The sequence below is a fragment of the Triticum urartu genome, chromosome 7A, assembly GCF_056163025.1.
Source record: "Triticum urartu cultivar PI428250 chromosome 7A, HENAU_Tu73, whole genome shotgun sequence".
Lineage (NCBI taxonomy): Eukaryota > Viridiplantae > Streptophyta > Magnoliopsida > Poales > Poaceae > Triticum > Triticum urartu.
Window position 1 is genome coordinate 688,110,283 of NC_141879.1, and position 72,089 is coordinate 688,182,371.

The 72,089-nt window shown below is 45.1% G+C and overlaps 2 protein-coding genes and 2 pseudogenes across 2 annotated transcripts; all 4 read right to left on the reverse strand.

The window, feature by feature from the left end:
• Positions 1 to 13,598: 13,598 nt before the first annotated feature.
• On the reverse strand, positions 13,599 to 15,641 carry LOC147961545 (uncharacterized; annotated as a pseudogene).
• An 8,175-nt stretch (positions 15,642 to 23,816) lies between these two features.
• On the reverse strand, positions 23,817 to 26,513 carry LOC147961546 (uncharacterized). Its single transcript, XM_087536228.1, has 2 exons — positions 26,337 to 26,513; positions 23,817 to 24,870 (listed from the first exon to the last, which is right to left on the reverse strand). The coding sequence occupies exons 1-2, from the start codon at positions 26,439 to 26,441 to the stop codon at positions 24,016 to 24,018; spliced, it is 960 nt and encodes a 319-aa protein (XP_087392354.1). The 5' UTR covers positions 26,442 to 26,513; the 3' UTR covers positions 23,817 to 24,015.
• Positions 26,514 to 31,837: 5,324 nt separating this feature from the next.
• On the reverse strand, positions 31,838 to 32,706 carry LOC147961547 (uncharacterized). Its single transcript, XM_087533857.1, has 2 exons — positions 32,362 to 32,706; positions 31,838 to 32,286 (listed from the first exon to the last, which is right to left on the reverse strand). Exon 2 carries the CDS (start codon positions 32,087 to 32,089, stop codon positions 31,838 to 31,840), a length of 252 nt encoding a protein of 83 aa, XP_087389983.1. The 5' UTR covers positions 32,090 to 32,286; positions 32,362 to 32,706.
• LOC147961548 (uncharacterized) lies at positions 32,389 to 36,283 on the reverse strand (annotated as a pseudogene).
• Positions 36,284 to 72,089: the final 35,806 nt, after the last annotated feature.

The window sequence follows — 72,089 nt, forward strand, 5'->3', positions numbered from 1 at the left end:
TAGTGCCAAGTTTGAGCATGAACATTGTATCAGGATCTCGTTTAATACGAGATGGCTACTCATTTAAATCCGAGAATAATGGTTGTTCTATTTATATGAGAGATATGTTTTATGGTCATGCTCCTATGGAGAATGGTTTATTCATAATGAATCTCGAGTGTAATGCTACACATATTCATAGTGTGAATACCAAAAGATGTAAGGTTGATAATGATAGTCCCACATACTTGTGGCACTACTGCCTTGGTCACATAGGTGTCAAATGCATGAAGAAGCTCCATGCAGATGGACTTTTAGAGTCTCTTGATTACGAATCATTTGACACGTGCGAACCATGCCTCATGGGTAAGATGACCAAGACTCCGTTCTCAGGAACTATGGAGCGAGCAACCAACCTATTGGAAATCATACATACTGATGTGTGCGGTCCAATGAGTGTTGAGGCTCATGGTGGCTATCGTTATGTTCTCACCCTCACTGATGACTTGAGTAGATATGGGTATATCTACTTAATGAAACACAAGTCTGAAACCTTTGAAAAGTTCAAGGAATTTCAGAGTGAGGTTGAGAATCAACGTGACAGAAAAATCAAGTTTTTGCGATCAGATCGTGGAGGAGAATACTTGAGTCACGAATTTGGTACACACTTAAGAAAATGTGGAATAGTTTCACAACTCACGCCACCTGGAACACCTCAGCATAATGGTGTGTCCGAACGTCATAACCGCACTCTATTGGATATGGTGCGATCTATGATGTCTCTTACCGATTTACCGCTGTCATTTTGGGGCTATGCTTTAGAGACTACCGCATTCACTTTAAATAGGGCTCCGTCGAAATCCGTTGAGACGACACCGTATGAATTATGGTTTGGGAAGAAGCCTAAGCTGTCGTTTCTAAAAGTTTGGGGATGCGATGCTTATGCCAAGAAACTTCAACCTGAAAAGCTCGAACCCAAGTCGGAAAAATGCGTCTTCTTAGGATACCCTAAAGAAACTATTGGGTATACCTTCTACCTCAGATCCGAAGGCAAGATCTTTGTTTCCAAGAATGGATCCTTTCTAAAGAAGGAGTTTCTCTCGAAAGAAGTAAGTGAGAGGAAAGTAGAACTTGATGAAGTATTACCTCTTGAACCGGAAAGTGGAGCAACTCAGGAAAATGTTCCTGTGGTGCCTGCACCAATTAGAGAGGAAGTTAATGATGATGATCAAGATACTTCTGATCAAGCTCCTACAAAACTTCGAAGGTCCACAAGGACACATTCCGCATCAGAGTGGTACGGCAACCCTGTCTTGGAAATCATGTTGTTAGACAACGGTGAACCTTCGAACTATGAAGAAGCGATGGCGGGCCCGGATTCCGACAAATGGCTGGAAGCCATGAAATCCGAGATAGGATCCATGTATGAAAACGAAGTATGGACTTTGACTGACTTGCCCAATGATCGGCGAGCCATAGAAAATAAATGGATCTTTAAAAGGAAGACAGACACGGATGGTAATGTGACCATCCATAAAGCTAGGCTTGTCGCTAAGGGTTATCGACAAGTTCAAGGGGTTGACTACGATGAGACATTCTCTCCCATAGCAAAGCTGAAGTCCGTCCGAATCATGTTAGCAATTGCCGCATACTATGATTATGAGATATGGCAAATGGACGTCAAAAGGGCATTCCTTAACGGTTATCTTAAGGAAGAACTGTATGTGATGCAGCCGGAAGGTTTTGTCGATCCTAAGAATGCTGACAAGGTGTGCAAGCTCCAACGCTCGATTTATGGGCTGGTGCAAGCATCTCGGAGCTGGAACATTCGCTTTGATGACATGATCAAAGCGTTTGGGTTTATGCAGACTTATGGAGAAGCCTGCGTTTACAAGAAAATGAGTGGGAGCTCTGTAGCATTTCTCATATTATATATAGATGACATACTTTTGATGGGAAATGATATAGAGCTTTTGGACAGCATTAAGGCCTACTTGAATAAGAGTTTTTCAATGAAGAACCTTGGAGAAGCTGCTTATATATTAGGCATCAAGATCTATAGAGATAGATCAAGACGCCTCATAGGTCTTTCACAAAGCACATACCTTGATAAGATATTGAAGAAGTTCAATATGGATCAGTCTAAGAAGGGGTTCTTGCCTGTGTTGCAAGGTGTGAAATTGAGCTCAGCTCAGTGCCCCACCACGGCAGAAGATATAGAAGAGATGAGTGTCATCCCCTATGCCTCAGCCATAGGTTCTATTATGTATGCCATGCTGTGAACCAGACCTGATGTAAACCTTGCCGTAAGTTTGGTAGGTAGGTACCAAAGTAATCCCGGCAAGGAACACTGGACAGCGGTCAAGAATATCCTGAAGTACCTGAAAGGACTAAGGAAATGTTTCTCGTTTATGGAGGTGACGAAGAGCTCGTCGTAAAGGGTTACGTCGATGCTAGCTTCGACACAGATCTGGATGACTCTAAGTCACAAACCGGATACGTGTATATTTTGAATGGTGGGGCAGTAAGCTGGTGCAGTTGCAAGCAAAGCGTTGTGGCGGGATCTACATGTGAAGCGGAGTACATGGCAACCTCAGAGGCAGCACACGAAGCAGTCTGGGTGAAGGAGTTCATTACCGACCTAGGAGTTATACCCAATGTGTCGGGCCCGATGACTCTCTTCTGTGACAACACTGGAGCTATTGCCCTTGCCAAGGAGCCCAGGCTTCACAGGAAGACCAGGCATATCAAGCGTCGCTTCAACTCCATTCGTGAAAGTGTTCAAAATGGAGACATAGAGATTTGTAAAGTACATACGGACTTGAATGTAGCAGATCCGTTGACTAAACCTCTCCCTAGAGCAAAACATGATCAACACCAGAATTCCATGGGTGTTTGATTCATCACAATGTAACTAGATGATTGACTCTAGTGCAAGTGGGAGACTGTTGGAAATATGCCCTAGAGGCAATAATAAAATGATTATTATATTTCCTTGTTCATGATAATTGTCTATTGTTCATGCTTTAATTGTATTATCCGAAAATCGTAATACATGTGTGAATACATAGACCACAATGTGTCCCTAGTGAGCCTCTAGTTGACTAGCTCGTTGATCAACAGATAGTCATGGTTTCCTGGCTATGGACATGGGGATGTCATTGATAACGGGATCACATCATTAGGAGAATGATGTGATGGACAAGAACCAATCCTAAACATAGCACAAGATCGTATAGTTCGTTTGCTAGAGTTTTTCCAATGTCAAGTATCTTTTCCTTAGACCATGAGATCGTGTAACTCCCGGATACCGTAGGAGTGCTCTGGGTATACCAAACGTCACAACGTAACTGGGTGACTATAAAGGTATACTACGGGTATCTCCGAAAGTGTCTGTTGGGTTGACACGGATCAAGAGTGGGATTTGTCACTCCGTATGACGGAGAGGTATCTCTGGGCCCACTCGGTAATGCATCATCATAATGAGCTCAAAATGACCAAGTGTCTGGTCACGGGATCATGCATTACGGTACGAGTAAAGTGACTTGCCGGTAACGACATTGAACGAGGTATTGGGATACCGACGATCGAATCTCGGGCAAGTAACATACCGATTGACAAAGGGAATTGTATACGGGGTTGCTTGAATCCTCGACATCGTGGTTCATCCGATGAGATCATCGAGGAGCATGTGGGAGCCAACATGGGTATCCAGATCCCGCTGTTGGTTATTGACCGGAGAGCCGTCTCGGTCATGTCTACATGTCTCCCGAACCCGTAGGGTCTACACACTTAAGGTTCGGTGACGCTAGGGTTGTAGAGATATGAATGTGCAGTAACCCGAAAGTTGTTCGGAGTCCCGAATGAGATCCTGGACGTCACGAGGAGTTCAGGAATGGTCCGGAGGTGAGGAATTATATATAGGAAGTGCAGTTTCGGCCATCGGGAGAGTTTCGGGGGTCACCGGTATTGTACCGGGACCACCGGAAGGGTCCCGGGGGTCCACCGGGTGGGGCCACCCATCCCGGAGGGCCCCATGGTCCAAAGTGGGGAGGGGAACCAGCCCATAGTGGGCTGGTGCGCCCCCCTTGGCCCACCCCATGCGCCTAGGGTTGGGAACCCTAGGGTGGGGGGGCGCCCCACCTGGCTTGGGGGGCACTCCACCCCTTGGCCGCCGCCCCCCTAGGAGATCCCATCTCCCAGGGCCGGCGCAACCCCCTAGGGGGCCTATATAAAGGGGGGAGCGAGGGGGCAGCCGCACCCTTGAGTCTTGGCGCCTCCCTCTCCCCTGCTACACCTCTCCCTCTCGCAGTATAACGACGAAGCCCTGCTGCGGTGACGCCCTGCATCCACCACCACGTTGTCGTGCTGCTGGATCTTCATCAACCTCTCCTTCCCCCTTTCTGGATCGAGAAGGAGGAGACGTCACGCTGACTGTACGTGTGTTGAACATGGAGGTGCCGTCCGTTCGGCGCTAGGATCTCCGGTGATTTGGATCACGTCGAGTACGACTTCCTCATCCCCGTTCTTTGAACGCTTCCGCGCGTGATCTACAAAGGTATGTAGATGCAATCCGATCACTCGTTGCTAGATGAACGCATAGATGGATCTTGGTGAAACCGTAGGAATTTTTTTGTTTTCTGCAACGTTCCCCAACAGGTACACGATCAGACTTCGCGAGCTGACAAACCTGACACTGCTGTAAAACCAGTTTGATCATTTTGTTCATGTTTTTCCACTAAAAAAGCTGTGAAATCCTGCGGTAAGTTAATGGGAAACCAAAGTGTCCACCGGCTGAACTAGCATGCAGACTGTTGATGATCTTATGTTGCCATTTTTCATCTGAACCAATCCAAATGCGTTTCTTGAAACGGAGCAGACCCCCATGTAAGGTGAACTTAGGATCTGCCTCTGGATCAACAGCTAGCTTCTGCAGGATAGCTGTAGCACTAGGATCAGAGTAGTAGGTGTTCATGATTTCTTGCAGCCATGCTGGTTGAACTTCAGAAATTGTATAACAGTCACCAGGCTCATGTGGTCGTCTGGACAAGGCCTCTTCAACTCTGTTATCTGCCCCCTTCCTGTATACAATCTTATAATCTAGGCCTAATAACTTGGTGAGGGCTTTTTGCTGCCAGGCTGTGTGCAAACGACGTTCTGTTAAAATGACCAAGACTTTTTGATCAGTGATAATGTTGAATTCCTTCAGTTGCAGATAAGAGCGCCACTGTTCCACTGCCAAAATTGGCAAAAATTCCTTTTCATATACTAAAAGAGTCTGGTTTTTCGGTCCCAAAGCCCTGCTGACAAAAGCCAGGGGGTGCCCATCCTGTGTTAGCACAGCCCCAATAGCACAATCACTAGCATCGGTTTCAATAGTGAAAGTTTTCTGAAAATTTGGAAGAGCCAAGAGAGGAGCAGTAACCAGAGCCTGTTTCAGAGTTTGGAAGGTTGTGTCCTCAATGCTAGTCCAAACAAACACACTGCCCTTGCATAGGAGATTAGTCATGGGTTTAGCAATAACCCCAAAATGACGAATGAATTTCCTGTAGTAGCCAGCCAGCCCAAGGAAACTTCTCACTTCTTTCACTGACACTGGTGTGGGCCATTGTTCAATGGTACTAATCTTCTCAGGGTTGGTGGAGACACCATCCTTGCTGATAATGTGGCCCAGATACGGTAACTTTTGAGAGGCAAACTCACATTTGGAAAATTTCACATACCACTTGTCCTTTCTAAGTACTTCCAACACCCTCCTGACATGTTCTAAGTGTTGTTTCAGTGTTTTACTAAAAATCATAATATCATCAAAGAAGGCCAGTACAAAGGTTCTTAGCATTTCAGGTTCTTATGATAGGGAAACATTCATGGCGCCTTGGAAAGTGTTGGGTGCCCCTGTGAACCCAAACCCAATAACCAGGAATTCAAAATGCCCATGGTGGGTTTGAAATGCTGTCTTGTATTCTTCTCCAGGAGATAATCTAATTTGATGATATCCAGCACTGAGATCCAGTTTTGTAAACCATTGAGCACCATGTAATTCATCCAGGAGTTCATCTATCACAGGCATAGGACAGTTTCCCTTGACTGTAAGTGCATTTAGGTGTCTATAGTCCACCACCAGTCTCCATGTATGATCCTTCTTTTTGACCAAGAGAATAGGTGAAGAAAAGGGACTATTACTCCTTCTAATAACACCAGAATCCAACATATCCCGAATTTGTTTCTCTACCTCATCCTTCGGCTCTAGGCCAGTGATACGTCTCCAACGTATCTATAATTTTTGATTGCACCATGCTATATTATCTACTGTTTTGGGCAATATTGGGCTTTATTTTCCACTTTTATATTATTTTTGGGACTAACCTATTAACCGGAGGCCCAACCCAGATTTGCTGTTTTATGCCTATTTTAGTGTTTTGAAGAAAAGGAATATCAAACGGAGTCGAAACGGAACGAAATCAACTGGAGAAGTTATTTTTTGAAGGACACCTACCGGATAGACTTGGACCCTACGTCAGAAGATGAAGGAGGAGCTCACGAGGGTAGGGGCGCGCCCACCCCCCTGGGGCGTGCCCCCTGCCTCGTGGCCACCCCTTCAGTCCATCGATGTACTCCTTTCACCCATATATACCCACGTATCCTAAAACTTCCAGAACAGAGATTAGATCTCGAGTTCCGCCGCCGCAAGCCTCTGTAGCCACCAAAAGTAAATCGGGACCCTATTCCGGCACCCTGCCAGAGGGGGGGGACCCTCACCGGTGGCCATTTTCATCATCCCGGTGCTCTCCACGACGAGAAGGGAGTAGTTCACCCTCGGGGCTGAGGGTATGTACCAGTAGCTATGTGTTTGATCTCTCTCTCTCTCTCGTGTTCTTGAGATGATACGATCTTGATGTATCGCGAGCTTTGCTTTTATATTTGGATCCTATGATGTTTCTTCCCCCCTATACTCTCTTGTAATGAATTGAGTTTTCCCCGTGAAGTAATCTTATCGGATTGAGTCTTTAAAGATTTGAGAACACTTGATGTATGTCTTGCCGTGGACATCTGTGGTGACAATGGGATATCACGTGATTCACTTGATGTATGTTTCGGTGATCTACTTGCGGGTTCCGCCCATGAACCTATGCATAGGGGTTGGCACGCGTTTTCGTCGTGATTCTCTGGTAGAAACTTTGGGGCACTCTTTGAGGTCCTTTGTGTTGGTTGAATAGATGAATCTGAGATTGTGTGATGCATATCGTAGAATCATACCCACGGATACTTGAGGTGACATTGGAGTATCTAGGTGACATTAGGGTTTTGGTTGATTTGTGTCTTAAGATGTTTTATCTAGGTGACATTGGAAAGAATAACTTTGAGGTGGTTTCGTACACAAGAGACTCTTTGTTATTTGGTTGCAGGGTTGCTTGAGAGAGATCATCTTCATCCTATGCCTCCTACGGATTGATAAACCTTAGGTCATCCACTTGAGGGAAATTTGCTACTGTCCTACAAACCTCTGCACTTGGAGGCCCAACAACGTCTACAAGAAGGTTGTGTAGTAGACATCAAGCTCTTTTCTGGCGCCGTTGCCGGGGAGGTGAGTGCTTGAAGGTATATCTCTAGATCTTGCAATCGAGTCTTTTAGTTTCTTGTTTTATCACTAGTTTAGTCTATAAAAGAAAACTATAAAAAAATGGAATTGAGTTTGTCTCATACACTTCATCTTTTTAATATCTTTCGTGAGTATGATGGAAAGGATAATTGTGCTCAAGTGCTAGAAGAAGAAATCTATAAAATATTTGGCACTAAATATTTGAATGATGAGCATGATTGCAATGTTGTTAGTATGAATTCCTTGAGTATCCATGATGCTAATGATATGCAAAGCCACAAGCTTGGGGAAGCTATGTTTGATGAAGATGATATTTTTTGTCCCCCAAGTTTTGATGAGCAAATTTATTATGATGAAAGCATGCCTCCTATCTATGATGATTATTGTGATGACACGTATGCTTTAAAGAACAATAATAACCATGAAACTTGTCATCTTGATCTTAATTTTCAATCACATGATAGTTATTTTGTTGAGTTTGCTCCCACTATTATTCATGAGAAGAATTTTGCTTATGTGGAGAGTAGTAAATTTTCTATGCTTGTCGATCATGAAAAGAATGCTTTAGGCGCTGGTTATATTGTTGAATTCGTTCATGATGCTACTGAAAATTATTATGAGGGAGGAATATATGCTTGTAGGAATTGCAATAATATCAAGTTTCCTCTCTATGTGCTTAAAATCTTGAAGTTATGCTTGTTTTACCTTCCTATGCAAGTTGATTCTTATTCCCATAAGTTGTTTGCTCACAAAATCCCTATGCATAGGAAGTGGGTTAGACTTAAAAGTGCTAGTCATATTCTTTATGATGCTCTCTTTATGATTCAATTCTTATCTTTTATGTGAGCATCATTGAAATCATCATGCCTAGCTAGGGGCGTTAAACGATAGCGCTTGTTGGGACGCAACCCAATTTTATTTTAGCTCCTTGCTTTTTGTTCCTATTTAAAAATAAATAATCCATCTAGCCTCTGTTTAGATGTGGTTTCATGTGTTTAATTAGTGTTTGTGCCAAGTAGAACCTTTGGGAAGACTTGGGGGAGGTCTTGTTGATCATGCTGTCAAAAACAGAAACTGTAACGCTCACGAGAATTGCTGCCATTTTTATTTGGTGAGCGCTATTTAGTTAATAATTTTTGCAGATGATTAATAGATAAATTCCTCAGGTCCGGCAATTTATTTGAGAATTGTATGAGATAGATAAATTCCTCAGGTACAGCAATTTATTTGAGAATTGTATGAGTTCCAGAAGTATATGTTTGATCCAGATTACTACAGACTGTTCTGTTTTTGACAGATTCTGTTTTTCATGTGTTGTTTACTTATTTTGATGAATCCATGGCTAGTAAAAGAGTTTATAAACCATAGAGAAGTTGGAATACAGTAGGTTTAACACCAATATAAATAAAGAATGAGTTCATTACAGTACCTTGAAGTGGTGATTTATTTTCTTATACTAACGGAGCTCACGAGTTTTCTACTTTAAGTTTTGTGTTGTGAAGTTTTCAAGTTTTGGGTAAAGATTCGATGGACTATGGAATAAGGAGTGTCAGGAGCATAATATTGGGGATGCCCAAGGCACCCAAGGTAATATTCAAGTACAACCAAGAGCCTAAGCTTGGGGATGCCCCGGAAGGCATCCCCTCTTTCGTCTTCGTTCATCGGTAACTTTACTTGGAGCTATATTTTTATTTACCACATGATATGTGTTTTGCTTGGAGTGTCAATTTATTTTGTTAGGATTTGCTTGATGTTATTTATAACAATGTTTTTCATCTTTTATTCCAATAGAAGTGGCATTGATAGCCTTTACTATGCCTATGTTACAAGTATACATGTAGCTGTTTCAAAACAGAAAGTTTACCGCTGTTGCAATAATTCCCTAGAAAATTCAGAATGTGATAAAATGTTTAAACCTTTTTCATATTAAGCTCTGATAAATTTACTACAGTGGGAAGTTTATTTCATAATTTTTGGAGCTAGGGAAGTATGGATGTTGCTGCATTCTTTACAGACTGTCCTGTTTAGGCAGGTTGCTGTTATGTTTGCTTCTTTAATGGTTCTATTTGAGGATAGGACTATTAAATATGCAGAGGCATTTAGTATGCAATGTTGAATAATAATTTTAGTGATTTGCTACAGTAGAGTATGATAAGGTTTTGGCAATGGTTTATACTAACTTATCTCACGAGTCCTTATTTAGTTTTGTGTGGATGAAGCTTTTGAGATTTAGGGAGACCTTGATATGAGAGGAATTAAGGAGACACAAATGCTCAATCTTGGGGATGCCCAAGGCATCCCAAGATAATATTTCAAGAAGTCTCAAGCATCTAAGCTTGGGGATGCCCCGGTTGGCATCCCACCTTTCTTCTTCAACAACTATCGGTTAGTTTTGGTTGATCCTAAGTTTTTGCTTCTTCACATGATGTTTGCCATTCTTAGAATGTCATCTTCTTTTTCTTTACTTGCTGTTTGAGTAAATTATCAAGATCTGGAATTATTAATTGTTAGAGAGTCTTCACATAGTTGCATAATTATTCGACTACTCATTGATCTTCACTTATATCTTTCGGAGTAGTTTGTCATTTGCTCTAGTGCTTCACTTATATCTTTTAGAGCATGGTGGATTTGTTTTATAGAAACTATTGATCTCTCATGATTCACTTAGATTATTTTGAGAGTCTTAATAGCATGGTAATTTTCTTAAAATCCTAATAGCTAGGTATACAAGATTAATAATAAATTCTCTTATGAGTGTTTTGTATACTAAGAGAAGTTTGATGCTTGATGATTGTTTTGAGATATGGAGGTAATAATATCAAAGTCGTGCTAGTTGAGTAGTTGTGAAATTGAGAAATGCTTGTGTTGAAGTTTGCAACTCCCGTAGCATGCACATATGGTAAACGTTATGTAACAAATTTGAAACATGATGTGTTATTTGATTGTCCTCCTTATGAGTGGCGGTCGGGGACGAGCGATGGTCTTTTCCTCCCAATCTATCCCCCTAGGAGCATGCGCATAGTGTCGAGGTTTTTGATGACTTGTAGATTTTTCAAATAAGTATCTGAGTTCTTTATGACTAATGTTGAGTCCATGGATTATACGCACTCTCACCCTTCCATCCTTGCTAGCCTCTTCAGTACCGTGCATTGCCCTTTCTCACATTGAGAGTTGGTGCAAACTTCGCCGGTGCATCCAAACCCCGTGATATGATACGCGCTATCACACATAAACCTCCTTATATCTTCCTCAAAACATCCACCATACCTACCTATTATGGCATTTCCATAGCCATTCCGAGATATATTGCCATGCAACTTTCCATCATTCCGTTCATCATGACACATTCATCATTGTCATATTGCTTAGCATGATCATGTAGTTGACATAGTATTTGTGGCAAAGCCACCGTTCATAATTTTTTCATACTTGTCACTCTTGATTCATTGCATATCCCGGTACACCGCCGGAGGCATCCATATAGAGTCATACTTCGTTCTAGTATCGAGTTGTAATCATTGAGTTGTAAATAAATAGAAGTGTGATGATCATCATTCAATAGAGAATTGTCCCAAAAAAAAGAAAAAAAAGAGAAAGGCCAAAAAAAAGAAGCCCCCCCCCAAAAAAGGGGCAATGTTACTATCCTTTTACCACACTTGTGCTTCAAAGTAGCACCATGATCTTCATAGTAGAGAGTCTCTCATGTTATCACTTTCATATACTAGTTGGAATTTTTCATTATAGAAAACTTGGCTTGTATATTCCAACAATGGGCCTCCTCAAGTGCCCTAGGTCTTCGTGAGCAAGCAAGTTGGATGCACACACACTTAGTTTCTTTTGTTGAGCTTTCATACATTTATAGCTCTAGTGCATCCGTTGCATGGCAATCCCTACTCCTTGCATTAACATCAATCGGTGGGCATCTCCATAGCCCATTGATTAGCCTCGTTGATGTGAGACTTTCTCCTTTTTGTCTTCTCCACATAACCCCCCTCATTACATTCTATTCCACCCATAGTGCTATATCCATGGCTCGCGCTCATATATTGCGTGAAAGTTTATAGGTTTGAGATTAGTAAAGTATGAAACAATTGCTTGGCTTGTCATTGGGGTTGTGTATGATGAGAGTATTCTTGTGTGACGAAAATGAAACATGACTAAACTATATGATTTTGTAGGGATAGCTTTCTTTGGCCATGTTATTTTGAGAAGACATGATTGCTTAGTTAGTATGCTTGAAGTATTATTATTTTTATGTCAATATGAACTTTTGTCTTGAATCTTTCAGATCTGAATATTCATATCACAATTAAGAAGAATTACATTGAAATTATGCCAAGTAGCACTCCGCATCAAAAATTCTGTTTTTAGCATTTACCTACTCGAGGACGAGCAGGAATTAAGCTTGGGGATCCTTGATACATCTCCAACGTATCTATAATTTTTGATTGCTCCATGCTATATTATCTACTGTTTTGGGCAATATTGGGCTTTATTTTTCATTTTTATATTATTTTTGGGACTAACCTATTAACCGGAGGCCCATCCTAGATTTGCTGTTTTATGCCTATTTCAGTGTTTCGAAGAAAAGGAATATCAAACGGAGTCGAAACGGGACGAAATCAACTGGAGAAGTTAGTTTTGGAAGGAAACCTACCGGATAGACTTGGACCCTACGTCAGAAGATGAAGGAGGAGCTCACGAGGGTAGGGGGCGCGCCCACCCCCCTGGGGCGCGCCCCCCTGCCTCGTGGCCACCCCTTCGGTCCACCGACGTACTCCTTTCACCCATATATACCCACGTATCCTAAAACTTCCAAAACAGAGATTAGATCTGGAGTTCCGCCGCCGCAAGCCTCTGTAGCCACCAAAAGTCAATCGGGACCCTATTCCGGCACCCTGCCAGAGAGGGGGGGGGGAACTCTCACCGGTGGCCATCTTCATCATCCCGGCGCTCTCCATGACAAGGAGGGAGTAGTTCACCTTCGGGGCTGAGGGTATGTACCAGTAGCTATGTGTTTGATCTCTCTCTCTCTCTCTCGTGTTCTTGAGATGATACGATCTTGATGTATCGCGAGCATTGCTATTATATTTGGATCCTATGATGTTTCTTCCCCCCTCTACTCTCTTGTAATGAATTGAGTTTTCCCCTTGAAGTAATCTTATCGGATTGAGTCTTTAAAGATTTGAGAACACTTGATGTATGTCTTGCTGTGGATATCTGTGGTGACAATGGGATATCACGTGATTCACTTGATGTATGTTTTGGTGATCAACTTGCGGGTTCCGCCCATGAACCTGTGCATAGGGGTTGGCACCCGTTTTCGTCGTGATTCTCCGGTAGAAACTTTGGGGCACTCCTTGAGGTCCTTTGTGATGGTTGAATAGATGAATCTGAGATTGTGTGATGCATATCGTATAATAATACCCGCGGATACTTGAGGTGACATTGGAGTATCTAGGTGACATTAGGGTTTTGGTTGATTTGTGTCTTAAGGTGTTATTCTAGTACGAACTCTAGGGCTGTTTGTGACACTTATAGGAATAGCCCAACGGATTGATTGGAAAGAATAACTTTGAGGTGGTTTCGTACCCTACCATAATCTCTTCGTTCGTTCTCCGCTATTAGTGACTTTGGAGTGACTCTTTGTTGCATGTTGAGGGATAGTTTTATGATCCAATTATGTTAGTATTGTTGAGAGGACTTACACTAGTGAATGTATGAACCCTAGGCCTTGTTTCCTAGCATTGCAATACCGTTTACGCTCACTTTTATCACTTTTTACCTTGCTGTTTTTATAATTTTAGATTACAAATACCTTTATTTACTATCCATATACCACTTGTATCACCATCTCTTCGCTGAACTAGTGCACCTATACAATTTACCATTGTATTGGGTGTGTCGGGGACACAAGAGACTCTTTGTTATTTGGTTGCAGGGTTGCTTGAGAGAGACCATCTTCATCCTACGCCTCCTACGGATTGATAAACCTTAGGTCATCCACTTGAGTGAAATTTGCTACTGTCCTACAAACCTCTGCACTTGGAGGCCCAACAACGTCTACAAGAAGAAGGTTGTGCAGTAGACATCAGCCAGCCTGTAGGGCCTGTGAGAAAAAGGTCTGGCGCCAGGAATAAGAGGAATGGCATGATCGCAAGCTCTTTCAGGAGGTAAACCAACTGGAACAACAAACACATCTTTATATTCCTCAATAAGTTCCTGAATTTCTGGTATGAGAGTGGGAGCATTCTCATCAGTTACTACAGACAGTTCTATGATGGTGTAAGCAATTTCAACAGGTGTTGCCCCTTGAATTGTTACAGACTGACCATGCAAGGGGAAGGACATCCATTGTTGTTCCCAGTCTACTGTCATTGGACTATGCTTAGCTAACCAGTCCATACCCAGAATCCCATCATAACAGCTGAGAGGCAATATTCTAAGGTCATGCTCAAACTGAACTCCTTGCACTGACCACTGCCACCTTGGTACATAGCTGTCACATCTCATAATTCCTCCATTAGCAACTTTTACCTTCATTGATGTACATTGCTGCACTCCTACCGGTGTGCTTGCTGAATTGGTATCCACAAAGGAATGAGTACTGCCAGAATCTACTAAGAAAGTTCTCTGTTGTCCTTGAATAACAACACTTAATTGGAAGGCCTTGCTGTGAGCTGATTTCCCTTCAGCTGCTTCTGATATAGCCATAAGATTTACTTCTTCATCCTCATCAGTAAGCAGATCTTTTGTTGATGTGCACTGAAAAAATTCAACCATTTCTTGTAGCACATGCAGTGACACTGTCTGTTTACATTGGTGGTCCCTGCTCCACTTCTCTCAACACATGAAACACAAGCCCTTGGCCTTGCGGTAAGATCTCAGTGCCTCCCATTTGTCCTCACCCAGTTTCTATCTTTGTACATCTGAAATAGTTCGTCTATCTTCAACATTTTTGGTCGTAGGGTTTGGTCGAAGCGACTGCATATGTATACTGTTTGCCGCTTGACAAAATGACCTTGTTGAGGAGCAGAATTGATCAGAGACTCATGCAATAACGCCAATTCATAGTAACAGCCTCATACACAGATAGCTGATCATATAGATCGGCAAACTGCTCCACATAATCTTCCACCGAGCCTGTCTGAACTATGCTGTGGAATTTCCGGACCAGCGCCTGATGCTGATTTAGACCAAAATGACACTGTAGCAGTCTGCAGAATTCTTCCTAGGATGCATTTGGCGCTCTTCTCTAAATCAACTCCAACCATCGCGCTGCAGCACCTTCGAACAGAGTAGAGGCGAATTGGACCCAGAGATGATTCGGCATGCCACACATGCCAAAATAATCTTCACATCTCGATTGCCAGAGCCTCGGATTGGTGCCATCAAAACGGGGCAGGTCGATGCGCGGTGCAAATCCATAGGTGCCAGTATTCTCTCGGTGTAACTCAGCCAACCACGAACTGAATACTGGATTGTGGTCGGATCTCGTACCTCTGGCCGGTGGTGGAACGTACGAAGTATGATCCTTTCCCTTGGTCGGTGGATCAGACCGGCTGCCCTCAGGGGCGGCGTCACCGTTGGCGGTCGCGAATTGGCTTGCTGGCGGTCGACCCCGTGTGGGCGAAGTGGATGCGGAAGACGGGCGTTCTAGCCTGGCGCGAAGCTCGTCCATGCCGACGCCAATCGACAGCTTGAGGTCGTTGATGCACGTCGTCAGATCGCTCATGATGGACCGCATCGACTTAGCCGTTTCCTCCTCTTGGTGCTTGAAGCGTACGTCGAGGGACTCCGCTAGGTCGGCCTTGAGGAACTCGTACACCGCCTTCATCGCCGGCGACATGCTCTCCATGGCTTCACGGCGGCGGCGCGCCGCGAACTTCGTCGCGTGGGGATGATGGAGCGGAACTTGTTGCGGCAGGATCGATGCTCTGATGCCAATTGTAAGCAACGAATTACTCCGATCGATCTATCTTAGTTCATATGCTTAGATCTCAAGATATTACAGGGGAATTCGAATTGGAGGATGAGAGGAGGACGGAATGGAGCCAGCCAACACTCACACCATCTACCCTATCCAATTCTTGGCCGAGGCCGCCACCACCACACGCTACAATGCCACTTGTACAGCTAAATAGTGTTTAGTTAACGGGCCCATTCTTGGCCGCATAGACGAGATGGAGCTCGAATGCTTCTCTTGGGCTTGGCCTGCTACTCTCTTGCCGGATCGCCCTGTAGCGCGTCATGTGTTGTCGTTGGATCATCTGTACTACGGCTGACAAAGCTGGCCATACAACCACCATCGACCCACATCGGAAGGGTCGCTCCTCCTATGGACGACACTGTGTCTACCTTCCTCACTGCGATCCACATCGGAAGCGTCGCTCCTCCAATGGACGCTACTGTGGTCTGCGGCTGCCTCCGTCGCCGCAACACCTGGCCAACGCACGCATTCGGACACCGTGCAGAGACGTGTCTACTACGCACTCCCTCTAAGTTGTGTATTTTCCCCTTTTGACTATTTCCAGATAATCAAGTGGTGCACATGAAGAGTTCTTCCCGAGTAATGAAGATTGGTTTATTAATGTCGCAATTTCTCTTTTGATTCCTATAATCTCTCTATTCCTCTTCGCCATAGCGTCTGGATCTATCATCCTTCTTTTCAGTTATTTGTTGGGATGGCTCCGTGCTCTTGATTTTGCAGCAGGCCACACGTTGTCAGAAATCCATTAATTCCTGCTTCTACTACTACACGAGGTACGCACTGATGTTTCTTCCCGCGTCTGATCATTCAAGCCCTTATTTCTGCATTCTAATTCATTGGCCTTCACATACTGTTGTTCATTAGGATGGTCCCAAATACCTGCCTCTTTGATTTCTGCTCAACCTTCTGACTGCTAGCAATCCTACCCCATAGAGAATTAGAGGTAGGGAGTCATGCTAGCCTCTTGCTGCATTTTAATTCGTCTACAGCGATTAACATTATGTACTATATAACGACATCATCTACTCAAGATTTCGTATGGTTAATGTTGTCACTTTGTGATTATCTATATACTACAATCTGGATGTTTTTCCAATAAAATGGTTTGTTTGTTTTATTCTTGCAGCTATAGAGTGCATTCGATGCATTCCCTTATGTTGAACCAAAGTAATATGATCTCACTAATGACCGACAACCTTCTGAGAAACAATATCTCATATACAAATGACTGATGATAATCTTCTCTACTGTTGAATCCGACTGATCTTTATGGTGCAAAACATCCTTCAGTTTCAGGTTTGATGCTTCAACTTCTCATGCATGTACGTTGTTCTAATTTCCAAATATATAGTCCATTTCCCATCCCTTTGGTTATATTGTCATATGATGTAGCCATATATAGGCACAGATCCATCAGCGCTGAGAGAAGACATAACTGGGTGGCTTAAATCTGAATGGCATAACTATTGATCATATATAGTTTGTTTCTGACATATTAACGGTACATGCCAATTTTTTTCTTTTGAGATCACAAGTACGTGTTGAAAACTCATATGGCATCGATACAGCACTTAAGTATTTTTTAAACTGTGATAAGCTGCAACTAAGTGCAATTGGAAATTAAATATACGTGATAAGTGATTAATCACATTACAACACACAGTAAGGAGGAACCAAATAGAGAATCAACTAGAGCATCGTTATCTCTATATACCACGACCAGGATGCTCTAACAATGACATTATTTATTCCTTTACACCTGCAGGTATATATACATTGCAGTCTGGACATAGTTTTACATTATTCTCATATCAGTATGACCGCACACAATAACACTGATGATCAACAACTTCTCTGCCCTTGGAGTAGGATCCCATATACAACAGATGGGCGAAGATTTTTCTCTACTCTTGAATCCAACTAATGTTTATCGCTGCAAAAGTTAAGTCACTTTCAGGAATATACATAACTTATCCATCAGAGTCAATCAGAAATACCTGCGTCGCAACGTACTACGAACTATTTTGCTTGCCCTACACCTGTGCAATTATGCACATGTTTTGTGTATCTAGCACATACTTTTTGATATACCAATAGGTCACTACATGTTCGGATCTCTATTTCCGAACTTTTTTTTTTGAAATATGGTTTGTGAATGCTAAGATTTCTCAACAGCATATGATCTTGTATACGCCACTAAGGCGGCTCTCCAGGTGGCATCGGCGATGGTAGGGCAGCGCGAGGCGGCGCCCATTCCGGCATGGAGGCGCGAGACACTATGTCGCTGGCAGTACTAAACAGCAACCTGCTATCCATAGAAATGGATCAACTATTTTGTATCTCTATATCCTTACGTGTCCCTCTGAATACATTTCTGAGGATTATTGTTTACCAAAAATGAGAGAGGTCCCCGGGGGTACAAAAGAAATACGAAAAATTGGATCTGCAATTAACTTGAAACATTTAAAATAATAACAAATATAACTCCTAGGGCGGATGTCATGTCTGCCCACTGTGTGGACACCTTCGGACTCACATAAACCGTGCTTATGAGGACTCCAAGATGGTGGGCCGCCAGGCGGCTCACGCCAGTATCTCGTTGGCCTACAGAAGCGAAGTCTTTGAACTTCTCTCTTCCTGAAATTTATATGGGGTGGAGGAGCGTGAGCAGTGAATTTTTGTATTTTAAACATGAGTAAACTTAGGATAATAGCTAGTTTGATCAATTACTGTCAAACATATAAAAATGAAATTTTAATTGTTATGCAGAAAAGTATTGAGTTAAAGAACTCCATTAATTTTTAGAGTAACTTCCGTGCATTTATTATTATATCTTTTGTACACATAGACTTTTCCAACATTCAGTTGTGTCAAACATTTGTATGTGATATTATTGTTGAGTCATGCCTAATTTCGGATTTATAGAAGATGTAACTATGAAAAAAATTAGGAAGGTTGCATGTGTATTTGTGGGCTGTAGTGTTGCAAATGAGAAATTCGTTATGTTGTCCCTTTTTCCCATAGAATACAATGGAGTTTGGTCTTACGTTCTTACGTACATTCAATTTTTTCCGTCGACAACACCTTTTCTTACTTTTTAGACCATATCTAGATTATAATTCAATCATGCACTAATATTACATACAATATTCATGCAAAAGTGTTTTATGAGGAGTACAAAAGGGTATTCATTTTTTCTTGGCGATGAAGAGTGAATCGATGCACCATGTTTTCATTGGAAATATGTCACATTTCTTTGGGGGGAGGGGCCGGGTGGGTGGAAATATGTCATATTGAAGCTTACATATACATCAAAAGAGATTACTTCTTTTATATATTTCCTCTAAACTACATCATTAGGTGATGCATATTTTAGTTTACTCTAGTAATGCTCAAATCTCGAAAAGGAAATCGTTGAAGGAAAGTGTGCGTTCTAGCTATTTTCCGTCATGACGCTCATATATGTGCGTCGGTACGTATATGAATAGATGCTTGTGTTTGCCTGATATCTTACTCAGGGGTGATACATAGAAAGCATGCACAATTTTATTACCCTTGTAGGAGTACATTACTATGTTAATTTCACCATATAATAATTTTTTAATTGGGAAAAGTAAGGTGATGTTTATAGCTATCACACCTTGCATCAAAGTACGAGCCAAATCATATGAACCTTTCCATCACCAGTCAGACAACCCACAGTGGGAGTAACATAGGTTGTAACATCACACTTATCTAGGCAAAATAGATGATGTGGCATGTAATTACACTAGTAGAAAAGGGGGCAAAGGTCCAGGCCGGTTCAGCCCATTAGTCCCGGTTCAGTCCAGAACCGAGACCAATGGGGGCATTGGACCCGGTTCGTGAGCCCAGGGGGCCGGCCGGGCCATGTGAGCCATTGGTCCCGGTTCGTCTGGACCTTTTGGTCCCGGTTGGTGGGACGAACCGGGACCAATGGGCTTCGCTCCTGGCCCACCACCATTGGTCCCGGTTGGTGGCTTGAACCGGGACCAAAGGCTCCCCTTTAGTCCCGGTTCATGCCACCAACCGGGACCAATGAGGTGCCTATATATACCCCCTCGCGTAAGAGCAGAGCACACTGCTTTGTTTTTCTGGCCGAGGGGGAGAGGGCTTGGTGGTGCTCTAGCTCACCTCCTATGCACACAAGGTGTTCGATGGAATGCCCGAGCCACACTACTTCCAAACTGGACGCCTCCGCCTCCTCCTCCCCCTCCGGCGAGTCAGGGCACTCCGCCTCCTCCACCGCCTCCTCCTCCGGCGAGTGACGATCAGGGCACTCGGCCGGCTCCTTCTCCGGCGCGTGGCGGCACTCCGCCTCCTTCTCCGCCTGCGCCGACGCGCCTGAGTAGCCAGCCTCCTCCTTCTCCGCCTCGTCAGCAAGGGCGGAAGAGACCCGCCGCTGCTCCGGCTGCTCCGGCGCGTCGTAGTCCTTCTCCCCCGCCTCGTAAGCAAGTAAAGAAGACAGCCGCTTCGTCTGCTCTGCTGGCGTCTAGCAGTACAACCAGAGGTGGGAGGACATACAGATTCGGTCCTTCTCTGAAGACTCCAGAGAAGTTACCATACGAGAGGACCCCGGAGGAGAATGCCGAGATTGCACGAGAAGAAGTGAGGAACTTCTTTGAAGGGGTGAAAGCAAATAAACATCCACCTCTGGAGGAGAAGGTAGATCCGGTGAAAGCGAAGCGCACTCTGACTGCCCTGACAAAACCACCCAAGTCTTCGCCGAAAGGCAACTATGAGTGCATTATTGGAAAGGCATTTGCCGAAGCGGAGCGGTCGGGAAGTACTGTCAGTGATCAAAGGATGAAAGAACGACGAGCTGGGAAACAAATTTCCCAGCTCGGCGAACAAGCGAAGCAATCGTGCCCCCGCTCAAGGTTCCTAGCGACATCGTCGCTAATGATCCGAGGATGGTGCCCGGTTATAGCAATCTTGGAGATTACCTGCCCGACGATGTACATTATGATTTCTTGGAGGTGCAGATACAAAGATACGAGTACGGGAAGACTCTCGTCAAAGATGAAAGATCTCTATCAACGATGATGCGAAGATTGCATGATTGGTACTTGAAAATCTGCAGAGAGTCTGGGGGGAGGAATACTTTGTATGTGAGAGTTAAAAAGGAGCATGATCTCGTTGGAATTGAACTGTTGCCTGTTCCATTTGAGGAGTTCTTTCAGTTTTTCAATCAATTGGCCCTCGATAAAGCAACGGTCACCTGCTACTGTCTGTAAGTAGTACTACTTCTGTCATTAAGTCTCTCTATATAGCTCAGCTCTTTCATTGCATGTATTTATAATTATCCTCACTATATTATGCAGATTGAAAATCGTCCAATTGAAGAAAAGACAAATCGGTGATATTGGGTTCATTAACACAAATCTCATAGATGCAACTGAGGTTAAATTTCATGCCGCAGATACCGAGGCCAACTTGCTACGATCGTTGGTAATAAATGAAAACAAAGATATAATACTCTTTCCTTACAACTTCAAGTGAGTGTTACTGTCTTGTGCATATTCGGTTTTCCTTATATATTAGTCAAGCTTATAGTAATGTAATTGATGAGTTATGCATGCGTACGCAGGTTCCACTATATTCTCCTAGAGATTAAGCTTGAGCAGGGAGTAGTAACTGTCTTGGACTCTAAACGAAAAGATCCCCAGGAGTATGCGAACATGACTCAAATGCTCGAGAAGTAAGTTAAATCGATCATTATCCACCATAACAACAACTTTGTTCATTTCTGATATCAAGTAATTGTTTTCTTTGTCTGGCAGGGTTTGGAGAAAATTCACCAAAAAAGCTCCGGGACTGCCGAAGAAGCTGGAATTTAGACACCCGAAAGTAAGTACTATAGTAGCATGTTCCGCGCATCTCCTAGTGATTCAAGCGCTAGTTTCATCAATACCATTTGGCATTCTTGCTTATCAGTTTGATTGACCACTATTTCTTGTAAACTGGTTGTGGCAGGAACAAGGGAATGATTTCTATGGATACTACGTTTGCGAGTCCATCCGCCACACGACCTGTGAGCGGGGCTACTCTGACGAACAATATGAAGTGCGTAAATAACAATATTCACAATTTTATTTTATTACCATCATTTGTGTTGAGTTTCATATATATATGTATTGACCCCCTTCTTCAAATTAGATGTTTCAGAAGCGGGATGAACTCCTAGCACCAGCTCGCATGCGAGCAATTCAAGAGGAATTGGCCGCATTCTTTCTTGACCACATGATCGCTGAAGACAGAGAATACTATGTGGACCATGCGTCCGTATGTTAGGAGATTATATTTGTAAGAGATAATTATTGTATATATTTAGCCGGTAGTGTCGGATAGATATACGAGAACTTGTTGTTCGACCAATCTCTCGGGGAAGGAGAGGTGGTCGATATCACTTCTCTCTGTATGCATATATGTTCATGATGATCTTCTGTTTCCTTCGTTTGCTTACTAGCTAGCTAGCGTGTCTAGTCCTCTCTATACGTATGCATAGTACGTCGACCAAGCACGGACATAAGAGAGGACACTTCTCTCTATTAATTATAGCTAGCTAACACAATATATGAAACACCTAAATTAACCCCCCAAAACCCCCAAACACCCCCTTTTAAAAAAACAAAAACTCCAGCCACAGAAATGCTGACGCGTGGATGCCTATTGGTCCCGGTTGGTGCCACCAACCGGAACCAAAGGCCCTCCTGCCTAAGCTCCGCGCACAGGCCACGTGGAGGCCCATCTGTCCCGGTTCTGGACTGAACCGGGACTAAAGGGACAGGGCATTAGTAACAACCCTTTAGTCCCGGTTCAGGAACCGGGACAAAACACCCTTATGAACCCGGACAATAGGCCCGTTTTCTACTAGGGTTAATAAAGAAAGAGAGACATGTGGTAGCATAGCTAGTTACTGTAACATCACACATATTAAGAAAAGATGAGTCTACAACCTAATAAATAAAGTGATGCATGACACAACACATATGTTTACCCACTGTGGAAGTGGTAACATAGACTAGTAACATATGCATGTTACTACTCTAAGTTACTCTCCACTGTGACTAGTCCATATGTGCGACTCATGCAAAAACAGTTAATTAATTAGTGACAAAATTGCACTACGCAAATCAAAAACACATGCAAACTAGTCAAAACACAGGCACTTCTTTTCCAATAGACGTGTTTAGCACGTACGACGTGGGTCAAACATGTTTGAATCAAATTACCTTTGCCCAACACACGACGGGATACGGCCAGCACACACAGGTTAGATCATCAGAGAAGCTCATGGAGCTGCCGCCGGCCAGTACTCACATCGGCTCATCGGGCCAGGGCGTCTTCATTGATGCATCAACTCAGCCAACACAGTCCGATCTTCCTTCACATATGATCTGCAGGTTTTTCCTATCGTCGATCAACTATATGTAACACTGTCGTTTCTTGAGAAGAAAGACTATATGTATACTCATTATAAGTTGTTTAATCAGAACTGTCCACATATTAGCGTTTTTATTTATGAGGAAGGTTCGGTGAAATAGTTTCCATGTGGCAAGAAAAACAATAGAGTCCATACAGGAGAGAGAATGGAGAGATGAAGTTACGGTGGAATATTTTCCTTGGGAGGAGAGAGAAAGAATGAATAGGGAGGAGGTATCGATGGAATAGTAGATGGCAGTTAAGATACGATCTTTTTTGTCACAAATTTGAGGAAGTCACATCGCCTTTAAAAAATGTCTTTTGACGGAACGTAACAAACAGATGATTAATGTTTTTTGACGGAACTGAACAAACAGAGCGTTTATGGTTTGATCTACGCTAACAACACGGTCCCATCAGATAAATGGCTCATTTTTTTTACTAAATATGGGTATTAGACCGGCAGATCTAAACCGTAATAACTCGGTCCGACTAGATTAACGGCTCCTATTTTTTGATTAACATGGTAATTTTTTGAAAGTCACAAATTAGTAGAAGTACTAAATAGGGGTATTACATCGGCAGATCTAAACCGTAATAACTCGGTCCCACTAGATTAATGCCTCCTATTTTCTGATTAACATGGTAATTTTTTGGAAGTCACAAATTAGTAGAAGTATAGATAGATATAGATATAGATATAGATAGATAGATAGATAGATAGAAGTAGATAGATATAGATATAGATATAGATATAGATAGATATAGATATAGATATAGATATAGATATCCAACACACAAACATATCATTATTATGTTTCACTCAATGGATACAACCATATAATTTTTCTAAGAAGAGGATAGCACACTTGCAAAATAAAAAGTTCATAAAATAAAGATGCTACTAAAGAGAGACGTCATTTTTTTGCAAGATAAAGTAAATAGGCATCCACGATACCGAGGCAAACCTCCACCAAGCATGAGAGCTGTCGTCTGCCATAAATTATGCTTGATCCCTGGATGGTGGTGGTAGGGAAGAGTTGGTGACGGCGTGACCAAGTACCACGACTGTTTTCTGGAGATACTCGAGCTTCTCATCACAATCTCTCATAAAGTGGTATAGCATGTCCACACTGCGGTAGAGATCCATGATGGACTCCGACTGATCTTTATTGGTTGCTCTGGTTACTTTATATTCTTGGGAAGGAGTTGGAAGCACATGCTTGATAGATTGTGTTGCGGACGAGGGTCCTTCTCCTAATATCTTGTCTTGCCTGCATGGTTGCTTCAGTAGCCCAGACACTTTACAGTCTGGGCCACGCATCTCCTCGGTGAAGTTCTCCACATATTGCCACTCTACTTCCTTCTTGACCGCTTGACAAAGCACCATGACTTTCTTGTGGAGATTCTCGAGCTTCTCATCACAACCTCTCATAAAGCGGTATAGCGTGTCCACACTTTGGTAGAGATCCATGATGGACTCCTTGTGATCGCCATTGGTTACTCTTGCTGCTTTATATTCCCGCGAAGGAGTTGGAAGTACATGCTTGATAGATATTTCTGCAGACGACAATCCTTGTCCTGATATTTTGTCATGCCGGCATGCTTGCTTTGGTAGCCTAGACACTTTACAATCTTTCCCACACAACTCATCGGTGAAGTTATCCATATATTGCAACTCTACTTTCTTCTTCTTGGACAATGGAGTTATCTTTGTCGGAGCCTCCCATGGACGATCCATGATCTCCTCATCGGTGGACCATCCCTCACCGTAATCTTTTTCCTTGTGAGAGCTGTCGCAGTCCCATAGAACTTCAAGGTTGTGTGATGAAGTCTGCAAAGAATCCAAGGGAGGTACCTATTTCATTGAAAGTTAGATTATCAGGGTTCTCATTCTCAGTGAAATTTCAACAAAGTTTTGGAGATTATATCATTAAATCAGGTATTAATATTCAAAGTAGACTCTTCTAACTTTGAAAAAAATTGATGCTAGAAAAATCATGTCATTTATTTAACAATCAGTGCATATCTATATGTAATTATGTAAAAGATTTAAGCATTAAAAAGAATTAGTGAATGCATCATTCATACCAATATAAACAACAAAAGACAAAACACATATCAAGAAAATGCTCATGAATAAACGAATTACATCTAGCAATTAGTAAAAAAATTGACATGTGTGAAGCTTTCCATGTACCAACGATTTATTCAGTAGTATATGTGTTTCCTAAACTGTTTTGTGCGGTAACACTTTCCATGTGTGCGAAGCATTCTACTAGTGAGCAAAATTATTACCTTTTAAGGTTTCTACTGATCCAACTAGTTTTGGAGCTAATAACCGAAGCAAATCGATAGGCCAGAAAAATATATGCATTTGAGGATAGCAAAGCTCTTTGCCTAGTCAGTAGTTACCATGGTATACTTCATATGTCATTTAAATCGAACATATCAACACTTTTTCATACCCAAGGACCTCATCATTCAAAAAATTCTGTCATTAAACTTAGAAATAATATTTCTTCTTCTTTTTTCTGCAGGTACTCATAGTACTTAATTAATACTATTTCAAACAACTCAACCCACGCACATTCAGGAAAGGGAAGCTGAAATTTAATTTATAGTAAAGAGCGAGTGAATAAGCCCAACATAGTGTACTCGTTCACTAGAGGTCTCGAAGAAGCCACGATTTGATTTGTATTAATTAATGGCTTAAAAAAGGTCACACATTAATGTATGATTAATAGTGGTTGAAAAGAAGGCATAGTTTTTATTTTTTGCGGGTAAGGGAAGACATAGATTGATGCATCTTAGCATCTTCTCTATGGTGTAAAGGTTATCCAAACTGCACATATACTGGATTATCGAAAATACAACTTATCAAATGGATGTGCCCCATTTTACATATACTGCTTGACATATAATAATTTAGATCGGTACTTTTCGAACCTAGTGTTTGATGTGGCTTGAGTTCTTGTATCATTAGAACATTCAGATCTGAATATTAATCCAACAAGATGGAATTACCTCGGGGAAAGCGTACGTGCAGCAAGCAAAGAACAGGATAGTGTGTGCTCAGATGCCCTCACGGTCTGCATGTTATGGCCTAATCATGGATATTAAACAGGCCATGACTGATTTTCTCTGCATGTGAGGTCTGACATGTGAAGCGAGGGAAAAATACTTTGGCACATGGACTTGCGGCGCTAAACAGAAGCACTGGAGACCAATTGCTGATCGCTGAAGTGCCTCCTAGTTTACGATCTCTGATGATCTATGAATGTACTAGTTCCCCTTGAGTAGGCCAGCCTAAAGATGGAGTACCTCGGGGGCTATGTTCGTCCCCGTTGCTGGATGCTTGGTCTCCACACCGAACCTGTTGTCCAGAACCCCCGCCGCCGTCGCCGTCGCCGTGGTCTTGTTATCCATGGTCGCCTCGGAGGTTTTTGGATTTGCAAAAGAGAGCAAGTAGTCTGTTTGTGTCTGTGTGTGAAGAGGGGAAGGGGGCGGGGACGATTTAACAGCCGTTTCGGCAGCGCGGGGTTGACCGTCGCCGCTCACCCTCCGGCCACGTCGCGTACGTTTCCTCCTCCGTTGCGTACAGACGCATCGCATGCGCCCGAGACAAAGTACCAGCTGTAGTCAGTTTTTTGTATTCGCTGGCAATGAATGGAGGCGTGGCATACATCGCAGGCCATCTCTCACGTGGAACGCTCGAACGGAGATGCATGGGCATGGGCTGCAAGGACATCTCAACTCAAAAGGTTATATCTCAGTGTGGTCCCAATAAAGATAGACTGCGTGTCGCTTTGATTTCGCGGGCGCCGAATCTTAATCACAAGAAATTAGTCGGACAAATGATAGGTTGTCGTGCTTGCTTGAAACAGGCTTTCTTCGCCCCCTTCATATAAATATAGTAAAGTCACAAATGGGAAAATCCATATAGGCATATACAGGCATGTAAGAAAAATGCCATCCGGAAGAATGTCACTTGGCTATTTATCCAACACCGAGCATTAAAACAGGAGACGCCACACCTAGCATAATATAAGACACCCTGGACAGCTAAGGTAAAGGGAACTCCGGTACAGGGGGAAAAGATAAAACACCCATTCAACCCGCTCCTCTCCCGCGGGAGGCCGGGCGAAACCTAGCCGCCACCCTTGCGCACCCCCTTTCCTCGGCCCCTACTCCTCGCCGCCGCCGGGGGCGCTGCCGGGCGAAGCCCGGCTAGCGTCGTCGGCGGCGGGAACGACATCCTCCTCGCGTGGCGAGACCGGGGATCGTGCGGTCTGGCTTGGCTTGGGGCGCCCACATGGTGGCCCGGTGGGCTTCCAGATCTGGCGCTAAGTCCACTGGCGCAGGCTCTGGGTTGTGGGAGACACGGGCCGGCGGTTGCATCCGGCGTTTGCTGTGGCTATAGGCAATGTCGGTCGGATGGTGGCCGGTGGGTGGCGGGAGGTTGGGGATGCCATTCTAGAGGGGTATAGCAGCACAAGTATTTGTACTCCGGCAGACGACGCAGGGTAGCAGCGGTGGTCTTCCTTCTCCTAGGAGAAAGCCGCCGACGCGGGGGGTTGGGCGGGTGTTAGCCGTGGTGTCAAGCTTGCCACACGCGCGACGGTGGTGACTTTTCCCTAGGGCTCGAGCTCGGGTGGGCCAGATTAGGCCCGAGGCAGGTCGGTGCGGTTGCTTCGGGTAGGTGAGATTGGGGTCGGCTTAGGTTTGGGAGTTGTTGGTGGTGGTTGGGATACCACTCTTCTATCAGTCACATCGGCGTTGTCTATCACAGGCATGGCATCATATGAGCTTTCTTGGCGGCGGTCGTCGGTAGTGGCGGGATTGTGTCTCCCCCGATCCATCGGGACTAGCTGGGTGTGCAGGAGCAGATGCCACCTACCGTGGAGGCGTCCGATTCGGGTTATGTAATAGATGCCGGGAAAAGAGTGAAAGGAGACACCTTTACTCTTCCTTCCATGGTTGAGGCACTGTGATGTAGACGGTCCGTGGTGTATCACACATGGATGCTGGGGTGGCGGCTTCGTATTGTGGGCTGTCCAGTTGGCGCAATGGCGCCGATGGTGGCTTTTCCACTTAGTCGTGCGGGCGGCAGGGGGTGTAGCAGCGGGTGGCTCGGGCATGCTTTGTCTTTGACAATGGTGGCGCCCTGATCCAGACCTGGGGATCTTATCTCGTTGCGCCTGTCCTGAAGACCTCGTGGTGGCATGGGGAAGCTTCCGGGTGAATGCTCCACGCTTTGTCGCCGACGACAGCGACACTCGCGGGCACACCTATCTTCTTGAAGACGCCGCCGTGGTGCTTCTCTCTCGGTTGAAGGGTTCCGAGTGAAGACCCTTTTGTGTGTGGACTTGGCAGCGGCGACGTTCAGCGCTACTCTCCCTCATGAGTATGTTGTCGTGAGCTTAGGTGTTATAGGGCGTAGCGTGGCGTTGTACTCGATCTTGCTTTATTATCTTTTGGTGGTGTACTCATTTGCGTTCTGCGTGAGGCAGTATCCTGGGATCGGCATTGTATGTAGGTTGCCTCACCATCTTGTATCATTCAGACGTGTATTGTTTGGTTGTTGCTTTATATATAACGTGGGGCTAAAGCATGTTTCAACATGGCTAAGGCAAGCTCTTCCCTCCACACTTCACCGGCGAGCCCGTGGATTCGCTTCCTCTCCGCCTACCGCTTCAGCGGCCGGTGGCAGTGAGGGAAATACCGGTGCCTCCGCTCCAGTTTGTAATTTAGATTGAGGCTTTTTAATTTAGTCCTTGTCGGTGCGGCGTTCAGGCGGATGGCGTTGCTACTTCTTCGCGTTTGTCTTTCAAGCTCCAACGCCTCGAGTTCGTCTGTTTGGACGTAGTCGACGGAGCTCCGACATAGATTCCTGCCATCTCCTTGGGGGACAAGGTTAGAGTTTCTCGTCATGTGGCTAGATTTGATGTTAGCTGCTTCAGATCTATACAAGGGTTCAACGGCGACAACTGCCGCTCCAGAGCGTTGGTCCTTAGGGGCACATGCACAAAGACTTCCCGGCTGTCATCGACAAGTTCAAGCCCACTCTTATAGGGGAGCGGCGATGGCTACACGACGACGACTCGTTCTGGAGGTTGTATAGTGGTCTTGGAATCCCGATGTAAGTTTTATTACGTTTGGCATGCTTTGTACTTCCGATGAATTTTGATAATAGATCAGAATCATTTTTACAAAAACAAAAAACATAAGACACCCTAGACTACTGAACATGATCGATGCTTAACAATAACAATCTATTTACCTTTAAGAAAAACTTAAAAAAATTGTTTCTAAATTAACAATAATTCTTAACAACAAAAAATACATGGGAAGAAAAGACAAGATTGTCTTAAAAAATACGAACTTCACAAAATTAAGACCTCAACACATGTATAAGCAGCAGAAACGTGTGGTTCACATCAGGTAAGCGCAGGTAAAGCAGGTGTCATTTCATCTGGGGCGTCGGATGACAAGCTAGACTTGCGTGTATCCGGCACTTTTTGGGTATCATGAGAGCGCACGCTCGGACCGAGGACGCGCATGCAGTAGCGTGACAATGGAAACGGCAGGGAGATGAGAGTAGTGAAACCAACAAGACATGTACCACAGCATGACGACCTAGGGGAAATACAACCAAACAAAAGCGAAAGGGAGCATTTCCGTCCGGCCTCAGCTTGATTTGCCATTCCGTGCACACCATCGTGTATATTTTTTGTCTGGTTAATAACCACTTTGCATTGAGTGGTGATCGTATTAATCGTCGCTCCGTTTCTTGTGAGGGGTGGTTCCAGTGAAGCTGAAACGTACGTACGCGATGCACGCCATGATGCCGCCAGGGTGGGCAGCGTGCCAGCGTGAGAAACTGCAATTAAACCCCCATCGTCTTGCATACATCAAGCATCCACCTCGGAGCGCATCCACCTCCGGTCGAGAATACGAGGTTAAATGGGCAAGGAAGAAGGTGGAGGGCTCGTTCGGCGCGGCGATCAAGCACCCGGTGACGAAGATGCTGCTGTGGCTGGGGACATACTCGTCCCCAAGGCATGCTCGTCCCCCGAGGTCGACTGGACCACGCGCTCGATGATGCGAAGCTCTCCGCTTCCCCTGCTGTTGATGTGTTGCATGTTTCCTTTAAATACACTTGTAATCAGTTCTGTTTGGGTCGACAAGAAGATAACGAGAAAAGGCACTATGTGTGTGTGACAAAGTGTGTGTATCTTCTTCTTCCTTGAGCTTGTGTGTGTGAGTCTTTTTCCTCCTCCTGGGCAAATCCAACACGGCGTGCGCCTAAACCTTGCGACGAGGGAACTGGAGGGAGCAAGGGCAAAGCTCAACTTTCCCCTACCCTCCGCCGGCCAGATTGGTTAAAGAGGTGATTGTTGGCGCCACCTCTCCACGGAGCCGCTCCTCTTCTACTTGCTTCTCTCATGGCTATTCTCAAGAACACACTAGACCTGGACACTGACAAACACACCCATATACCAAGGAAGAAGAACACATGGCCTTTGCCTAGAGAACTCCCTTGGTGACCACGTAGCTACATTGTGCTTTTGGCCTTTCAATCATTTTTCCATTCACTCAAAGAAAACCATTTATACAGAGACTTGACACTCCACGATGCATGCGGCCACAACCACCATGCACCACTCACGCCACTAACTACCCCCCTATTCTCATGCTCACGTCCAGCTTCACCACAGCGCCCAAACAACCCGGCCGTCCATCTAGCTAGCTAACCAACTAACAAGCTGAACTAACCACTAGCGTTGGAGGCTGGACTAGCCAAGCTCATCAGCTGGCTTTTTAGGCAACAGCTACGCGGCGCACACACGCAGTCTTGTCACGATTCGGCATGCCCAATGCGCGCACACACACTGGTCTTCATCGTCAACGTGTCTTATTTTTCTAACAGTGATTACTCAACCGAGGCACCGCAGCCACGGTCACGATGTATCGCTTTTTCAGGTCATTATGCTACGACTGGACCCCATATCGCTGCCTCCACCGCCGCCCAAGTGCCTGCATACCCGTTCCTGCACATGTCGCATGCGGCACGAGCATGGCTCAGCCTGCAGCCGACGCACATGCACATGCCTGCTCCATAGACATAGCTGCCGATCCAATGGATGAAGATTGTGGCATAGGCCAAAAGCACCTTAAGCTCCTCAAGGAAACCCCAAGGCATTGAATTGACCCTAATATCAAATCTCATTTACTTTGATATTGACATTGATCATGAATTATGTTGTTTGGATGTGCACAGAATTGTCACTTGGAATTCGACTGAGAGGCTCAATTCTAAAGCTTGTTTGGATGGTCATTCTCTACATTGGAATTGTCCATTTTGTCAAATGATGAAAAATGAACTTTGATGTAATGTTTGAAACTAAATTATATGCAAAATATTTTTTTGAATGATAATATATGAAGAATACAATGGAAGAAATTATAAAGTAGATGCACTTATCCAATATACAACAACATAACTTATACAGCAGCACTTATTCTATATCAGCAGCTCTTATACAGCAGCAACAACACTTCCACAGTAGCACTTGTACATCAACACTTATACAACAACAGCAACACATACATCAGCAGCACTTACAAATCAGCAGCACATATAAATTAGCAGCACTTAGCCAACAACATCACATAACATAGGAAATTCAAGTACATGTGTTTTTGGAAATGAAGCACATGGTACAAGTGTTTTCCATCTTTACAATAACATAGTAATTAGTCCAGCAAGTTCATATCTATTACTTGGAAAAAAGAAACGACACATAAGCACTTGAAACTAATCAAATGGTGTTCTTCTCATTGAGCATCGACAACCATTCCTTCCTAAACTCCATAGGTAACTCCATAAGCGCTTGGAATAGGCGTTCACTAAGGATGAGTTTACCATATGCTCGCAACATGGCTGAACGAGTCAAGTCTTGGATCTTTTCAGGGGCAGCAAGGATTTCAAGACGAGGAGTGACCTTGGGCAGTTCTAGTGGCTCAAGTGATTTCAAAGCATCATGGAAAGAACCCTTCATGTCTCCAATCATGCACAAGATAGCATCACCTGTTCGCTTCCTTTTTGGTGGCAATTCTGGAGAGGCTTCGATGATTACTTCGTCTAGTTCTATTGGTTGCGCTTACTTTCAGCACTCGTCATTGCACCATCACCGGTTGCATGATCTTTGGAGTATATTGTGCAGATTGCCTCCCAATTCTTCACTTCTTTGTTCTTTTAACAAGCTGCCTTCGGATTAGCCTGCACACACATACAAAGTAAATCACTTGCATGTATTTATGACATAGAATAAATTAATTAAGCATCCTTTTTTATCTCAACATATTTATGTCACACATCATCAACATCCATGAGTAGCTTGTTATTGACCCAGTCCCAGCCAAATCCACTCTGAGAAAGAATCTTGCTAATCGTACCATAGGGCTTGTCAAAACTCTTCATCCTTGAACATATTTTGTCCTTTGTGATGTGTAGTCCACACTTGTCACGCATTGCCTTTATAGCAGCAGTGTACACATGTGGTTTCCATCCATTTTGGGCCTGATCACCTCTGTTGTGATGTTCAACAAAGACAGCCAACAATACCTCGTCCATCTCATCTGTCCATGTCAAGTAATCTCTACTATACTTCTTCTTTGTTTCTTCAACCATGATGCTAAAAGAAAAAATTGAATAACAATTGACAAAAAAGGAAACTTATATTAATTGCATTCTCATAATGATGATGTACCAAATATCCAAAAGACACCATCCAATAGCTATGCACAAAAGAGAACATCCAGCTAATCCATCATCTAGCTAGCACAAAAGCAAAGAACACCATCTTGCTAATCCAACATCTAGCTACCACAAAAGCAAAGAACACCATCTTCCTAATCCACATGTCGTACTATTGCTATAAATTTGCATGCGCCACAACATATTCAGCAAACATGTCAGTAGATAGTTGGTTCCTGAAGTTGGTCCATGCAGTAGTGACTTGGACACTTCTAATTGAGTTAACATCATCAGCCTCAGTTGGCTGAGAAGCTAGTTCATTATCCACTTCTTGTAGCAATAAGTTGTCCATCATATGCTACCTATCCCTCGCAAAGTTGTGTTACACACAACAAGCATTAATGATTCGAATCTGCAAAAATGTTTTAGTTAAGCATTAATGATTTCTCATTCCGGTAGGCATGTTATTGAAAACCCAATGGACACATGTACCTAATCCTTTATATCAAAGAAACTTTGAGTGCGAAGAATACCCCACTTCTTCTTCCACAACCCAAAAGTTCTCTCTACTACATTTCTAGCACGAGAGTGGCACACGTTATATAGCTCTTTGGCAGTTTGGGGTTGTTGCTGACTTGATACCCACTCCTTCAAGTGATACCGAGTGGATCTGAATGGAGCTAGAAATCCAGGCCCATTTGTGTAACCAGCAACAACCAAGTAATATTTTCCTATTGGTAAACAAGCCAATTAGGTTGGTTGTGACATACGCAATTAAAGAGAAGAAAATGCCAAGAAAAAAGCCATACCATGAGGTAGAACAACTGCATCTCAGCGATCAGTTCTCATGGAGTCATGAAGGACTCTCGAGTCGGAAGCGGAACCTTCCCTGTCAGGTAAGACATATAGAAATTTCATGTTCCAGTCCACCACACCGAGCATGTTAGTAGTGAAAGCTTGCTTTCTATTCCCGTACCTCCCTTGGGCAGCCACAGGAACTGAAACATCTACATGACAACCATCTAGTGATCCAAGTGCATCACCAAACCACTTCCATTAGTAATCATCGGGAGGTTGAACATTAGCATCTGGAAGCTTAATGAACTCCCCATGCATAGATAGAATGGCTCTTAAGACTCCGGAAAAGTGAGTACTTATAGTTCCCAAAGACCGCTTGTATGTGCCTCGAAGCAACCTCATTTTCAGACCGTGACCCACTACTAGCAAGAACATGGCAACCTTTTCTTCTACAGACACATACACACTACCACTTAGACCACACCTCTCACGCAACATTGTGCATAAATCATGAAAGTTTCTTTTGGTTAAACGTAGCTGATCATAGCATGCCACTTCTGAGCCATCATACATATCTTTCAACAAGTACTTCCTAAGTGTGTATTTGTGCTCATCATCACTAAAACTACATATTCCACGAGGTGCTCTGTGTGAAATAAGGTATTCCATTCCGAGAAGAACCAATTCAAAGTAAAGTTTTGTCAAGATTATCATTTTCCTCTTTCTCCTTTTGTTCTCCTCAATTATGTAAGAAATCAGGTCTAGTTGATCTGATGTTATGGAGCTACACAATAATTACATAATTAGGCATCAATCATTTCTAAATATGAATCAGCAAATCACACATTCAAGCAAGCATAACAAGCATAATAGATCTGACCATAACAAAAATAAAAAGAACATCTCTACACCATCAGACCATCACAAGCATAGCAGAGCAATGGTGTTTTCTTCAGTTACCTTTGATCTGGCTTCTCGGAATCCATGCTCCGATCCATTGACCTTCAGATCTGCTGACCAATCCACTAACCTGTTGTTCATCAAAAGGAAAAAAATAAATGAGCATACTGACACATACGTGGTAAGTAGAAGGGATTGGGGATTTAGGGTTTCTTAATGGGGTTAGGGACTGGGACAGGGAAGATGGCTATGGGGGTAGGGGGTAGAAGAAGAAGCGGCCAGGGGGAGGCTCCAATGACATCCGGCAATGGAGGGGCGCCGCGCTGATGGGAAAAGCGGGCAGCCATGGGCGGCAGACGGCGGGACAAGCAAGGAGGTGGGGCGGTGGGGTGATGCGAGGCAGGAGGACTAGGCGGTATGCGGGGGAGGAGTGGATCTGTCGGCCCGAGAGAACGGAGAAGAAGGAGAAGGGCGGAGAGGGGCTGACCCGCGCTGCCGGATGCTCTACGTCACGGCCCTGTTCGCCTCTTCTCCCGCTCGCCGCTCTGCCTCTTCTTTTCGTGAGCGCGGTCGATGGGGTAAGTGCTGGCGCGTTAATGAATATCACAACGAAAATCTAGCTCGACCCCTCCGAATTCGGGAATAGAAAGGCGGGCTTTCGTGCGGGCCATCGAATATCTCAGGACAATTCCGTGGACTCAATTCCAAGTGTATCTAAACAGAAAAATTCGGCCCATCCAATGTCAATATCAATATCTTGGCCTGAATATCAACATCCAAACATACTGCACGAGACTTCCTCGTCTCGCCGCCTAGTGTTCAAGAAGCCCAATCTGGTCATCGTTCCCGTCAACCATTGTAACGCCCCAAAACTGGAGCTTCAGATGCCTTCCGGGGTTTTCGGGTTTCGTCATGGGATTTGTTTGGTTCGTTGCATTTCATCTTTGCATCATGTGCATTGCATCATGTCATCATGCAACCCGTTTTAAAACTCACTAAATAAATTGCATGGATCTTCGGTCCTTTTAAATCGAGGGAATTCACATGGTGATTCTCTTTATAACTTATCCTCCCGATATTAGGGAGCTATATTAAATATTCCATTTTCGGAATCACCCATGAACACACTTGCAAATAATCACATGTCTTTTATTCTTCGAGTTTGCTCCTCAAACTTTGCCCATAAATTCTTTTATCTTTCTTCGGAGCTCCACTAAAAATCTGAATACTTTTGGACTCTTCATTACCTTGAACTTATTCAAACCATTTGAATTAAATTCAAATGGATTTGAATTTAGATCTCTCAATCATGGCCTTTTCTATTTTCCCGGAACAAGCACATTTTGTGGGTCCGGGAAAATTATCTGCGTGTCCAATTTCTTCCCCTAACCCCCTCTTTCTTTTCTTTCTTAATCTCTGTTTTTTTCTCTTTTCTTTTAGTAAGGAGAGAGGAGCCCAGCCAGGCCTTTTCCCTCTCCACGGGGCCGGCCTCTAATGCCATCCACCGGCCCATCTACTTCCAGCCGCAGCCCACACCCCACCTAACCCTAGGCCCAGCGAACCTCTCCCTCTCGATCTCTCCCAGCGCCGCCAGGGAGACCGCTGCCCGACTCCTCTCCGGATCCCATCTCGTCCTCGCTTCCCTTCCGCAACCTCGCTCAGCTCCTCGATCCCCATGGTCTCTCCCTCCTCTCGATCTCTTCCTCGCTGCCAGCCCGCGACCTCCGCTGCCCCGCAAGCACCACCAACCTCCGCCGCCGCTCAACGCCGAGAGCCCCGCACACCATGCCTCAGCGCCGCCCTTCTCCATGGCCGCTTCCGGCCGAGCTCAAAGCTCCGCCCCGGAGCTGCTCCACCTCGAGGCCCTGGCCTCCTTCCTCCATGGCGCCTACTCGCGCCTGAAGCCCGTGGTCCGGCGCCCGCACGTCGCCCCGTCGAGCTCCGTCCATCCCTTCTCCTTCTCGGGTTCGTCTCCAGCGCCACATCGCCAGGGACGCCGAGCGCCACCGCGCAACCCCGCCGGCGACCTCTACCTCCAACGAGGCCCCTTGGCCTCCTCCTCGTCGCTTGTCCGCCGTCCCGCCGTGTCCTCCCTATCCTCCATGGCCGTGTGCCGCTCCGGACGGTGAGCCCATGCTCCGGCGCCGCGCCGCTGCGAGCAGGAGCTCCTCGCCCCAACACGTACTTGGCCCTGCTTCTCCTCCTTGCGCCATGGTCTTGGCCCCTTTGCTCCGTCCGTCGCCTCTGCTGCCCTCCTCGGCGTCCTGCTCGACCTCTCCGTGGGCCACGGACATGTTCTGTAGCCTGCCTTGCTGCTGCCCACCCGAGGCCTCCATGGTTTGGCTTCGATTTGGATTCGACCGGCAAGTTCCTCTTCACCGAACGTCTACACGACGACCGCCGAGTACCTCTTCGCGAGTACCACTACCATCGCGTGGATCCGCCACGACCGTGGAGTAAACGAACAAGTACCCCTACGCACGAAGACGCCAAGACCGTTTCGGGATTCACCAAGTACCACTACGGCCGGAGACCTCGACGTTCGACGCCTAAAATGATCGCCGAACCGGAGATAACGCCAAGTACTAGGTCAACGAGAACCGCCAAGTTCGTCTTCCGCCGTCTCCGAAATCATCAAGTACCACTCTGAACCATGTACGACGACCGTCGCCGAAGACCCGTGTAACGCAAACGTCAAGTTCAACTACCGTCGCGTGAACCGCTACTTCCCACGACGACCCCGTGAACAACTACTTCCCCTTCGACACGTGTACCCCTACCGCCGAACTCGATCCGTTCCGATAATGCACGCTTCAAAGGTATAACCCTCGAGACTACGCCCGTGAACGAATGTTGTGTGTTGTATGAGAAGCTCGTGCTGGCTCCGTGCTCGAATTGTCGATGCACGTCGCCCCTCTTTTTGCCTTGCCACCCACATATGGGAACTCGGTATCCGAGATCACCCCACCATCCTTGCATGTCACGTTCCGCACACTTCCCCTTTGCATCGGTATCTCAATCGAGTACCGGAACCAGAATGCTGCCATGGCACCGTTTTCGTTATCGTTGCCGTGGCACCCCTTTCCTTTCCACCACGGTGACAAATGCTTCATAATGCTCTTGTCAACTTTTAATAAAAATTGCATAAACCTGTCCATGTCATCTGCATCATGATAATAACATTTGAATGTTTAAAATTGTTGTTGCACCAAATTGATAAATACATATGGGGATTTACAGGAATTGTTGTTTGGCGTTCCGGCCTCATTTAAACTTGCCTAAATAGATAATGTCTTGTGCTTCTCCTCTTGCCATGTTTAACAACATTTAATATTTTTGAGTACCTAACAGAGAGAGAACTAAATAATTGATGTGGTGTTCCGTCAATATGCAGAGCTCCACTTAATTTGTAGGGTTGTTTGTGCACTTTGCCATGCCATGCCTCATTAAACCGGACATGCATCATACTTGTTTGCGCATCGTGCCATGCTATGTCATGGTCGTTTACTATGTTGTTTGCTTCTTTCCGGTGTTGCTTCTTCGGGTTAGTTCCGATAACGCCGCGTTCGTGAGGATCCGTTCGGCTACGTCCGTTTGTCTTCTTCATGGACTCGTTCTTCTTTCTTGCAGGATCTCAGGCAAGATGACCATGCCCTCGAAATCACTTGTATCTTTGCTTGGTAGATGCTCGCACTTTTGCTATGCCTATGCTGCGATACCTACCACTTGCTTTATCATGCCTCCCATATTGCCATGACAAACCTCTAACCCACCTTGTCCTAGCAATCCGCTGTTTGGCTATGTTAACGCTTTGCTCAGCCCCTCTTATAGCATTGTTAGTTGCAAGTGAAGATTGGAGCTTGTTCCATGTTTGGAACATGGATATTTGAGGGGATATCACAATATCTCTTATTTAGTTAATGCATCTATATACTTGGTAAAGGGTGGAAGGCTCAGCCTTATGCCTGGTGTTTTGTTCCACTCTTGCCACCCTAGTTTCCGTCATATCGGTGTTATGTTCCCGGATTTTGCGTTCCTTACACGGTTGGGTTATAATGGGAACCCCTTGACAGTTCGCCTTGAATAAAACTCCTCCAGATAGGCCCAACATTGGTTTTACCATTTGCCACCTAGCCTTTTCTTTCCCTTGGGTCGGCCAGCTCAAGGGTCATCTTTATTTAACCCCCCCAGGCCAGTGCTTCTCTATGTGTTGGTCCAACTGAGCGATATCCGGGGCTACCAGGGGCAACTCTGGGCTAGCCTACCCGACGTCTTGCTCATCCGGTGTGCCCTGAGAACGAGATATGTGCAGTTCCTATCGGGATTTGTTGGCACATCTGGGTGGCTTTGCTGGTCTTGTTTTACCATTGTCGAAATGTCTTGTAACCGGGATGCCGAGTCTGATCGGATTGTCCTGGGAGAAGGAATATCCTTCGTTGACCATGAGAGCTTATGATGGGCTAAGTTGGGACACCCCTGCAGGGTTTTGAACTTTCGAAAGCCGTGACCGCGGTTATGGGCAGATGGGAATTTGTTAATGCCCGGTTGTAGAAAACCTGAAGTTGATCTTAATTAAAATGCACCAACCGCGTGTGTAACCGTGATGGTCTCTTCTCGGCGGAGTCCGGGAAGTTAACACGGTGTTGGAGTAATGTTTGACGTAGGCTGTTCTAGGATCACTTCTTGATCATAGTTGTTCGACCGTGCTTTTGCCTTCTCTTCTCGCTCTCTTTTGCGTATGTTAGCCATCTTATATGCTAGTCGCTTGCTGCAGCTCCACCTCATACCTTTTACCCTTCCTATAAGGTTAAATAGTCTTGATCGCGAGGGTGCGAGATTGCTGAGTCCCCGTGACTCACAGATACTTCCAAAACCAGTTTGCAGGTGCCGACGATACCGTGCAGGTGACGCGACCGAGCTCAAGGAGGATGAATATCGTGTCCGTTATGTTGTTCTGTTTCAGTTGATCAGTAGTGGAGCCCAGTCGGGACGATCGGGGATCTGTGTAGCATTTGGGGTAGTTTTCTTTTATTTTGGTTCCGTAGTCAGACCTTGTCTGTATGTGGATGATGTAATGCTTTATTCATGTATTGTGTGAAGTGGCGATTGTAAGTCAACTATGTATCTCTTTCGCTTATGTATTACATGGGTTGTGTGAAGATTACCTCACTTGCGACATTGCTTTCAATGCGGTTATGCCTCTAAGTCGTGCTTCGACACGTGGGAGATATAGCCGTATCGAGGGCGTTACAACCATAGTGCTCATACAGAAGGGAATGATGACAATTTCGCCAAGCCGTGGTATTTTTCTGATTATTCTGCAGTTTAGCCTTGCCTGCGTGAACTATGCACCGAGATACTATAGTCGTGTGCCATCATGGTCCAGGGCGATCTGAATCTATCTGTCGTATAAGTTTTTAATGAGAAGCTGTATCTTGACATTAATGTTTCAGTGTGGCACTACCATGTAATGTGTTTACTATCATGTTTTCTTTTTACCAATCATATGTAATCATGTAATTTATGTTGTTTGTTTCATCAATCTCGAAAATGCCAAACGGAGGTCGAGCTCCATGGAGGCCTTTATTGGAAAACATCAAAACTCAAACTATTAAGTTTCAAAAAATTCAGAAAATAAATACACATATACCTAGATAAATAATGTACATGTGTGCAATTTTTCAGGTCAATATACATTAAAATGTGAGCTACACAAAAAAGACAAATCTCGGGCTTTTTAGCATATGTACTGTTCACCCTCAAAGTCCATGATATTGTTTTTTTGTGTAGCTCTCAATTCAAGGTGTTTCATCTTGAATTTTTTCACACACACATACTTTACATCGTGTATTTTTTTCAGTTTTTTCAAAAATAAAATTATCAATTTTCAATTTTTTAAAATAAAGGGCTCCATGGAGCTTGGTCTCCAAAATGCCCTACTGCATCAATCTTGTCTGTTTTTTTGCGGGTACACTCTTGTCTTATGTTAGCACCACATATTTTAAGTACAAATCATATAATAAATTTACGCCATTAGTTATTTAATATGTTGTTCGGTTTGGTATTTAAGATTACTGTTAAGGTTTACAGAGAAAAGGTTGATCACACAGTGACGCTATGACAATTTTCAATGCAAAGCAAGAAGCACGAGATGGTGCATATGCAAATTTCAGGAAAACAACATAATCCTCAACTTGTCTACCATATCATGCAGACTCGCCCACAGGAGAAGCTGGATTGTACAGAACTTCCCCCTAGTTGATCAAATAACTCCATCTTAGTGTATCATCTTAATTTGCTAAGAGTGCTCACCACTATAAGGAAATCCGACCCAAGGATCAAAGGCAGCTGAAAAATCTTGAAAGCGGCATCGACGTTGATCTCTATCCAGACTTCGTTCTGACCTTAGAACTGAACAAGACTGACCACTAACAATTAAAGACACGATGGCTCGCCAGTTTCAGTCTTGAAAGCGGCATCGACGTTGATCTCTATCCAGACTTTGGTGATCGCATCTATGAATTTGGATACATCTCTTAACAGCATTAGTAGTACCCAATTGTTTTGAAAATAGTAGCAACTCATGTGTAGGGAAATACACCAGAGCTCTTGGGTGCCCCACACCCCTATATGAATATTAAATTTGAAAAGTACGAGGAAAACTAAAAACAATCTATAACTTAGGGATATCAAACCTCGGTGCCCAATGTACTCCCTTGTGAAGTTTTGTGAATAAAAATACTAGAAAACGTATCCGTAGCGAAGAAAATACAGCCGGAAGTAAAATCTATCCAAACAGTTTTTTTATACATAGAATTTCTTGTCTTTTTCACCGGCAATACATTCCTGGGTATATTTTCACCAAACTCCACACGTGAGTAGATTGGGCACCTAGGTTGGATATCACAAAATTCCAGATTTTTTGAATTTTCTAGGTTTTTTTGAATTTAATACACATATAGGGGGTTGGAGCACCCGAGTGCTCAAAATCCGCTTACCTCATCTGTAGTGATATCTAAAGTAGTGGTCGGTCTTAAATATATTAATTTTAGTCAACAACAATATTGAGAAAACAATCTAGAGTAACACCCTCTGTACGACCATATTTGAAAAAGAAAGCTATAGTTGTCTAAACATGAAATTTTTCTTTGATAATAATTTAGGGCATTCTCTCTATTTTTGTGAAAAGGCACAAAGAAATATATATAGCATCATAGGTTCTTATAAACACACCCATCCAAAAAAAAAAGAAATCTTGGGCGCGCCGAAATCATCTTCCTCCTGTATCCACCAGCAACGCACTATGTACATAGCTCGATGCCGCTTCTTAGACTTGCGTTATAGCATATCCTTATAGCTCGGTGCTCGTCCCCTTCGGGAACACAACAATGACCCCACGCCGCTACCCTGCTCTCCTTCTCCTCCAATTACATCTGGTAGGGCACATAATCGTCCAGCCATTGGGGACGGCGGCGGTACCACGGTGAAGGATGTCGAATGCGGGGATGGAAAAGCTGCGCTGGACCCCTATTGGCGTACAATCTACCAGTTAGGGGTTGTCGCACAAGGATATTTGCCCGTGGCTCCTAGGAAGGAGCGTGAGAGTGCAATGGTCAATTTTTGGCTCCAATGCCTAGGTAGGTAGGCCTCGCGCTTTTCATGTGAATGCATACATATCTCAGCGCCTCATAATTTCATAAAAGAGTGAAACCGTTCTTCGGGGAACATAAGCTAGTGAAACGTGTACAAGGGGATCCAACTATAACCAAATGAAAATGCAAAAAGAACAAAGCAAATATGCCGACATGTAAATCTTTAATGCGAATTGATTTCTGCATCCTTTGGATAAGAACGATTGAAACCGCAAGTTGAGCATAACTCAGATGGCGAGGTTCCTTGTGTTCGAACCAGCCCAGCCGGTTCATGCCCTATACTTAACATAGATGGTCACATTTTCTTGAATTTATTTCAGTCTTTCCGACGCTACTCTTTGCACGGTTTGGCGTGCCCATCAACCATGTGTCGTTTGACGACTTCGTCAAGTTGAAGATCTGTCGACTCAGTCTCTCGTTGATATTTTTTTTCGAATGAGTCTCTTATTGATGTTCACATGAGTAGGATGTGCATACATGCACTCATAGAGATGAGTATGCATGCGTGTATGTGAGTGTTTGTATCTGTATTTATGCTTGACGGTTTCTCTTATAGAAATCAACGGAGGAGGACCCATTGCCTCAAAACAAATCCGCACTTTGTTTTCAAAAAAGAAGAAACCGGCGTCCGTGCATCTCCGATGGACCGTTCCTCATTTTGATTGCGACCAAACTGTAATATAACATTGATATGTCCTCTGATAAAAGAAAACATTGATATGTCCTTGCTGCCCATGCATCTCCGATGGACCGTTCCTCTCGAGTTGGCATGCGATGTATGACACACTTCCATTCATCGAACGCCATAAGAGTTTGGCTAGCGTACAGTCGAGAAACAAGTGTATAATAGTTTAATCTCGATCGCAAAAGCAATATCATTGACTACCCTCTCATCTTCACTTTGCCAAGTTATCCTTGGTCAGAATCATCTCCTTGTGAACAAACCTTTTTTTTTTGAAAAGGAGGAAAACACCTGGCCTCTGCATGAATCGATGCATGCAGCCATACTATTAATAAAAGTGTAACATAGTCATAGATCCGCAAAAGTTTCACAATCCGAGTGCAAAACGGAAGATAACATAAAAAAAATGCCACATCCGGCGAGAAAGAACAGGCCACGATGCCTACGCTCCTAGCCCACTATTAGCTTGCCAGCCAAATCGGTTGAAGATAGCTCGTGCTACCGTCTCCCAACAGTTGCACCCGATAACCAAAAGCTCTCTGTATTCTGCGTGAGTAATGACCACATACGGATCCAAGCTGTAGCTCCGTAGATAACCTGCAAAAAATTAGTGAAGTTTGTCCCATTAAAAATCAAATCATTTCTAGTATTCCGTATCGCCCAAAATAGTGCACATATCCCTATTCGAATATGTTTCGCTATTTGTATGTCCACACCGTTAAGCCACGTCCCAAGTAATGTGTTGATGCTCGTTGGGGGATGAACATTAAAAGTTATATGTATTGAGCACCATAATAATTTCGTAAGTGGACACTCAAGAAAAAGGTGAACAAACCACATGAAGACCTTGATCCTTAAGGGAGCTTTAATCTTCCAAATATGTATTGATTTCGGAATTGGAACAGAACCAATTCCGCTCACAGATAGTCTCCAATGAATTGGATGTGGCTCATCGGAGAGATGAATGTCCATCAACCTCTGCACTAGATGTAGCCATGCATTCCATCAGTCGCCTACTAAAGATCTTTGAAATTGAATATTTAGAGGAGTCGGCTGTAGAACTGTAGCAACATAAATTTCCTTATGTTGTACAATATTACATAAGGACGGATACTATGTGGCCACATGCGTCTCACCTAACCATGTATCCTCCCAGAATCTAGTCGAATTATCGTTTCCAATGATAAATTTAGTCCTATGAAAGATGACTGCTTTCGTTTTACCAACCCCTTCTAGAAAGGCTAGTCATTGGGTCTAATGATAACCTGAGCCAAGGTCTTAGATTGTTGATGCTTATTACGCAAAATTTGTACCCACGTGCCATTGGTCTCAACAGAAATCCTATTCAACCATTTAGTGAGTAGGCATCTATTCTTTACCTCTTAATTCTCAATCCCAAGCCACCTCTAGTCCTTGGGTCAACAAATGATATCCCACTTAGTGATCCTGTACTTTCTCTTTATTTCACAACATTGCCAAAAAAATCATGATCGGCGGAAGTCTAACCTTTTCTATGCCCCTACGAGCACTTCAAAGAAAGACAAGAGAAACATCAGCATACTCGTGAGCACTAAGTTTATCTGTATCAACCGACCTCCTTAAGAATAAGCTTAACCTTCCAGCAGCTTTTTTTCAAATTGATCCTAAATGCATTCCACTCCTTGTTAGAAAGTTTGTGATGTTGAATTGGTATGCCAGATAACTAAACGGTCGGGTTCCCAGTTCAGAACCAAACAGTAGTCTATAAGCATTTTGTTCATCTTTGACTCTCCCAAAAAAGAACAATTCTCTTTTGTTGAAATTAATCTTCGGTCCCAACAATTGCTCGAACAGGCATAGCACCAGCTTCATATTTCTAGCCTTAGCCAGGTCATGTTCCATGAAAATAATAGTGTTGTCGGTGTATTGTAGTATGGATACCCCACCATCCACAAGATGTGCTACTAGTCCTCCCACTTTTCCGAACTCTTTAGCTCTACCTACGAGGATTGCTAACATATCTTCCACTATGTTGAAGAAGATAGGAGACACCGGGTCCCCATGTCTTAGACGCAAGACACTATGTTGAACAAGATAGGAGATATCGGGTCCCCTGTCTTAGACCCTTTTGCGTCTGGAAGTAGTGACCTATATCATCATTCACTTTAATCCCGACGCTAACTTTTTGTACAAAGTAATCGACTTACTTACTCCATGAATCATTGAATCCCTTCATATACAAGGTTTGCTAGAGGAACAACCATTTAACCATATCGTATGCCTTTTCAAAGTCACCTATGAAGAACACCCCATCTAGTTTCTTCGAGTGGATTTCATGTAGTGTTTCATGTAAGACAACCACACCCTCTGGTGTGTTTCTGTCTAGCATGGAAGCCGTTTTAGTCGGTTGCACCACACTGTGCAATCCGCGTTAGTCGGTTTGTACCAAGTTTAGTAAGCATATAATTAAAGCTCACGTTGAGCAAACATATCAGTCTGAATTTCTTAATGCGCACCATCTCCTCTTTCTTTGGCAACAACCTCATTATTCCAAAGTTTCGTTGGAATAGATGTAGTTGGCCATTAAGCAAGCCATAGAACATTGGTATAAGGTTACTGTCGGTGTCAAAACCGGCGGATCTCGGGTAGGGGGTCCCGAACTATGCGTCTAGGCCGGATGGTAATAGGAGGCAAGGAACACGATGTTTTACCCAGGTTCGGGCCCTCTTGATGGAGGTAAAACCCTACGTCCTGCTTGATTAATATTGATGATATGGGTAGTACAAGAGTAGATCTACCACGAGATCAAGGAGGCTAAACCCTAAAAGCTAGCCTATGGTATGATTGTTGTATGATGAAGTTGTCCTATGGACTAAAACCCTCCGGTTTATATAGACACCAGAGAGGGTTAGGGTTACACAAAGTCGGTTACAATGGTAGGAGATCTTGAATATCCGCATCTCCAAGCTTGCCTTCCACGCCAAGGAAAGTCCCATCCGGACACGGGACGAAGTCTTCAATCTTGTATCTTCATAGTCCTGGAGTCCGGCTGAAGGTATAGTCCGGCTACCCGAACACCCCCTAATCCAGGACTCCCTCAGTAGCCCCTGAACCAGGCTTCAATGACGACGAGTCCGGCGCGTAGATTGTCTTCGGCATTGCAAGGCGGGTTCCTCCTCCAAATTCTTCATAAAAGTTTGTAAACACCAAGAGTAGTGTCCGGCTCTGCAAAATAAGTTTCCACGTATTGCCACAGAGAGAATAATATTAACACAAATCTAATCCGCTGACATATTCCGCAGCGTGACATCACACTACGGCCAAGCCTTTATTCGAATCGTTTTCACTTTTCCACCTCAGCGTGTTTTGCGAGGCGGGTTCCTTGGCACGTCTTGTCAAAGCAGAGATCGTGTCCCCTTTATTTACGGGATTCTCATCAATACGGACGTGGGTAACCCAATCGTGCCCGTTAGCATGTCTTCTCGATTAAAGGCGAGTCCCAAACGGTTACGGGGAGGGCTCCTGGTATTCAACCTCTTATAAAGAGACCAAGGCCTTACTCCTTTTCTCCAATCTCAAAACAAGTTCGCCCGTCGCCTCGAGTTCCAACACCCTAGGCTCTAGATTCTAGGCGCTTCGGACCTTCGACAATGTCCGGTTCCGACCTTCAAGGCCGATGGATGCCCTCCTCCGTCATGGAGGAGGACGTGCTAAAGTTGAGAGAGGCTAAGTTCTTGACCGCCAAAATTTTGCATAGGTTGCCTGCTCAAAGGCAGGCTATTCCCAGTCCCCAGCCCGGTGAGAGCATAGTGTTCATGTCTCACTTCCTTCGGGGGTTAGGCTTCCCGATGGATCCCTTCGTGAGGGGGCTGATGTTCTATTATGGGCTGGAATTTCATGACTTAGCTCCGGAGTCCATCCTCCACATTTCCTCATTCATCGTTGTGTGCGAAGCGTTCCTCCGTGTTACTCCTCACTTCGGATTATGGCTCAAGACTTTTGGAGTGGAGCCGAAGATGATCGAGGGACGGCACGCAGAGTGCGGAGGCGCTGTCATAAGTAAGAATGCTGATGCTCCATGGCCCGAGGGCTCCTTTCAAGAGGAGCTCGGCTTGTGGCAACGAGAGTGGTTCTATATCACCGCTCCCAGGAGCACCAAGTGGGTGGCGCCTCCTGCCTTTCGCTCGGGTCCCCCACCATGGCTAGCATCATGGGTCAACAAAGGATTAGATTGGGGGTTATCCAAAGATGTGCCCTTGTTGCAGGGCCGCATTAGGGATCTCTTAGAAAGAGACCTCAACCTGGTCAAGGTGACGCAGGTCATGCTGATTCGCCGAACACTGCCCGGCAAACGTCGCTCCCTTCGTCTGTGGGAGTTTAATCCGGAGGGACCACGAGCTCTCCAGCATTTTATGGGCGCAACGCCCGTGGAGATGTATAAAATGTTCTTCGGATCACAAGCAATGTGTCCGGATTTGACCGAGGACGCAGGTTTAAGCTGCAATCGCCCGGATACTCAAGTAAGTAACCTTGTGCCCGGACTCGCTATCCATAAAATTGTCATAAATTCGCCCGTAAAAGAGTTGTCCTTTTAAACAGGAGTGGATAGCGAAGGCAAAGCTGATCAGGTGTCCGGCTCCCCTTCCTGAGACCAGGCCGGATCCCGTGCTAGTCAGGATGTTAAAGATCGTGCCTTTGGAGGGAAGTGAGGGGGAGGACAAGGAAACTATGGCCTCCTCGAAGGAGGCTGCTCCGAAGGGAAGAACCGACAATTCCTCTCCTAAGGGGAAGAAGAGGGCCGCCTCCGATGACTCGGAGACCATGGCCTCAAAGCGGGGGAAAAAGTCCTCGTCAGAGGGTCCGACGCCGGGGAGATCCTCGGCCGAACTACGCCCTCAAAGGCATTAGCCCTCCAGCGAGCCATAAGTAGAGAAAGATTTTCCTTTAGAGGGATAAGAGAAATCCTTGCTTTTTATCTGAAAAGATTAACCGAAATTTTACTTTGTAGCTCGAACCTCAGCCGTTCTCAGCAGAGCTCGTCTTCGGGGGATCTTCTTCCGGAGATGATGGAGAGTGGAACGCCTCCCCCTGCCGTACCGCCTGGCGAGGCGGGCGACCCTGAGGTGTCGTCGCGGAGGGTTTCTCCGAATCCGGCAGGGGTGGAAGGTAGTCGTATGTTCCCCCAAGGTTCTCCGCGTCCGGCCTTCGATGGAGGTCATAGGACGAGTCCGGCACCGTCCAATGCGCGGTCGGAGGAGCCGATGATTTTGCTGGGGCGAGCTTCTATCTCAGAGGAGCACCGTGCATTGATGGGTACGGTGATTGGAAGGATTTCGTCCGTGGAAAGCGGATTGCATGATGCCGTCAGAAGTTTGCTGACGGGTTTTGAGGTACGTTTGATAATGTACTTCTTTGTCAGTTGCGCATAAACAAGATGCGCCCTGTGTAGATAGTAGCCCCTGAGACTCTGTGTGTTGTCAAAATTGACGGCGTGCAGAGGATCATAATCCCAGGTCTAAAATGTCGCCTTTGTATACAGGTGGCGAAGTGTTCAGAATCGAGCCGAACTGATGATTTTGCCGAACTAAAGCGGCAACTTGACGTGGCAAATGCCGACATCGCGCTCGTCAACGAGCGGCTTGATGAGGCTCAAGGTATGCAATTCCTCATGCAGCATCTGGTAAGAGGAGCTTTATGCCAGTATCTTACAATGTGTGTGCTTGACGCAGATGGTGCGGCCGCTGTGGAGAGTCTTCGGGCGGAACTTGCCCGAGTTAAGGAACAAGCCAGGAAAAGTGATGCGGCTGCCGAGAAGGCCCTTGAAGAGCTGAGAGCCGAACAGGCTGCTCACTGCCAAAGCAAGAAGGAGATGGCCGTGATGGCCGTGAAGTTAAAAAGTGCTGCTGACCGTTGCACGTTTCTTGAGAAAGAAGACCGGGCGAGACAGACAGACTTAGAGAAGGCCGTTGCTGATGCCAAGGACGCTCGCTCTGCGATGAGAGCTGCGAAGGAGGAGCTACGTCAGGCCGGACAGATTGCGGCTGGAAAGCCCTTTATGCTGCGGAGTTAGTTTTGCGATCCGAAGTTTGCTCCGTTGGACCGGATGTGGAGTGCGGAGGACACCTATCTGGATTTGGCAACGAGTGCTGCTGATGCGACCGAATACTTTCGAGATCAAGAAGATCGCGAAGTGGAAAGGCTTTTCTGGTCGCAGTTCCAGAATCCAGAGCGTCCACTGGCAGTGGACGATCGTCTGGCTCAATGAGCCAAACTGAATAGATTGTCCGGACTCGCCATGAAGTACGTCATGGGTCATCTGTGGCCGGGGAGATCGGAGCCGAAGAGTTATTTCAGCTTGGTGCAGCAATTCTTTGACGCGGTGCCACATATCAATGCGATGAAGAGGTCAGCATGCATAGAGGGCGCACGGATGGCTCTTGCCCATGTCAAGACATACTGGGCAGAGATGGAGACCACCGTTGTTGCATCCCGAGATTCGGACAAAAGCCGAGTACCCTCCGAGCACTATTTTCAGGAAGTCCTTGAAGGCGCTCGTGTAATAGAGACGCAGTGCTCGAAGGATGCTATGTTCTGATAGCATATGTAATTATAAATCAATATTTTGATGAATTGTAGTAGCCTTTTATACTTGTGCCTTCAAGTATTTGGAACACCTCATGTGCGGCCGTTTTAAGATATATATACAAAATCTGAAAGATTGCAGTCGTTGGCTTGAGCCCCCACGCACATAGTGCGGGGGTGCTCGCAGAAGGCGCATTTTCACACTTAATCCAACGTCTTGGTCCTACAAAGGAGGTGATAGCGCAGCGAGCTAGGCAACCGGACTATAATTCTTTAACACTTTCACTTAGCCATAGGAGCTTGACAATGGGACTATTTAGGTAGCCCCTGGTGGCGACTGCGCTTGCCCGAATTCGGGGCGCGTATGTGCCTGGCCGGGAAACGGCCCTTCGTTAATGCGGAGGAATCCTACAGATTCCAGAGAGTCATCGAGTGGTTGACCAGTCTCACGCCATATCATGACAGTCGGTTTTCGTCTTTCTCTACTGAGGTGCTCGCCTGGCCGAACCAGGGCACAATCGCAGTAGTTCTCCTGGTGCCGCCTTAGCCGATAGAGCGGAACGTAAGGCGGCCGAACACTGGAGCCGGGCAACCCAACATTTGACCAAAATCATGACTCGGAGCTGATGCATATAAGGCCAAACTCGCGACGCCGAACACTCCCTAAGGTATTCGGTCTTTATGAGAGCGGGCGAGGTAACGCTCTGAGGTATAAGCCCCTAGTGTGCAGGTACGCGCAAGAATTCTGACATGGCCACATGCCAAGACGCCAGCCTCCCCCTTGGTCATAGAACCAGGGGATGTGTATCAACAAGAGACAGTAAAAAAGGTTTATGCAGGGTCTTAATCTGAAAAGAATCGTTGGAACGGGTCCCTACTGCACGTCTACGCCTGTGTCTCCGTTGTGCCGTATCCTGGACGGGCGCAGCACGACGTTCATCTGTAAAAGGAGAGCAACTAAGTTGAAAAAGGGGCGTGCCGAACAAAAGTTATATGAAATAAACCAAGTGTAATGTAAAATGTGAAAAATTGAGCTTTATTGTCTCTTATTTTATACGTGTGAAGCCCCTAGTGCAGGGGTAAATGGCCACTAAGCCTTTATCAACGATACTTTTGTGCCAGACTCGTCTATCCGTGTCCGTGGTCTTAATGACCTGTTCCGATGTTCTGGCTGGTGAAGCCATTGTATTGTGGGGCTGTTAAAGCGGCCGCACAATCCTCCGCTTGGGGGAGGTGTTCTCACTGCTTCCCCTTTTAGGAGATGCTGCCGCGTGGACCGGGCATCTTAAGCGTAAGAGATGCATAATGCGGTATTGCGTTAAAGCGGGCAAAAGCTTCGCGTCCCAGTAGTGCTTAATAGCGACTTGAGAATGGGACAATGTGGAAAGTCAACTTTTCGCGATGGAAGTTATCAGCAGAGCCGAAAATAACCTCGAGCCGGAGAAAACCCATGCAATGGGTGTCCGGACCTGGCGTTACTCCTTGAAAGGAGGTTTTGCTATGGCGAATTATTTTTGGGTCGATCCCCATGTGGCGGATTGAGTCCTGATATATCAGGTTGAGTCCGCTGCCATCGTCCATAAGGACATTTGAAAACTGGAGTCCGCCAATTATTGGATCGAGTACTAGGGCAGTCCAGCCTGGGTTCCTGACACTTCTAGAATAATCCAGATGATCGAAGATGATTGGTTTTGACAACCAGTGGCGGGATTCCTTTGGGATAGGCCGTGGGGCGCGTACCTTTATGGGCGCCGCACGTTTTGTTATGTGGAGTAAGTTTACCATTTTTACTTCTTGTGGGAAATTCTTTTGTTTCCTGGTACTCTCCTTTTGGGGTTCGTCCTCGTCTTCGCTTGGTGTGTCGATCCCCTTGTGTTCGGCGTTGAGTCTGCCGGATTGTTTGAAAACCCAACAATCTCTGTGGGTATGGTTAGCAGGCTTTCCGGGAGTGCTGTGTATTTGACATATCCTATCCAAGATTTTGTTTAGGTTGGATAGGTCGTCCCTGTTATCTTGGAGGGGCGGCTTTTTCTGATTCTGTCGTGAGCTTTTGAATCCGGTGTTGACTGCCGTGCTCTTCGGACTTTTTTCCTTAGTCCGGCGACGGTCCTTATCGCGTCGCGGTTTTCCGTTTCCATCCCTAGTTTCGGATGTGCTTGGGTCACTGGTGCTGCATCTTGCCAACCAGCTGTCCTCTCCTGCGCAAAAGCGGGTCATGAGGCTTGTTAGTGCGGCCATTGTTCTTGGCTTTTCTTGGCCGAGGTGTCTGGCGAGCCATTCGTCTCGGACATTATGCCTAAAAGCCGCTAAGGCTTCAGCATCCGGACACTCGACTATCTGATTCTTTTTAGTAAGAAATCTATTCCAGAATTGCCGAGCTGACTCTCCGGGTTGTTGAGTTATGTGACTAAGATCGTCTGCATCCGGAGGGCGGACATAGGTCCCTTGAAAATTTGCTCGGAAAGCATCCTCGAGCTCCTCCCAACTTCCGATTGTGTTTTCAGGAAGGCTTTTGAGCCAATGCCGGGCTGGCCCTTTAAGCTTGAGGGGTAAGTATTTTATGGCGTGGAGGTCATCTCCTCTAGCCATATGTATGTGGAGGATATAATCCTCGATCCAGACTCCAGGGTCTGTTGTTCCATTATATGCCTCTATGTTTACGGGTTTGAATCCCGCTGGAAATTCATAATCCAGGACCTCATCGGTGAAACATAAGGGGTGTGCGGCACCCCTGTATTTGGGTGTGCCGGATTCTGATAATGGCTTTATTGCATTGCTTACGAGAGCTTGCTTTCTTGGCCCGTAAATGGACCTGTCTGGGCCATGATGCGAATCCTTAAGTGGGTCGCATGCCGACTTAAGTGCGGCGCTGCTTGTCGCTTTATGCTGGCCATGGGGTCGTCTATCCGACCGTGTGGCTTTCTCACTTTTGGAATGCGAGGGCTCTAAGGCCTCCTCGTCGAATTCAGGCAGTAGCTTTCTCTTCGGATAGCTTTTAGTGCGGCGACTGTCGCCGTATTTGTCTGCGGTATTGATTACTTTACTCCATCTAATCCTGAGTGCATCTTCCGCAGTTTTTAGCTTCCGCTTCTGCTTTTTCAGGCTGCGTGCGGTTGCAACGAGCCGTTTTCCGGCTTGTCCGGCGTAGGGTTCATGGGCTTGTCCGGCGTAGGGTCGTCTGGAATGCCATTTTCGCCGGGGGAGGGATGTTCGGTTTCTCTATCCAGGTTGTCCTGTTGGGATGGTTGCTCTAAGGCATGCTCGTCGTCTACCGGCTCATCCTGCTCTATGGCTGGGTCTTTATCGAGGCGGGGCTTGGGTCGGTGTTTACGCCGACGCTTTGATTGTTTTTTGAGAGATCGATACCTCTTTCCATCCCCGGTTTCCTCGTTGTTGCTTCCTTTAGGGGTATCCACCATGTACACATCGTGAGATGAGGTGGCTGTCCAATGCCCTATAGGCGTTGGTTCTTGGTTGTCTCCTGCATCGTCGTCCATACCGTCGATGTCTTCGGAGTCGAAGTCGAGCATGTCGGTTAAGTCGTCGATAGTGGCTACGAATTGGGTGGTGGGTGGGTTTTGAATTTCTTCATCATCCGAATCCCATCCTTGCTGACCGTAGTCCGGCCAAGGCTCTCCTGATAAAGAGAGAGACTTTAGCGAATTCAGGATGTCGCCGAACACTACTAGGAAAAGGGCTATAGATAGGATTGATACTAATGGCGCACCATGGAAGCAGTGCGCCACTACTATATACTAATGGCGCACCGGTTGATGATGCGCCATTAGTGTGGAAGACACTAATGGCGCACCAGAAACAGGGTGCGCCACTAGTATTAAATTATTCTTTTTTTCCTTTTTTCCATACATACTAATGGCGCATCAGGTCGAAGTGCGCCATTACTAGTTCTAAGTAGTAATGGCGCACCAAGCAGACAGTGTGCCATTACTGTAAAAGAGTTTTACTCTTTTTTTTGCAAAACTACTAATGGCGCATCGTTTCACAGTGCGCTATTACTAGTTTAAACTAGTAATGGCGCACTATTACCCGGTGCGCCATTAGTATATATATTTATTTATTTTTACTTTTTTGCAAAACTACTAATGGCGCACCACCTGCAGGTGCGCCATTAGTAACCAGGGTTACTAATGGCGCATTTGCTGGTGGTGCGCCATTAGTAACCTGGGACCCCAACAAGATATTTTGGACAGCCCCACACCTACCCGCTCATTTTCCCCACTTCATTCCCTCCACCTCCTTCTCCAAGCTTTCGGCCATCTCCTCCTCCTCACCTCATTTCCACCATAGATTCATCAAAATTAAGTGGTGAAATTACCTTTTTTTGATAGGTAAGTAAGGGGAAAGCTATCTTCATGATGTAGATCTACTTTTTTTCTCCCTAGCTCGCTCCAACAACGTGCACATGCACTTTTTGTGGCCTAGCTAGATCTATGTATGTTTGTGGTGTTGCATATATGTTTGTGTTTGAAGGTACCGGTATTTGAAATGCGATAGTTGCCAATATTTTGCCGGAATGTTTTGATTCATTTCTGTTTCGGCGAGAATTTTGGCACTATGCATTCTTTTTGGTCCTATTTTTAGGGAAGGTCATGCCAAATTTTTTCTTGGTTCTAAAATATCGTTTTGCTCTACCCCGCAGGCGACCATGGTCCGCACGATGACTGAAGGCATCGTGAATAGGTTTTTGAGCTCCGTGAAGGCCGAGATGCTTCAAAAGAACGAGACGGAGATAAGATGTCCGTGTCGAAAATGCAAGCTGAAGAGCCTTATTGCGGACCCGGATTCCGGGCAGGTACGGGACCACCTGCTCTTGCGTGGTTTCATGGATGGCTATCGGTGACAAGGTGATGAAGATGACTATGAAGTCGTCCATGGGGGCCGGGCAAGAAATGAGGTAGGGCAACAAGACAAGTACCACCGCGGCGAGGGCGGGCGAGAAGACGAAGAATCTCCAGGACATGATCACGACGGTGATGCTGTACATAGTCATCATGTAGAAGATGTCGTACATGATGATGAGGAAGATCAGGACGAAGGGCATGATCATGAGATGAAGATGCCGGAACAGACGACAATGGAGGCTGGGTGCAGGACCCTCATATTCAAGAGCTGCTTCTCAAGGAGACGGATAACGCAAGAGCTGCCGCCCGAGAGAAAGCCAAGCTGGATCAACTGGAGATAGACGCGGTTACTCCATTGTATGAAGGATGCAGGCCCGAGGATACCCGCCTGAAAGTAACGCTCATGGCTCTGGAGATGAAGGTAAAACACAAAATGACCGACGCATGCTTCAACGAGAACATGTCATTCTGGCACGAACGTCTTCCCAAGGGGAACAAGTGCCCGACCAGTTTCGACGCGGGGAAGATAAGCAAATACATAGACCCAGCGAAGCAGAAGTTCAGCGGGATGAAGTCTCACGACTGTCACGTGCTGATGACGCAGATACTTCCAGTTGCAATCCGTGGGATCATGGACGCGCACGTCCGTGAAACGCTATTTGGCCTATGCAACTTTTTCGACGCCATCTCTCGGAAGTCGATTGGCGTGAGGCAACTCAGAAGGCTACAGGAAGAGATAGTGGTGATACTATGCGAGCTTGAGATGTACTTCCCGCCCGCATTCTTCGACGTTATGGTGCATATGTTGGTCCATATCGTGGAGGATATCATCCAACTCGGGCCGACGTTCCTGCACAGCATGATGCCGTTCGAAAGGATGAATGGTGTCATCAAAGGATACGTTCGCAACATGTCACGTCCAGAGGGAAGTATAGCCAGGGGCTTTCTGACCGAAGAGTGCATCTCCAACTGCACGAATTATCTAGGCATCGAGAACCCCGTTGGTCTGCCCGTCAACAGGCACCTCGGCAGGCTCGCTGGATGGGGTCACCGTGAGGGTCGCCGCGAAATGCATGTCGACTTCGAGGGTCGACTCGCCGACTTTGAAAGAGCAAACCTAGTCGCGCTACAACACATAGACGTGGTCGATCCTTGGGTGGTAGAGCACAAAACCTTTATTGAGAAGACGAACAATGACCGAGGCCAACAGAGGACGGATGGAGATATACTCAAAGAGCACAACTCATGTTTCACGCATTTGTTCAAGCAGAAGCTTCTGTCGTACCCTTTACATGAAGATTCTTCCGCGGAAGAACAACTCATATTCGCCTTGTCACAGGGCGCCGAGCACAACCTGATGACCTATGAGGCGTACGATATCAACGGCTACATATTCTACACCGAGGACAAGGACATGAAGAGCGATGGTTATCAGAACTCTCGGGTAACGATGGAATCCTACACCGGTAACGACAAGGACAGATACTATGGAAGGATCGAGGAGATCTGGGAGCTAAGCTACGCTGGAGAGAAGGTCCCGATGTTCCGTGTCAGATGGGCCAAGAGCGTCCTAAAAGAAGACCGGTATTTCACCACCATGGTTATACCCGAAGCCAAATCCAAGACCGCGGGCGCAAACGTCACCGCGAAAAATGAGCCATGGGTACTGGATTCCCAAGTGGACCAATGCTTCTTCATTACCGACCCGTCAAAGCCCAGTCGTGTTGTCGTGAGGAGAGGCAAAAGGAAGATCATCGGAATGGATGGAGTAGCCAATGAGCAAGACTTCGACAAGTACGGCGACCCGAAGATCGAACATGACGATGACGATGAAGTAGCAGCACAGACCACTAGAAGAAGCAGGACCACCCTACCTAAAGGACGTCCGTTCCACAGAAGAACTCCATTTGCAAAAAAGAAGGGCAAGAAGATTGTGAACAGATAGCTAGCTAAGATCGATTGTATTTAAATCGTAGTCTTCATTTCTCGATTGTATTTCATGGGCACTTTTTGATATCATGAATATTTTTAAATTTCATGGGCACTTTTTGAATTCATGAGGACACTTGATCTCGATTCCCCTCCATCTCGATCTCGATTCCCCCTCAATCTCGATCTCGATCCCCCTCCATCTCGATCCCACCCGCACCCTCCCCCGCTAGCTCCACCGCCGCCGACGACCCACCGCAACCCTCCCCCGCTCCACCGCCGCCGACGAGCACCTGGCCCCCCGCACCCTCCCCCGCTCCACCGCCGCCAACGGGCACCCCCCGCGCCCTCCCCCGCTCCACCGCCGCTGGATATTGGTGCTCCTGCATATTGTTTTTTTTCCTTACAAATTGTTCAGTAGTGTTCCTGGAGGATGACTAAGGAATTAGTGCTCTGTTATGATTTCTTGATAGAATTGTCGAACTACTGTCCTATGTATTAGTACTGATTATTTGGGTCCTTATCCTTGCTTCAAAGGATGCTGGTAGGTAAATCGGTGGCCTTATTAACCATGCTATGCCATTGTTAGCTGTATTAGTACTGATTATTTGGTTAGATGTAGTAGGAGAGTGCTTGATGATTAGTGTTTATTTGCTTTTTTTGGCGCTTAATTGGTTATTTGTCTGAAGTAGTGTTATTTCTAATCATGATTGTTGTGCTTATGGCTTTAGAAAATGATAAACTGTTTGAATCTGATAGGCAGGTGTCCTTTTAGATTTTGTTGGTAAATCTGTTTTATTCAATGGTTATTGACAGTAGATTATCATTCCTATTTTAGGAAGGTCTATTCCTGCAATATCATTGTTACCTTTTATTTGGACTACTACTGCTAGGACTTGCTCCAGATTTTAGGATTTCTTTTCTTTTAGGATTTATTTTCTTCTAGGACTAGGTTTTTATTATTTTTATGTTGTGATTGTTTTTTGAGCTCTTTCTTTTTCATTTCCTACTATCCTTATCCTAATTATCTTAAATTGTTATGATGTGTGTAACAGGATTAGATCTTGGATTTGCTAGTGGAATTTGGGAGTTTCTTAGCCAGCTTGGTGACTCCATATTTTTCACTATTTCAGCAAGTCTTTTGTAAGCATTAAACTTTCAGCACTACATTTCTATCTTATGTGTACATCTGTTTGCTTCCAATTGCTATATATGTATTGTTGTTACTAAAAATGATGAAGCTCCTGTCAATTGCTATACATATATATGTGTATGATGATTCTCCTTTCCTGCAGTAGTATAACTAGGATATAAAGCACATTGAACTAACAATCTTGTATGGTGCCTAAACTACAATGATTCAGGAACATCAGATGACTCGAGGGTTGCAGTACATGGAATGCATTTGCAAATGCAGCCAAAACCTGATATATACTAAAAAAGACTGTTATATTCCTCCCTGGTACAATAAATAATAAACTAAAATAGTTCCTGGTACAAAAAGAATAAACTATACATAGTAAATTTCTTCTCTTCAGCATCTTTCTGAATGACCCTAATTGTCACTGACAATATCTGGACAGATTGAAAACAATTTAACTTCAGTACTTTAAGTAATTTGCATGAAAGATTTTTGAAGTCCAACTTCTGAATCCAGAATTTGATTAGTTCCATAAATTTGTATGACCACAGATTTAGAAAATTTTCAAAGATTTGTATGACCAAAGATACAGTTCAGATTTGATTAGTTCCATAAATTTGTATGACCAAATATATATTTCAGATTTGTATAGTTTCAGAGATTTGTATGACCAAAGATACAGTTCAGATTTGAATTGTTTCAGAAATTGGTATGACCAAAGATGCTATTGTATATAAATGGGCTGTTGTAGAACTGTTCTTCATCTTTACAGTGCTGTTGTATAGAAATATGCTGAATTTTCTGCTCTGATTGTTGCTTAAAGAAATTTAGCAAAAAAATGGGGTCCTGGGAGACGCCGCTGCTGCTTGAGGCCCTTGAGAGGCCCTTCGTGTCGTGATGATTTTGCAGGTACCCCGAGAGGCCCTTGAGTTTGCCGGAATGTCGATTAACTTCCGTTCCGGCAAATTCGGGTGCTTCATATGTCCTATTTTCAGCAAAGGTCATGCTGAAATTTTCCGTGAATTTTAGCATGACTTTGCTAAAAATCGGACATATGAGGTACTTGCTACTAATGCATGGGCCGGGGTATCTTAGTACTTAATTAAGTAGGATCAACTGCCCCTTTATTCTTGCTGTATTAAACCATAGGTGGCAATAGAGCCAAGTGATTAGTGCCAAGTGATTAGGCCCAACCTAGGGTGCCTCGGCATCGATAAACCCTAAATGATGAAAACTTAACTTGGCTGCCCCGGATGCCTCAGTGTCGATGAGAACCTAAATGATGTACGCTTAGGCTTTTAGGGTGCCTCGGCATCGACAAACCCTAAATGATGAAAGCTTAGGCTTTTAGGGTGCCTCGGTGTCGACAAACCCTAAATGATGAGACCATGATCTTGTTCCTTGACAATAACCAACTTTTTGACCAAACTTTTTTCCTATTTAGAGCGAAACATGGCCCACAACGATGTGGCCGGTGGTTCGGGCGGCAAGCAATTCTGGGAGCTGTCCCAGGAGATGAGGAACAACCTCACCGCTATGAGGACGCAGCGGAAGACACCGATCCTGATTACACAACCCCTAGTGGCGTCGGGGATGACACCACTGATGGTGCCGCCGAGGATGCCACCACTGATGATGGCGGCGCACACACAGATGGCAGCCAACCGAAGAAGCAAAGGAAGGATCGGCGCCCGAATGTGCTCCGCACCATCAAGGAGGAATTCACTCAAGTGGATTTCGACGGGAATCCAACGAAGCCCAAACATATAGTCAAGGGGTACTCAGTTCAGCTCGGGTGCATTCTCCGGAGCACCGTCTCGATCAACACCGAGAACCTTAGGCATAAGGACCGAGGGAATTTGCGCAACGTCCTCTTCATGAAGCTGCACGAACGATACAAGTTTCCCGCCGAATTTGAAAACACACGCCTCTTAGGGAATAAAGTGAACAGTGTCGCCCTCACGAAGATGAGCACGGCCCTGTCTACTTGGAAAAGCGCGGTGAAGAGAATGATTGATAAAGGTGATAGTTATGAGAAGATCAAGGCGAAATATCCTCTGATGAGCGAAGATGAGTACAAGGAGTTCAAGATCAAGTGCGAGAGCAGTGCAACCTCCGAATCAAGTTAGTGGGGTAAGAAATGCGGGAGTTGAACTTAGGGGAACACAAACTTGGTCCCGGCGGTTACAGAGTGGCAGAGCCTATATGGGACAAGGAGGACGTGGAGCGTGCCGAGCAAGGCCTACCGCCCCACTTCGAGAAATACAGCGGTGACAAGCAGACTAGGAACTATGTCAGGGCCCGATACAAGGAGGACCCGATAACAAAGGAGCTTACCACGGATCCGAAGACCAGGGCGCTTGAGCTTCTTCTGGTAAGGAATACACCCCCGCGTAATTAGCTCCATATGGTTGCACTCTAATTAATCCCCAATATTTCTAAATGGTTCACGTTCCTTTCGCAGGACACTGAAAGTAGTAGCGCCGGGTCGTCTAAGAGCTCCCCTTTCGACACCCCTTTAAATAGGGCGTTGAACGTAATGAAAAACAAGGATAAGCTCACTAAGCCGACGTTAGCTGGTCGTGTGGCTGGCAAAGGCTTGTCCACAAAATGGGGGTCATACTATACCGCTGGTGTGCGGAAGGAGAAAAAGACCAGCTCGGAAAGCCAGACGCGCGAGGTTGAAGAACTCAAGGCACAAGTGGCGCGGATTCCGGAGCTTGTCCAAGAGCAAGTGCAACAACAACTTGGAACGACACTCAACGCCATGGTGCCTACGTTGATTCATGGGCTGACGACATGGATTGCGGGCTGCCAACAGGGGCCTCCCCCGGTTCCCAGCTTCACGGCCAGCAACTCGCACAGCGCGCAGGCGGCTCCATTGGTGTCTCCGGCGGCGGCGCCATTGGTGTCTCCGGCGGAGGCGGTATTCGTGTCTCCAGCGCCTGCACGGGCATTGGAGCTTAATGCACCCGGGTGTACACCGGCCGGCACCTCGCCAGCAAGCGCCCCCTCCGTCAGTTGCACGCCCGCCGTTGGCGGTGCCTCGACATTAGCCAAGCTTGACGGCATCACGGTAACTAAGCCTCTCGGCCGATGACTTCATCTCCTTGCCTTTGACTGGGCATCCCTGACGCCCTGTACATGTTTTCGCAGGGCACCGCCGACGTTCCTTGCACTCTTCTTCACTTCGTGGGTGCCGAGTTGGTCGATGTCACCATGGGCAGAATCGTTCAACCGGGCAACCCCATTTTCCATGGTAATCCGATGCCACCCACAATGTATAGGGTTGAAGTGGTTCGGGTGCTGCCAGGCTACGACGAGCTGTTACCTCTGATTTGACCCGCTGGGGCCGACGAAGAAGACGAGATGACCCTCAGCACCTGCGTAAACTGGCCCCTGCTTTGGCCGAAGATCCAGATTCGTTTAGGGGCGGGGGACACCACCCCACAGACAAGACCGCCAGTCGTGCCGGCGCCAAGCCATGGCAAGAATGCCGCAACGCTACCGGACCTGCCGGACATCCCTATGGCACAGGATCCGGACAGCCCTATGGCATAGGATCCGGACGGCGATGACAACGACGACGGTACATTTACCAAAGTTGATAAGTACTTTGCCGAACATGGGTACGCTGACGAGTTCTGCGGGCCTCTTTCTCAAGAACACAACCAAGACGACCGCGATCTAGCTGGTACGGCAGAGAAATCCAATTGCAACAGGCGTCGTCTGGCGTTCAGTTCTCGGGACACGCCTCCAGCTCCCGCCTTCACCGAGCCTCAAATAGCTGAGGTGCGAAATATTATCAGCCCCAACACGCTCAAGAAGGCGGTCTGTGAGCAGAACTCGGTCGCATTACAGGAGATCAAGAAGAAGGGACGGAAACGAAAGACTAACAAGGGCGCCGGTGCGAGCCAGCCGGCACCGAGTTCGATCCGTGCTCAGGACGGGCCACCTTCACCTAAGGATATCTCGAGGAGGGTGCATGTGGCGGGTAGGGCGATGCTACCGCCCGCTGAATGCTGCAACCGGTGCTATGCGGAGTCTGCACGACAGTGTTCTTTCTTTGGAGAAGCGGCGTCTCAGAGAGAAGGATGTGGCATACCTGGTTTTAGTGGCCAAGGTGCCAGAGGGCAAGGGCTTTGTGGATGGCGACATTGGGGGTACGATCGTCCTGCGGTTTGATGACATCTTTGCTATGTTTAACCTTCATCCGCTGCACTACACCTTCGTTCTACTGTCTTCGCTGAGTATGGAGATGCGGATCATTAGAGACAAGACCCCGGACATCGTGATAGTCGACCCCTTCTACATGCGTGCGAAGCACTTGAGCAGCGCTGGGGACCGCCAAGTTGCGAGTTCACACCTCGAAGGCGTCATTCTGGCAAACCCAGATAAGGATAACTTCCTTGTGGCTTACTTTCCCAAGTAAGTCATCCCTTAACCGCCCCGTAACATATGATTTCTTAGATTTCAATCGTTCTTTTTTTTTCTAACATTCCGTGTTCTGTGCAGTGACACACATTGCACACTCATCCTCTTAAGCCCGAAATATTCCATGGCCACGTATTTAGACCCGAACCGTAACTCCAAGATAGACTACACAAATGTCAAGAAAGTTCTTGATGATGTTCTCCCCGCCTACGCCAAATCTGGAGGCACCTTCACCAGGGCAGTTCGTAAGTACGGCAAGCACATGTTCTCACACAATACGAAGTTCTGCTGCGTCAAGCAGCCGCCTGGCGGTCAGAAGGATGCCTACTACGCCCTCCATCACATGCGGGCGATCGTAAGGGACCATCATCAACTTCTGCTACCAGATAATCTCAAAGATTGGGCCGCGAGCTTGTCGGCAGTCCAGGACGCGGACCTCAGACAAGAATTCTTTCGCATCCAGTCGGAGTTTGCGGACATCATCCATCAAGATTTCCTTCATACCTCGCGGCAGTTCTTCCTCAGATATCAACCATCCAACAGTGAGAGAGATGAAATGCTACAAATGCAGGGTGACAACGACCGCGATTTCATGATCATCACGACAGACGGCGGCTTCATCCACGTTCCTGTACGATGAGTCGAGTCGAAAGTAGTGATGTGTAGTTCTGAAACATTGATTGGCTCATGTTGTAATTATACTTTAATGAATTCGTATGTCTCTTTGGTTTGGACAGTCGTTCAACTTAGATGTAATCGATGCTATTTATTAGTAGGACCATGAATCGTGCTATTAATGTCTTGCTTTTCTATTCCGATCCTTTTGTTGCATACTTACATATTGCTTATGTATTGTCTGTTGTTTGGCTTGTGCATAGAGATGCTGTCGTATGTCGTGTACAAGGGTAAGGTTCCCGGAGTCTACGATGACTGGGAGGAGTGTCGGAGACAGGTTCACCGTTTCAGCGGTAACAGTTACAAAGGGTACACCACTAGGGCGTAGGCCGAATGTAGATACGCCCTCTATCTAGAGGGAGAGAGGAGGGAGCGTTGGAGGAACCGGATGAAGACCAGTTTGATCGCGATGATGCTCATCATGATGACAACAGCTCTCTTCTATGTGATGGTAGTTTAGATATTGATATCGACTTGTAATGTGAAGGCAAACTCGATACTCGCGGTCTTGAGACTTGTAATGTTTTATCTTTGTTCGGTCTTTTGAATTCGGAGACTAATATGATGAATTGTATTCGGAGACTAATCTTCTATTGTATTCGATGAATCTCATGTTGCTGTGTGCTGCTGTCTATATTCTGTTCAATAATATATTTTGTAACCTGTGCAAAAATCAGAAAAGCAAAAAAAAATAAAACCTAATATTCATACTAATGGCGCACCACACAAGACACTAATGGAGCATTGTGATCATCACACTAATGGCGCATTAACTGCTGGTGCGCCATTAGAATGCCAAAGCACATGGGTACATATGGCCCCCTGGGAGGCATTCTAATGGCGCACTGCAGGCTATACTAATGGCGCACTACATGGTGCGCCATTAGAACACCAGAAACTAATGGCGCACCGGTGGTGCGCCATTAGAATTTAATTCTAATGGCGTGATGCCAGTGGCACACCGGTAGTGCGCCATTAGAAGGCAAATTCGGTGTGCCACTAGCATGCCTTTTCCTAGTAGTGGAAGGGCGAGTGCTGAAAGATGTCTGCGGCGGTGAACTCCATTATCGGCGCCCAATCGGATTCAATCGGCAGGGGCGCGGGGGGCTCGGAGTTCGGAAAGGAATCCGGCTCCTCGGAGTCACGGGCCATGCGGAGTGCGGGGCTGGAGTTCGGCTCGATCGCCTCTAAGATCGCAGCCCCTGAGGCAGCGTCCAACCGCTAATCCTCCATTGGCGCAGTAGGCTCCGAATCAATGGTCGGAACCGATGCGTGTGCGGCCTCCAAGGCGCTGTTCGGCGGCAGAGCTATATCATGCCCATCGAGATAGTGCGGCGTGCTTGGCTGTGGCTCGAATCCGATGAAGATCAAGTCCCCGCGGATGTCAGCCGTGTAGTTTAGGCTTCCAAACCTGACCTGATGGCCAGGGGCATAGCTTTCGATCTGCTCAAGGTGGCCAAGCGACTTGGCCCGCAGTGCGAAGCCGCCGAAGACGAAGATCTGTCCGGGGAGAAAAGTCTCACCCTGGACTGCATCGTTGCTGATGATCGAAGGAGCCATCGGGCCTAAAAGCGACGACACAGAGGAACTCTCAATGAAAGCACCAATGCCGGTGTCAAAACCGGCGGATCTCGGGTAGGGGGTCCCGAACTGTGTGTCTAGGCCGGATGGTAACAGGAGGCAAGGAACACGATGTTTTACCCAGGTTCGGGCCCTCTTGATGGAGGTAAAACCCTACGTCCTGCTTGATTAATATTGATGATATGGGTAGTACAAGAGTAGATCTACCACGAGATCAAGGAGGCTAAAACCTAAAAGCTAGCCTATGGTATGATTGTTGTATGATGAAGTTGTCCTATGGACTAAAACCCTCCAGTTTATATAGACATCGGAGAGGGTTAGGGTTACGCAAAGTCAGTTACAATGGTAGGAGATCTTGAATATCCGCATCGCCAAGCTTGCCTTCCACGCCAAGGAAAGTCCCATCCGGACACGGGACGAAGTCTTCAATCTTATATCTTCATAGTCCTAGAGTCCGGCTGAAGGTATAGTCCGGCTACCCGAACACCCCCTAATCCAGGACTCCCTCAGTTACCCTTAATAATATGCTAGCACTTCTTATAAATTTCTGCTAGGAAACCATCCAATCTTGGTGCCTTGTTATTCTTCATCCGAGATATCGCCTCAAACACCTCTTTTTCCATGAATGGTTTGGATAGAATCTCATTCTTGTTTGTCTCGGGTTGACAAATATCCCCTACCAAGTGTCTGTCGAGAGACACAAAATTGTCCTCAGGAGCACCAAAAAGTTGTTTATAGCTGTTGGAGATGTACAATTTTTGGTTCTCATGTCCGATAGTTGTACCATCATCCTACTCTAGATGGAAATTTTTCTTCATTACATGTTTTCCATTCGCAATCAAATGAAAAAACTGAGTGTTGTCGTCCCCTTGGACCACCTACCTCACGTTGGATCTAAGTGCCCACTTCATCTCTTCTTCTCACAGAAGATCACATAATTTCTGCTCAGCCTCCGTCTTAGATGCCTGTGCACCCACATCTAGTAAAATGGATTCGGCATTTAGATCAAGTCATTTATAAGGTGAATAAGCCTATCTTTTTCCACCTTATAAATCCCGCTCTCATTTTAGCCCATTCCCTTAGGAACTGCCACAAATGCCTAATCTTAGTTTGCCATTGCTCAATATTCGACCTCCCTCCTGTGACCTTAGCCCATTCTCGACCTATCAGACCGAAGAAGCCCTCTCGCAAACCAGGCTAGTTCAAAAGAGAAGACTTTATTGTTTTCCACATGTCTCAATTCCCCGGAGTCAACAAGCAAAGGAGTGTGGTCTGAAATTCCATTCTGCTAAGCATGCACCATCACCAAAGGAAACTTCTGTTCCCACTCAATACTGGTGATGAATCGATCCCAACTTCTGATAGGTTCATTCGGCTAAGAGTTGGCCCATGTGAATTGTCTACTTGTGAGGCCTATCTAGATCAGGTCCAGACTTTCAATAATGGTATTATACATCTATGACCATCTACCATCAAAGTTATCATCATTTATTCTTCTCTCCTTCTAATAATTTTAAAATAACCTCCAACTATTATTGGTAGCCTCTGATAATCGACAAGTATAGGGGATCACAACAGTTTTCGAGGGTAGAGTATTCAACCCAAATTTATTGATTCGACACAAGAGGAGCCAAAGAATATTCTCAAGTATTAACAGTTGAGTTGTCAATTCAACCGCGCCTAAAAGACTTAATATCTGTAGCAAAGTATTTAGTAGCAAAGTAATATCATAGTAGTGGTAATGGTAGCAAAAGTAACAGTATTGGTTTTATAGTGATTGTAACAATGGCAACGGAAAAGTAACTAAGCAAAGATCAATATGTGAAAAGCTCGTAGGCAATGGATCAGTGATGGATAATTATGTCGGATGTGATTCCTCATGCAACAGTTATAACATAGGGTGACACAAAACTAGCTCCAGTTCATCAATGTAATGTAGGCATGTATTCCGAATATAGTCATACATACTTATGGGAAAGAACTCGCATGACATCTTTTGGCCTACCCTCACGTGGCAGCGGGGTCCTATAGGAAAATAAGGGATATTAAGGCCTCCTTTTAATAGAGTACCTGACCAAAGCATTAACACTTAGTGAATACATGAACTCCTCAAACTACGGTCATCACCGGTAAGTATCCCGATTATTGTCACTTCGGGGTTAACGAATCATAAGACATAATAGGTGACTATAGACTTGCAAGATAGAATCAAGAACTCACATATATTCATGAAAACATAATAGGTTCAGATCTGAAATCATGTCACTCAGGCGCTAGTGACCAGCATTAAGCATAGCAAAGTCATAGCAACATCAATCTCAGAACATAATGGATACTAGGGATCAAAACCTAACAAAACTAACTCGATTACATGATAAATCTCATCCAACCCATCACCGTCCAACAAGCCTATGATAGAATTACTCACGCAGGGCGGTGAGCATCATGAAATTGGTGATGGAGGATGGTTGATGATGACGATGGCGACGGATTCCCCACTACGGAGCCCCGAACGGACTCCAGATCAGCCCTCCCGAGAGATTTTAGGGCTTGGCGGCGGTTCCGTATCGTAAAACGCGATGAATCTTTCTCTCTGATTTTTTCCTCTCCGAAAGTGAATATATGGAGTCAAGGTTGAGGTCGGTGGAGCATCAGGGGGCCCATGAGGCAGGGGGCGCGCCCAGGGGGTAGGGCGCGCCCCCCACCCTCGTGGACAGGTGGTGGCCCCCCTGGCCTTGATTCTTTCCCTAGTATTTTTTATATATTCCAAAAATATTCTCCGTTGATTTTCAGGTCATTCCGAGAACTTTTATTTCTGCACAAAAATAACACCATGGCAATTCTGCTGAAAACAACGTTAATCCGGGTTAGTTCTATTCAAACCATGCAAGTTAGAGTCCAAAACAAGGGCAAAAGTGTTTGGAAAAGTAGATACGATGGAGACGTATCAACTCCCCCAAGCTTAAACCTTTACTTGTCCTCAAGCAAGTCAGTTGATAAACTTAAAGTGATAAAGAAAAACTTTTACAAACTTTGTTTACTCTTGTTGTTGTAAATATGTAAAGCCAGCATTCAAGTTTTCAGCAAAGCTTATGAACTAACCATATTCACAATAACATTTAGGTCTCATGTTTACTCATATCAATGACATAATCAACTAGCGAGCAATAATAGTAAATCTCGGATGACAACACTTTCTCAAAACAATCATAATATGATATAAAAAGATGGTATCTCGCTAGCCCTTTCTGAGACCGCAAAAAATAAATGCAGAGCACCTATGAAGATTAAGGGCTGACTGGAAATTGTAATTCATGGTAAAAGAGATCCAGTCACAGTCATACTCAAAGTGAACTAATAATAATACATGCAAATGACAGCGGTGCTCTCCAACTGGTGCTTTTTAATAAGAGGATGATGACTCAATATAAAAGTAAATGGATAGGCCCTTCATAGAGGGAAGAAGGGATTTGTAGAGGTGCCAGAGCTCGATTTTGAAATAGAGATAAATAATATTTTGAGTGGTATACTTTAATTGTCAACATAACAACCGAGAGATCTCGATATCTTCCATGCTACACACATTATAGGCGGTTCCCAAACAGAATGGTAAAGTTTAGACTCCCCCTACCACCAACAAACATCAATCCATGGCTTGTACAAAACAACAGGTGCCTCCAACTAACAACAATCCTGGGTGAGTTTTGTTTGCAATTATTTTGATTTGATTTGAGCATGGGACTGGGCATCCAGGTTACCAGCCATTTTCTCATGAGTGAGGAGCGGAGGCCACTCCTCTTGAGAATAACCCGCCTAGCATGGAAGATATAGACAACCCTAGTTCATACATGAGCTATCGAGTATACAAAACAAAATTTCATTTGAAGGTTTTAGAGTTTGGCACATACAAACTTACTTGGAACGGCAGTTAGATACCGCATATAGGAAGGTATGGTGGACTCATATGGAATAACTTCTGGGGTTTATGGAGTTGGATGCACAAGTAGTATTCCCGCTTAGTACAAGTGAAGGCTAGAAAGAGACTGGGAAGCGACCAGGTAGAGAGCGACAACAGTCATGAACATGCATTAAAATAAATCAACAATGAATGCAAGCATGAGTAGGATATAATTCACCATGAAAATAAATATCATGGAGGCTATGTTGATTTTGTTTCAACTACATGCGTGAACATGTGCCAAGTCAAGCCACTCGGATCGTTCACAGGAGGATACCACCCTATCATACCACATCGCAACCATTTTAATAGCATGTTGACACGCAAGGTAAACCACTATAAAATCCTAGCAAATTAAGCATGGCATGCGCAACTATAATCTCTAATTGTCATTCCAAACATGTTTCATTCATAATAGGCTGAATCAGGAACGATGAACTACTCATATTTACAAAAACAAGATAGGTCAAGTTCATACCAGCTTCTCTCATCTCAATCAGTTCATCATATATCGTCATTATTGCGTTTCACTTGCACAACCGAATAGTGTGGATAAAAATAATTGTGCACGTGCATTGGACTAAGCTGGAATCTGCAAGCATTCAATACAAGGGAGAAGACAAGGTAATATGGGCTCTTGGTTAAATCAACAATAATGCTTATGAGAGCCACTTCAACATTTTCATCATGGTGTTCTCCTTTGGACCCCCAAAGAAAAGAGAAGCAAAGAAAAGAAAAGAAAACTATTTACACGGGAAAGCTCCCAACAAAAAAAAGAAGAACGAGAAATATTTTTGGGTTTTCTTTTAATTACTAATACTACAATCATGGAGACTAAACAAGCTAAAAGCTACAACTATTTTTTTTCTTAAGGTTTTTCAAACACACAAGAAGAAGGCTTAAAAAGAAAATAAACTAGCATGGATAGTATAAGGAAAAAGCATGGGCACCGACAACTGGCATGAGTGTGTGAATACGAATGTAATGTCGACGAGAAATACGTACTCCCCCAAGCTTAGGCTTTTGTCCTAAGTTGATCTAGGGCCACGGCTGGCCTGGTGGATATCCAAAGTTGAAGCTGGGATCGTACTGAGATGCAGCAGCTACTGCCTGAAGAGCTGCAGCTTTGAGGCGAGCTGCCTCCGTCCTCCTCTCGCACTCGTTCGCCTCCTACCCAGTTATAGCATATCTCCCTTTTGTCTGAAAGTGAAAGAAAGAAGGAGCAGGGAGAGCAACATGGAAAGTGCGACGCCTGTCAAAGATTAGTCGATACTGGAGAGGTTGTTCATTCCTCTCAATAAACTGATGGCGAACCATATCATTAAAGTCTAGATAAGCAGGAGGCAACTCCATATCATTTTCATGTACGGGTACCTCAAGAAAATTATCTGAACGGGTTGCATAAATTCCACAGAAAAAATCTCCACTTAAACTATTAAGATGCAACCTACGTGCAACAATAACCCCCAAGTTATATTGTTTATCTCCTAATACAGCACTCTTGAGAACACTAAGATCGGGAACACACATGTGACATGCCTCATCCTTACCATTGATGCATCTACCTATAAAGAGAGCAAAATAATGTATGGCAGGAAAGTGAATGCTCCCTATGGTAGCTTGTGTTATTTCTCTAGATTCCCCCACAGTGATACCAGCAAGAAATTCTTTAAATTCATATTTGTGAGGTTCACTAACATTACCCCCCCCCCCCCCCCCCCGCGGGAGTTTACAAGCAGTATTAAAATCTTCTAAGTCCATGGTATAAGATTTATCATAGAGATCAAATACACTACAAGAAATATGTCAACTTGTGACCTTCTGTTAGTGACCCTGGAAGAATTGGTCATAGATCTATGACCATTTCAGACCAATTGGTCAAAAGTTGTTCGGGGGCTCCAAAACCTAAACTATAACGACCATTTTGGTCAGAAAGGTCGTAATTTCCTTACACGAAATGGTCATAAAGCAAATAGCACTGGTCTGCTGCCTTATTTCTAGCTGATCATGACCAATATAGATGGTCATAACCTTGTAAATTGTGGTGGGTTGCGATGACTAGGCGCCCCCTCATCTGTTTTGCCTATGTGTCATGTCCATGTGGCAGTTTTTGCCCTAGGTTGTGAAGCAACCTATATTTCTGTCATTCCCAAAATTCCCAAAAAAATCTCATAAATTCTTTGGGTCATATCTTCATCAAATATGTAAAAATCCTTCCTTGCCTAGTTCAAAACTAATTCAGCAATATTCATTTTCCTATTCTATTCACGACAACACTTTATGAAGGAAGTGCTATTTATATATTCTTGATTGCCCTCGGAATTTTTGGGCACTCTTTCCTATCCAAATCATTACCGCATGACAAAATTCATCTCCACTTGCCTAGAAAATCTTCCTCGGTAAATTTCCAAAGTTTTTGTCCACCTAGAAGCATTGTGAAGGAAGTACCTTTTTTATATATCGAAATGACATGAAATTTATACAGTTCCTTCATATGCCCAAATTATCACCCTCCTCCAAATTGCAGCTCAGTCAAATCATCTATGTGAGCCCAGGTTCAATTTATATTTTATGGCCAAATTGGCACGTTGCAAAGCAAGTGTTATCTAGACCCCTCCTATTACCCTCAAACTTTTCGGGCACTCTTCCATACCCAAATCATTGCCACATGATAATATTCAGCTCAATTTTCCTAGTAAATCTTTCTCAAGAAATTTTCAAAGTTTCTACCTCGAGAGAAGCTTCGTGAAGTAAGTACTAGCTAGGCTTACCCAAATGATCTGAAAATTTACCAGCGCATGACCATACCTATGTAACTTACCTACACCAATTTTTAGCTCATTTCATACATCCAATCTCTCTCACTAGTTTTCCCAAGTTTCTGTCCATAGAAGAGAATTGTGAAGGAAGTACCACTTTCGCATTTCCAAATAGTATCCATTTTCTACAGTGGTTTCCTATGACCAAATAACCATCCTCCACCTAATGCCAGCTCAATCCGTTCATTATTTTCAGCCGAGCTTCAACATTTGTAGTTATGTCCAGTGTGGTAGTTCGCAAAGCAAGTACCACCTAGGCTCCTCCTTTTGAGCTGAAAATTTGTGAAGACGGTCTTCTTAGTAACTGATCATCCTGAGCCAAAACTCACGCCCATTAGCCATGTACATTTCCCGTACCTCTAATCAAACACTTGGCTGTTAATTCATGTTTGAGCATCGATCGGTATCCTCATGAGAATCTTATGTTGTAATTTTCTTCCTAGCACCAACCTGGGGAGTGCCCAACCCACTAGACATGCCTAGCCCGCCCAGAACGCATGGCAACGCCACGGTCACGCGGTGACCACGCGGCGGGCATGCGAGTTTACGCGCTCTAGAGTTGGGGCCCTCGGCCACTACACCAAACCTCTACGTATCACCACCAAACGATGTATTTATAATTAAATAGGTCCTTATGTAACTAGAAATGATTTTTGGAAAAAATAAATAGCAAACTATGAGGCAGCTGCAGTTCAAATTTGACTCGCTTCCTACTGAATCGGTGGAAATTTGTCTTTTTCACGAGAGGTGGATCAAAAATATTTACACCCAACCATTTTGTCAATTGTGCATTAAATATGGCCTAGTATTTTATAAAAATGATTTGGTCCAATTTTGCAACAATTATTTGGTAGTTCCTTCACAAAAAAACCTCCTTTTGGGCACTCGAAAAATGGAAAATGGTTTTTTCATCCAACGAAAATGAAAACTTCCTTAGGCAACATTGCTTGCCATTCCAATATGCACCCTTGTGAACAATATGAGATCATTTGAACAAACTATGCCATGAATGTGGCCATAAGATTGATCATTTGGCTTGAAAGCCATTGACCTTCACACATGATAGCTCATTTCTGAGAACACGTTTTTAAAATAATTATCGTATTACAAGTTTATTATTTTTCCTGGAAACTTAATCACATATAATGAGACAATGCGAAGGTTTTCCAATTTTTTGAATTGTTTTTGAATTTTTTAAGCCCGTTTCAAAATGTGGTCAAAACGGCGGGCTTGACCGTTCCTAGGTAGCGGTTGAATCTTGGAATTTTTTTGGTGTTTCTCTGATTAAATAGATACTTATGTACCTATAAATGATTTTTGGA

What these genes read in the sequence shown, in the direction of transcription:
- LOC147961546 (XM_087536228.1), bottom strand. Translation starts at nt 26,441, where the DNA reads ATGGATAACAAGACCACGGCGACGGCGACGGCGGCGGGGGTTCTGGAC. An exon ending in GGACGAACATAGCCCCCGAG is followed by an intron (nt 24,871 to 26,336) that starts GTACTCCATCTT and finishes TCAATGAAATAG; the next exon opens with GTACCTCCCTTGGATTCTTT.
- LOC147961547 (XM_087533857.1), bottom strand. Translation starts at nt 32,089, where the DNA reads ATGATTGGAGACATGAAGGGTTCTTTCCATGATGCTTTGAAATCACTT.